This window comes from Anabas testudineus, chromosome 6 (assembly GCF_900324465.2).
Source record: "Anabas testudineus chromosome 6, fAnaTes1.2, whole genome shotgun sequence".
Lineage (NCBI taxonomy): Eukaryota > Metazoa > Chordata > Actinopteri > Anabantiformes > Anabantidae > Anabas > Anabas testudineus.
In genome coordinates, this window is record NC_046615.1 from 14057119 (window position 1) to 14112067 (window position 54949).

The 54949-nt window shown below is 42.4% G+C and overlaps 2 protein-coding genes across 2 annotated transcripts; one reads left to right on the forward strand and one right to left on the reverse strand.

Moving 5' to 3' along the window:
- Positions 1 to 318: 318 nt before the first annotated feature.
- Positions 319 to 31445, forward strand: otud7a (OTU deubiquitinase 7A). The gene is made up of 13 exons (XM_026365262.1): positions 319 to 456; positions 12152 to 12281; positions 14434 to 14587; positions 16723 to 16908; positions 17011 to 17229; positions 18639 to 18740; positions 19333 to 19460; positions 20048 to 20160; positions 21430 to 21557; positions 21649 to 21798; positions 26674 to 26788; positions 27372 to 27456; positions 27774 to 31445. Exons 3-13 carry the CDS (start codon positions 14503 to 14505, stop codon positions 29334 to 29336), a joined length of 2874 nt encoding a protein of 957 aa, XP_026221047.1. The 5' UTR covers positions 319 to 456; positions 12152 to 12281; positions 14434 to 14502; the 3' UTR covers positions 29337 to 31445.
- Positions 31446 to 36217: 4772 nt separating this feature from the next.
- klf13 (Kruppel-like factor 13) lies at positions 36218 to 53964 on the reverse strand. Its single transcript, XM_026364866.1, has 2 exons — positions 53126 to 53964; positions 36218 to 42765 (listed from the first exon to the last, which is right to left on the reverse strand). The coding sequence occupies exons 1-2, from the start codon at positions 53601 to 53603 to the stop codon at positions 42449 to 42451; spliced, it is 795 nt and encodes a 264-aa protein (XP_026220651.1). The 5' UTR covers positions 53604 to 53964; the 3' UTR covers positions 36218 to 42448.
- Positions 53965 to 54949: the final 985 nt, after the last annotated feature.

A 54949-nucleotide genomic window follows, 5' to 3' on the forward strand; every position in this document is an offset into this window, starting at 1 on the left:
TTTTCCCTCATTTATTCTTATCACAATTAGTTAATAACAGTTTATAAAGCCCTTTTTTAAGTGGTGCAGTATCAGAAAGTGGTGCATGTAGATTTTAGGGGTTTTATAAATGTTCTTAAAGGAAACTTCAGAAGAACTACATCGCTTGGCGGAGGAGGACAGTGATGAGGGGCCTCCAGCTGGTTGGAGTGATTTGTTTTTGTTTTGACACAGCGGCCTCTCGCGGCTCGTGCCTGGACGTGTGTTTCCGAGGGCGTGGCCCAAAGCCGCGTCGTCGGCTGACGTCACACGCAGAGCGGAGCGGGGGCGTGGCCTAGCTCTGCTGCAGCGGAGAAACATGACATGGGGATGAGCGAAGGAGAGGGAGAGAGGGAGACAGCCTGCTAGGAATTAACGGATCGTCAGAGGTCTGGAGCGAAAACGTAACGATGGGGAGTGATGACTGAAAACAGAACGGTAAGACACAGACACTGCTTCTCTTTTCTGCACATACACCGCAGCGGGCCGATTCGTGGCTCGTTTGATAGTGAACACAATGGGCTACCACTGCAGACAGGTGCACCTGCCTTTATGCGAGTACGTGCCTCGATGCATTCAACTTCAGGCTCCGTGCGAATACCTTTTATTTTAGGTCGATGGCAAATGAATCGAGGCCACAGATCTCATCGACGCTTCGGGATGAGACGCCAGCCGGAGTCTCATAGTGAAAAGCTGTGAACATGGATGTGGTCTTCAGTCTGTATGCTTAGTCACAGACCTTTGTGATGTAGGAATAGACAGTAGCCTTGTAATATATGTATCTGACACAGATGAATGCATATTGTGATGAAAGGTAATGTTAATAAAAATAGTCATTAACCTATTGAGGTTATGAAGCCTATAGAATATTAATCATCAGCATATCAGTGAGTGTATTATGGACCGGATGGATATAAATGTAGATGGTGATGAAACACACAGGCCCATCAACATGTTTGATATAGTAAATCCCAGCAGTCTCACTTTTGGATGTCTGATCATCTTAAAATATAGGAAACCTCATCTGCAAATACCACAGCCTGCTTTATTGCTGGTGCCCTGATACGTTTCTTATATTGTTGGCCTGGTTCACAGTATATGCCAGCTATGCCTGTCTGTAAAGATAGTGAGGTCACTCATTTATTTCTACGATATTTTTAATGGTTTATTTGTGTCCCCTGACAAAGACGTACATACTAAAACCTTTACTCTGTCACTAATATCAGCTAATATTTGAGGTATAGGTACAACACTAGTCTGCCATGTTACCTCTGGCTCATTTGTAATGTGACTTATATCAAATTAACTTCTGCTGTTTTACCTTTACAGCATATGCAGTCGCTTATTAGCCTAACGCCCCCCCCCCCCCCTGTAAATTCTTTGCTCAGGCCTGTGAGACAGGCAGCTGACAGCAGTTGAGTCTGATCTGGAGACAACTCGAACAGACATAGCAGGGCTACATTCCCGTGGCTGCCAGGCCGAGCCAGTTCCACAGAGGGCTTCAGTGCAGCAGGGCACGGGGGAGAGGGTGCTTGGCACCTGATCAGTTACCACAGTGAATTCTGTTCCTGTCACTGACATTTAGCTACAGAAAAACAGAGCAGAGATGATGGTTGTCGTTGAACTCAGTTGGGCTTTCATGTCATTGTGGCAGTGCTGCTTTATCAAACTGACACAAAATGACATTCCTTTGCAGACATCTGAGCCAGTCGCACACTACCTACTTCAAAAACATAAGCAGATAAATGACCCTCATAGCTTTTATTGTAAAAAAAAACATACTAAAACTTAACCAAAACAATGCACTTATGTTTTCACATGTGAACCAGGAGATGTGGTGATATAGTGTTTTCCAGTGGTATCATTAGGCAGGGATCTAACAAACAAAGTATACCTCACAGTCCCTGACAAACACCTGCACAGGGGGCTTAATCCTCCTGTTTGCTTTCAAAAGAATCCCATGCCTCCATGCCCGAAGTTTGGTCCTTCAGAGGAGATAAAATGAGTCAAGTATCCACAGTAATCATGGCCCAATCACTGCAAGGCTTTGAAGTGGACCCTGTTCTTCAGACATCTCTGCAGGTGTGGCTGCAATGTTAAGTGTTCTGTCTGCAGGCGGAAAGGGGCTAGGGACCAGCGAGAGGCTCCGTGGGCAGGGAGCGGGGCTCCCTTCACACATAGGTCAAGGTGAAAGGTGTGCTTGCCACAGAGTCACCGCTTTCGGGGACTGCCGTCTTCCAGTGAACAAACCGTTATCAAATTTATGTGGGAATAGAAATATGAACTGTGCCTCCAGATCACAGACAAATTAAGTCATGAGCCTTGTGCCTTGAAGCTGTAATAAATCCTTACACCAGCATTCCCCTTCACTCTGTGGTATAAGGTTCAACCACAGAAGTGTTGCAATATGTTAACTGTAGAAAACATTTAGCCACGATTTATAAAGTTGGATAAAGGATACTAGGTTGTCAGTCTGAAATGTTACTTCAGCCTGACTATGATAGTGTGAGATACCCGCCAACTCATCACTCCCACAAAAATCCTTAATGCTGCCCTAATGAACACTTTCTTTTAAATCACACACAACAATAACTATTAAAGTTTAATTCTCTTTTGTATAAAATATGGTTTGCATGAATTTAGGTGCTTTCCCTTTAAAATAAAAATACAGATAGCTGTCCTACTTCAGCATTCAATCAGAAAGGCTGCTGTTAGATTTCTAAACGTAATTGTCTTGTCAGCTTTTTTCGTCAGATATTTGTGTCTCACACTGAAGAAAGAAGTTGTTGAATCCACCTGATGAAATCAAAACCTGCTGGTTCAACACACAATTGAAATCTAGTGCATTATGTGCCGCTTGATGATTACTTACATTTAACAAGACGTTATTTAGCTCTTAACAAGATAAGGTTTTGCACTTGCACTTACATATTTGTAAGTTTTACATTTCATTATGGCTGTTGTGGTGTAACATGTTTTTTTTATGACAGTGTCTTATTTTGACTTGCTGCTTGTAGGAACAGTTGGAAAGTTGGCATATAATAGTTGTTGGCTAATATAATAACTTTTAAAATTGCACAAAGATTAAAGTTTCATCATCAGTAAGAAGTTGATATGATCCACAGGTTGTGTCTTGGTCCAAATGTGACACAGGCAGTTGGAAGTTATGTTTTGCCAAGAACATATCCTCTGTGATAGCCATTATGTGTGTATGTGCGCATATGCACGTATGTTCCTCCTGCATCTAATTGCATTTGTGTTGCTTCACTTGTCTGGTGCTGAGTCTGGGAGCAGGATGGCAGCTGGAGATGTCTGCCGTTGTAACACTCTCCCCACAAGACCCGGTGGCCACAGCCTTCCCCCGTCCTGCGTCGAATCAGCAAGGGAGCACTTTCCAAATCAAACAGAACACTGTTGCACAGGATACCCTTGGTGACTCAATTTAGATTCATGCAGCCCCACAGCGTAGGTCATTTTCATTCATTCAGAAAAAGAGGTCAGTCCTCTTTTTCTCTGCAAAACCCAGCTGTATATGTTGGCAAATTAGTGTATCTCCATTTTGCCTCATAGTTTATTTTAGTTGAGGCAATATAGGAAATTCAGGTTGGATACTACTTGGAGAAAAGAAGGGTACAGCAGGGTGGTTCAGCTTGGGTCTGTCTACGTCACTGGTTTTCTTAAGCGGAGCAAACAAACGGTCTGCTGTCTGTCACTGTCACTGCCCTTTCTTTCATCTTTACTCCATAAGCTACATCACATTTCATGAGTTTAACAAAACCCATTGATGGACTCTTGGGGGAGTACATTTGCACTTTCAGCCCACTGAAGATGAAATATTACATCTTCATTGTCTCCTTTCTGTTGAGATTAAATATCATATTTGGACATCACCCTTTGTTAACAGTTGCACATGCTGTACTTGCAGAGTTGCATTAATTTCATTTCATTAATTTTTAGAAGATGTGGTGGAGGTCTGCTCTGATTATTCACCCTGCAGCTACTTTCCTCCCACTGCTTTTTGATATGCCTCTTCATTTAATCTCATGGTCTTATTTGCCTTCCCCCCACCTACATGCTGGGCATTCTCAACGGTGGGGTCTGAACCCAATGTAAGGTCACGCACTCTGTGTCTAAATGGCATCATGGGAAATTTAATTTGTAAATCGTCATGTTAAAACAATTTGTACATTTGAAAGTTGAATGCTGTGCCTAACTACTACATTATATTTATGGTCGCTAACATAAGCAGTGCCTGTGGTTACCAGTTGTAAAAACAAATGTGGTTTGGCACAGCGGGTCCCTCGATTCCAGGGGCGGTCAACACTCCTTAAAATAGCTACAGAAATGGGCGACTACACCAGTAACAATAGACATGATCATGTAGCTATTATAGAATGTAAATTCATTCAGTGGTTATAATTGGAGAGTGTTGACCACAAATACTTAAAATTAAAATTGAGCAAACACTCTATTAACATTTTGCTGTTGCTGTCGGATGATTAAAAGTTATTCTAAACGTATGCATAACAAATGCACATTATAAGCTGCTGATTGGTTACATGGGCTGCTGTCACATTTGAAATGATAAAATTATCAATAATCCCAAAAGGGCTGCCATGCTTTGGCACATAAATCCTTGAGTTAGGAATTAACTAACTGACATTGGGAGATGAATTGACTTTTAATAAGCCACTTAAACACTGAATAACAAAACACTTTTTAAAATGAATCCCATAGGCTGTGCCACATCGGTGAGTCACATAAGCATTTATGTTGATGCTAAAACTGCTTAAAATTCTTATTGAGAGGGAAATGCCTCTGCTTGAGTCACTAAAAGGTAGTTAATCATCAATCAAATGTCAGTTACTGATACCGGTCTGAGCGTGACACATCTTTCTTCCACAATGCTCTCACACCCACTGCCTACTCTGGGGGTGTATTTGAGCTGGTGGAACACGCAGCAGTCGAAAGAAGTTACATGTGAGTAAAGTTTATATCGAACACTTTATTTTTAGCCATTTACCTTTCACCATGACATTTGCTATATCTTTTATCTATGCTAAATGACACATACACAGATTAAACGTATCCTACTGTACACGTCTTTTGCAGATTAGTGCAACTGATGGCATTTTTTAATTTATTTGTTTAGTTGAGTGTGACCAGACAGAGACACCTTGTTACATACAGGGAAGTTATGCAACAGATGTAATATACTGTATAAAGGGCATCTAGCTGAAGTTACTTTGCAGTATGTCTCGTACGTGATGTGGCTTTAAAATTGAGGACTTGTTAATCCTTGACAGGAACGGTTTAGATATCCGATGCAGTTGTCTCTTGCAGTTAGCATGAGTAGCTAATCATTGTTCCTGCAGCTGAACTGATCACATTAAAGTGGCTTTTGTTAGCTCATAGTTGAACTCAGGGCTGCAGCTTCTTTCATTAGGTCTACAGATGTCAACAGTGTGTTAATATTGTTCTAACAACACTCATCAGTGATCATCTGCATTCAACTGCAGTTTGTCTACTTGAACAGGTTATTTACTGGATTGAATCTTTCTGTATAGCCTTGGAGCATTTATCTGAAAAATACATTGTGGTCACATTTAATTGTACATGTTTTCAGATTCTTGAATACCTTTACCTACACGATATTCCTGGGTCTACAACAAACATCCTCTTACTATGACTTAGAGATTGAATTCAGATATTGGAGTTTTGCTAGATTTAAAGTTTGCTAATTTAACAATAAGGTTATGTAAGGTCGACCTCTCCACCTTCTTGTGTGTACAAACCCACACCAATGTACACAATCAGTCTAAAAGCGGTGCCACCTTGAACAGTATAATGTTAAGCTCATGATAGCACAGGTGTCAAAACAAACTTGTGTGTTTCATTTCTTATTGGACTTTCGGTGGAGATAATGAAAGTCGTATTTTGGACGTGCATAGTGGCTGATCTGTGATGGAAGCAGAACTTCATATGCATATTTAAGGCTAAAACTATAAAATAACTAGCCAAAAAATAATATTGTGCACTACTTTGCGCAAAATATATATTTTGTGTTTGTTCTGTTGTGTTTTTTGTTGCTATTGGTGACAAAAATCACTCCTGCACCGTTCATGATGTTATTAATATACCTGACACAGACAGCAAAGTGTATAATTTATATTGACAGCATAGTGTTGGTAGCTGTCCCTTTTTCTTTGACTTTGGGTTCTTTAAATTAACAGAAAGTCGGAAACCTCCTGTTTTGTCAAAGAATCACAGTAGTCACAGCTGTCTGCTTGTGGTCCTCTATAAAAATAAGGGGCCTGGTCAGGAAACGAGGCATTGGCTGCTGTGGAAGGGAGGCTGGAGGGACTGACATTTTAAGGGGTTATGATCTTATTCTGTGCCCCTCAGCAACCATTTCTTTGTTTGGGTGCAAACTGCACACACAGCTGAGCTGTGTCCGTCGCTCTGTTAGAAATTGAGATTTGACTCGACTGTGAGATTTTGCTTTATTAAATGGTTTTATTGCTTGTAAAGTAAAAACAGTACTGTCGCTTTTGTGTAAATATAATGTGCAGCTTTTGGATTTTGTGGGAGGTTTTCTACATACACTGATGTCGCTTAGTTGAAAAACCACATAGCTCCTGCTGCCCACTGCAGCATTCATCAAAAATTCCCCCTAAATATTAATATGATGATGCATTTAGTGCAAATTGACAACAACTCTCCACTTTGTGCATATGCTGTGCTGGCAGTGTGCAGCACAGCAATGAGATGTAAAGTGACATTATTGCTTCCAGCAGCATCTTTCTCACAGCATGTGAAAAGCTGCTGCACAGAAGCTGGGCTTTTCTTAAGTTTAGGGAAGGATTAGAGAGAGAAAGAGAATGTATTTGCGAGTGTGTTTGTTCATGGCTTCGTTACAGACTGTGTCTAGAGGTCAAGACTTACAGTAAGAGCATTACACTCGCTTTCTGCCTTGCATTAAACAGGATGGGTTGGGGTTTGACTGACATACAGCAGAGTCAGTCTTTCCACCTTCTTGGCTGTCTCAGTCCCTCCATCTTCTTGTCTCTGGAAGTAGGACTCAGCAGTTGATTTCTCAGAGTGTCAAGATCACACAGTAAATAAATGTTGTCTGTGGGTGCTGAAGGCAGGGATGGCCCCTGGTGAAAAGAGCATAATGGAGGGATAAGGATGGACTCAGTACATTCCCAGGTGGTGACTGAAGAGAGAGCGAGAGAAGGAGAAAGACGGAGGTCTTGATGAGCCGGTGCCGGGTGAAGAGCACTTGCTTGAATGTGTTCCCAGGCACTGATTGAAAGACGTCATACATACCCCAAGCCGCCTATAATATGGTCTGCACGACAGCATATATTCATTTACATATACATATACATGCACACATTTGCTGTTCCTATCCCTGTTCACTGAGCACATACACAGTCACAGTCTGGCCATTGTGGCTGAAAGAGGAAGGGGAGGACGAAGGACAGCGATTGAGGCTGACTGACTGATAGATATGAAGGCTGAATAGCAAGTGGTGCTTCCACTGTGCATTGAAATTCACTGATTGAATCTTGTGCTAGGGCTTTGAAATAGTGGAAGCGCTTAGTTTATAGTTTGGTGAGACATATTCCATTACATGTATTTCCCATGCTACTTAAGTGGGTTGGCTTCTGAAGCACGCTAATGGATTGTGTTGATTATGCAGTGCTGAAGCAAGGTGGAAATGATCTGTTTGCCTGTATTGTGCTCATTTGTTTGCTCAACATACAATTACAACTAGTCTAATCTAACAGCATCTTGAATTGCTGCATTTTTCCTGTTTCTACCTTCAGGCATTGACTAACATCAGTAAGACTATATAAAACTGTTGCCTGTTGTTAGTGCATTAAAATAGCTTTTTTTCCTTCTTGACCTTAACTGAGGGGGTGGCTTGACATTTTGTTTGTGCACAGCCATGTGGATTAATACTGGATAACAATGAATGCCATCTTTTATTAGCTGTCTTCTGTGTTTTGGCAGGTCTTATGTGGAATCACTTGCTCTGTTAGCTTTGAGATTGGAAAACACACCAAGGGCACACTGGGCAGTGAACGTGCAGTGGTTAGTGTTTTCAGGTGTACACGTACACGCGCTTCTTTGCACCCTCACATACTTAGACACTTCAGAGATGGGGATCATAGGTTGTTTAGATACCAGTGTCTACCAGCAGTTTCCGCCTGTTGGTGTTTGGCCCTGCCAACAGCAGCTCAGCTCACACACGGGCGATGAAGCGACGTTTGGTCCAACAGAGCCGTTTGCCTGAGCCAAAATGTAAGATTTTATTCTCTGCTTGTCTTGAGGAGTCCAAAATATTTTGTCCAGCAGAGGAGGGCTCAGCTCTTTGAGGTTTGAGCAACTTCATTTGTGTTTAACCAATAAGCCCACATCTCCTGTCCAACCAGTGCAAGACAGGTCTCTTGCCACTATTTTGTAACCCAGGCTTGGGTTTCGAGTTTCAGAGGCCCTGTCGACTCTTTGGACTGCTGCCGCCTGCTATACTGGGGAGCTGTGAAGTGAGCTCATCCTCCTCAAGCAGGATGCATTGAATCAGTCACTGTGGTTAATTGTTTCCTTCATAAATGTTATTATTAGATATTGTCTTTTGTGCTTTTATTGTTTTTGTATATAGTTTAGTATAACTGGCTCAGACACATTTCTTCAGCTACAATATTTAGCAGGACACTACTGTTTGTGATACAGACTTAAAGCATCACTGACACATTTCACATTATGATATCTTGGTCTTAGAAGAGCTTATTTCTAGACTATTTGTGTCACCTTTTCATAACCATATAAGAAATGATTGCACTGACAAATCATCTCAACAGACCAGACTATTGTCATGTCTGCTACACACTTTCCGACTCCGTTGCCATGTTCTCCCACTCACCTGATTACTTCCCTTTTGGTTTGCCCATTCTCTGCTCTACACAGCTGCAGGAGATTCCTGATTGTTTGCCTTCAGCTCCACCCCAACACCTCAGCAAACTGCCAGATTGTTGTCAGCACTTATGCCAAGCATCCCTTGCACCTCAGTCTCCAAGCTTCTGCCAGGCTGCTCACCTCGCCATGGACTCACGCTCCTTCTTTCTGCTGTTAGTTGTTTTTGTTCTGCATTGTCTGCTCATTCTCTAATTGTGTTAATTTATGCTCACTTTCCTGCCCCTTGTGATTTTGTCATCTCACTTTTGCCCATGTTAGTGTAATCCCTAATCTATGTTGGTTACAGTCCGGTTACAGGTTACAACTGCTACATGAACTCACAAATTATTAAAATTATAGTCAGAATAGAAACAGAAACAACCTTTAAAAACTAGCCAGGGAATAATTGCAAATGTGTACACTGCTGTTCACCTTGGTGTATGTGTAAAAGATTTACTGCCTGAGTATTTTCCGGTGATTGAGGAGAAACGGTGCAAGAGTAGAGTGTAAGTGTTTGTACAGTATGTTCACCTCCCACCTGCTTTGTATCTGCCTTGTATGTGGGCGATCATTGCTCACTATGGAGACAATTGTCTCAGCTATAACTCATCCTATTACGGTAAAATCACAATATATGCACATGTACATCATGGAAAAATAGCCTGTAGCAGATTATCATATAAAGGTGACAAAAACAGTCTGCCTATGGGGAACAAATTGTGCGTTGTTTTTCCTGTGTTGCCCTCTGATGTTTCTGAAGAGTCGAGGCTGCGAGTCTTCGTTGCCGTTTATAGATTCACCCACAGCAATTGATTTGACACTTTATCAGCCAATCGGTTTGGTGAAGATTGAAAGTTTTAACGTTTCAAATATTGTTAAATACATATAAAAAAAGGGCACAAGCAAGTAGGAAGCTTGCATTATTAGCATTGTAATAGCATGCATATTGGAGGAAGCTTTTGCATCTCAGATCAACACAACTGAAAGTTTGAGCTTATATATTGTTTTATTTGAATCACATCGAATGATAAAGTCTAAATCTGACAGAAATCTGGATCACCTAAACTAACAATTTGAGGCTGACTGGCACTGTTGCACATACTGATGCTGTATTTAGTAGACTGTCATCCAGTGTTGCACCATTTGCCACCAGTGTAACTGTAAGAGAAAACACTTTAAAAGCGAAAATGAGAAAGTACCTGGTTGCAAGACCACATACGCCCTGTGGTCTCAAACATGTTTGTACAGAGACCACAAGATCAAAAATGTAGCCTATAGTGTACATCGCCTGCTCATCTCTGACCCAAATATAAACTGCCATGCAGAGGGTGCAATATAAACACTGACTAATTGTGAGGCGTAGAAGTTGCTCATGTGCTCCAAGTATTGTGATTTCCTAGTATTTTTGTAAACTCTAAAATATATTTCTGCACTTTTGCTCATAGAACTTTGTGAAGTACTTTCTCTTAAGTACTTTGGATCTTTGTTTTAAATATAGTCACTCGACTAATATTAGTACACCAATGAGCTGCCTAGTTTATTGGTATACATTAGGCAGCTGAACGGTCTGACGGTTCTTAAAGTTAATGTGTTGGAAACACAGGGCAAGTGATAAGCGGTGACAGGATTGGGCGTTTCCAGAATGACAGGTGTCATCAAGTGTTTCCAATAACAGTGATTAATACCTACAAACGGTTGGACTGGCAGCAGAATCAGGCTCATTGATGCGCATTGGAAACTCAGGATAATCTGGTCTAATAGAAAATATATTGTAGCTTCAAACGATGTAGACGATGAGCAATTTGACCATTATTTTGTAGGCTTTTTAAGGACGGTCCCTACTGTAGAGGTGACTAAACTGAGTTCATACAGTCTGTAGCGTGTACTCTTGATGAGAAGCTTTCCATAATGGACAACATTAGTCAAGTAATGTCTTGTTGTGTGGAAGATTGTTGTACTAATTTCAGATCTACTCATCATTATGTGATGCGTTCTAAATGTAACATGTCGGTGTAGCAGCAACGGCCGAAGTAGTCGTTGCACACTGATGGCTCCAGCTAAATTAATTTGTAAAGCTAGAAAGTAAATCCACTGATTTCTTTTACCTTTAAATTCTCTTTACAGTTTACAAGCGATATCTGTCTGATTTTGAAGGCGTCATGGTGCTTTGGGCAAAGTTGTTGCAATAGACTCAACAAATTAACAGAGGACAGATCCACTATATGAACCTTTTTACCGTTCATGTGAATTATGCATGACACTGGAGGGTATTTCAGACCCACTTAGCAGGGTCTTGACACTAACTCCTCAGCAGCACTTGCCAGAGTTCTGCTCAAAGGGTGGAGCGAGGCATTAGCTGGTGTGAGCCACTGGGGAGCGTGGCAGAATTTCCGCTGTGGCAGTTCTCACACTCTTCTCTCACTGTTTCCATGCGCGTTCGTCTCCACGCGCTAAATAATCACATCTCTACCTGCTGTGTCATGGATCCGGAATCAGCCTGGAACATAACAAAACGAACAGCGAACTTTGCCTTTACTTGCATCAGCACGTTAGACCTTTGTTATGTAAAAACACGGGCTGTGAGGCCAGCATTGCACTTTCTTTACCATGTTGGTGCCGGCGTCAGATACACACCTGCATCTTCCTGTGAGAACCTGAAAGAAACTAGAGTAAATGCTTTTAGACGGTAGCGTCTAAGGGAAAAGCTGCTGCTCAAACTTAAGGTGTTAAAGGGGATGTTTATGAGCATCTAAGGACAAATGAGGCTGCTTCACTGTGATTTTACAACAGCTGACAGGTGTTATTACACAGATCACCAAGTAGAGTATCCTCTGAGGTTCTAAAAGTACTAGAGCATAACAGCAGCATACTATTTCATAAAGCACACTTTTTTTTTTAAATGGATGAGGATGTTAGCCCTTAGTTTTCAATCAATCTAATGATAATGAAATGTTAAATGTTGTAGAGTAATACTGTGTCAGTTTGAACAGTCAGTAGATTAAGTGGTGTCTAAATGACAGGATCAAAGTAATGACTTCAGGGGTAATTTGGGATTAGCATATTAACACAGAAGCAGTCGCCGGTGTGTGTGTGTGTCAGTTGCATGTTTCACAGCAGCTTCAAATTTTTTATTTCAGGATGATAACTTTCAGTATTTCTGCATTTCCAGGGTTCTCTGCATCCCCAGTGTCTTCCTCTCATTTGATGCCTTTGAAGCCATGGACTAGAGCTGTGTCTGGTCCAGACAGTCCCGTGGTCATCAGATGGCTTCTCAACAACTCTCAGCAAAAATACAGAAAGTAAGTTTGAATTGTGGTGTAAATAATGTGAAAGAAAACAGTATGCACTGTATGTTACAGTATATATTTAGTAACATAAAATTAAAGCACTCAAGTGAGCAAAACTACCTTAAAACTTACTTACATAGTTCTTTTGTTGCCATAAAAATTCACTGAAACCCAGAATGAGTATTAATCTGTTACTGAACATAGTCTGTATCACTTGTGCTATTTTCACCTGTTAGAGTAATGTTTGTTGAATGGTGAGACACTATAAATAGACAAATTTGTTTCTAGGAATTTGTCTATTTATAGACAAATTCGTTTTCATTCAATCAATTCTATGAATTTGTCTATTTATAGACTCTGGCTGTCACTGTCATAATGTCTATATATTGTGTATAGCCTGATACAAGCATGACAAATATGATCATTGTCATTATGTTAAGTGTATATGTGTCATGTATGTTTCTGAGTCATGCTCATGCTGCCTCCTACAGGACCCACAATCTGAACAGGGGTTTTCTTAAAGGAAAAGATGCAGCCATGACTTATAAAATTCAGCTGTTTCTACAAAGCAATACTGTGATTCCTGTTAAGTGTCCACCCTTAGAGAGTAATTGTGTGCACAAGCGTTGTCTCTTTGATCCTAGAGAAGGCAGATGCTTCACAGACTGACTGTCAAGCCTTTTGAATTTCCTATAAGAGGTTTCATACAAAATGCCTCTTGGTATAAAAGCAAATGTTTAGTTGGTATCATACGGTGAGGTTGAAATAAACACCCTGAGAGATGCATTTTGGATAATGTGCCGTCGTTTTATCTTTGACAAACTGCTCTAGCTGACCACCCTGGGTTTCCTGTGGTTTACATGTGCTCAGATTCTCTCAGTACAATAACGCACATGTAACACAATGCAAATGGCTGACAGTAACTAGGTCAGCTTAAGTGCAGCTTTGACTCATTAATAATGCATATGATAAAGACTGAAGTTGCTGGATTTTCAACAGGGATATTTTTCTTGCTGGTGCCCACAGTCAAGCAGTTCTCACCTTTCTTTTATGTCATGAGCATTTACTGTTCAAATCCGAGATTGTTCTGTCATGGTCAGTCAAAGATATGCCAGCACTACCTGCTCATCCTGCTGTGACAGTAATCCATTATATCTCCAGTCTGCTCATTTAGTGTCTTCTTGTTTAGGGTCTGCTCTATTTCCAGGACAGGGTCTCTGTCGGTTCTTTACACTGAGCCAAAAGCTGGTGAACAGTCTAGTCAGGTGGCACACTGAGAGCTGCTAAATGCTTGCAGACATGTGCAGAGGATGTGAATATTTCGAGCATGCTTTCACTCCTCTTAAGGTCAAAGTCGTGAACCTGAGCAGCCCTCAAACCTCAGGTCTGTACAAAGAGGCCTGGTGTCAGCTGCAAACCCGGGGGTGTTTGTTTCTTCGCTGACAATGTTGTGAGCGCCGTTCCTCCGTCTCCCACACAGCTTCAAGTGGAATGAAAGTTATGCATGGACTCATTCATTCCATGGGCCGAGGGAGTGAACGCATGTGCATCTCAGAAGTGTTGTTTATGACCTAATGAGGCAGTGCTTGTTGATTATTAGAGCCCCAGCGCCACATTCCTGCTGTAAACATGCTCTCCACTTAGGATCATACTAAATAACATCATAGAGAAGTAACCAGCTCTACTAACAGTTGCCAGGCATCGTTCCTTGCTGTCTACCTTCCCTGTGGTTTAAGATACTGAATCATGCACCAAACCCCTGGTTAACACTCAGTGGCAGGAAGAAGGTTGTTGTGATCATGGGCAGTGGGCCAGAGGCTTTGGACGCAGGCAGGTGTGTCCTGGATACAAATCCTGGCTGTGTTGTTGATATTACATCTGTGCTGCTGGATATTGTGTTATGACTGTTAGCAAGAGCTGGGAGGAGCACTGGGAGTGGAGTGCTATTCACAGTACTATGAACTATCAGCTCTGTGAAGCATTACACATCAGTACAAGCAGTCTGAGACTTCAGGCTGGGATTAAAATAAGAGAGAGGGGAAGTCCAGTAACTGTTTTCTCTCAGGGGTTAGTGAGTATAATGTTTTTTTTTAAGTGTGACTGAAATAGATTGAAGGTAAAACTGCGCATTTAAGGTCTGCTTCTCTTTGCTGTTCTTTTCCAGATGAGAACGTGAAGGCTGGCGTCCACCAAGGCCTCCGCTGCACCTTGGGCAGCGCACACACATGATCACATGACTCTGGACATGGATGCGGTCCTGTCAGACTTTGTTCGGTCCACAGGGGCAGAACCAGGTCTGGCAAGAGACCTGCTGGAAGGTAAGAGACACTGTCCTGCCATTGTCCTGGCCGCAGAGACTGACGACTAAACAATTACATAAAAAATACTTAATGCTGGAGAATTCCTGTTCCAGTCAGCGACTCCCTCTTGTGCTGTGGTTGCACTCAAGTGAGCAGAGGAGAGGAAATGAGAAAAAAGGAAAAGAAAGGAAACAAAGGAAGGTTGGAGAGGAGAGCAGAGGAGAGGGGCAGAGAGCTAGCTCGCTGATTTGAAGGCCAGTGTGATGGTTTTACGAGTGTACTCTATCTCTCTGCGCTGAGACACATTGAGGAGTGCTACTGGCCCCTGTATAGTGAACATAAGGTGCAACTTGGAAACAAAGCACAGGAGGGCCAAAGTGCACACAGCAACAGAAAACTGGATGAGGTGAAATGGCAGGGGTGCTTAGAGAATCTAAAAGCTGTGTATTTGTATTTTGACAAAATTTTAAACCAAAAGCCAGTTTTACTTTAACCAGAAACACACACCCCAGTATCTGGTCAAAATGCAAGGAATGCAAAACTACAAATGCAGTTTTGTCTGCTTGGTGGGGATAAAAAGCATGCACCACACTAATCCTTCTAAAGAACTTGTGTTATATACTGTATATGTATCCTGGAAATCTTTTTGTCTCAGTGTGTATATAATGCAGGCTGTGTCTAGTCTGATAAAAGAATTAAAGTGTTGGGTGTCTGTCTCTCCCTCCCCCTCAGCCTTTTTTTTTTTTTTTCTAATTCTGCTTTGGAACAAAGCCACAGGGGCATCCGTGAGACACTAACAGACACCAAACAAGACACTGCACTCAGACAAGACAGACGTGGGACGGGATGTCCTATTTCTGTATTACGCCTGCTGCTTTGTTCTGGTTTTAGCTTGGCTTTCCAGACTTGTATCAATCAGCTGGTCTGTTAACCTCTGGTCTGAGTCAGGGTGTTGTGAGGAGACAGTTGGGTACAGAGGCCGAGAAATATGGCAGTGCCACATGTGGTGCCTCCCTCTAGAGGCTGATCTATGTACTACAGCAGTGAATGTGCTTTGACCTTTGTTGTCAGATCTATTGAGAATATTTTCTTTGGTGCATATTTATAATCAAATAAAATGGAAAATTGGTTTAATTGCCTACTTTTATTTATTTTTTTATTAAATAATAATATTTCAGAATCATAGCTTACATTATTGACAAATTGTGAAAGAGAAGACAGTGAATTCAGTGATGCTACAGTGTTTAGATAGGATAAACATAATGTATGTTCATACTGTTGGTGGATTTATTACCAGTGTTGCTTTTGCTGATGACAGCCATTAAAAATGAAGGAGCCATGCTTTTATAACAAGTCAGTGCATTAGATGCTGATTGGCTGTGTAGCTGCACCATAAGTTGTGGGATGAGTTTTGCATTGATTGGCATGAAAGACAGTTATCTGTGCCAGGTATCATGTTCAGACTGCCAAGAATCATCATGTCTGGAAGTAGGGGGAGAGAGGAAACTTCCTGCAAGTCTCTTACATAGGAATTTTGTTAATAGACTCTCTCTCACTGACATTCTCAGGTTACCCTCTAAAAGTGTGCAGCTAAAGGTGTGTTAAAGGTTTATGTTGAGGTTTGCAAAGACTGTTTAGCAGATGAGAAGGCTTGCTGAGATATAATAAGACTGAGGCTTGACTTGCGCCTCCTAAACCTGGAAGAGATTTCTGTTACAGAGAAAGAACCCAGAGGAGACAACTGTGCCTCTGTGTGTGTGTGTGTGTGTGTGTGTGTGTGTGTGTGTGTGTGTGTGTGTCTGTGTGTGTGTGTCTGTGTGTCTGTGTGTGTGTGTGTGTGTGTCTGTGTGTGTGTTTATGGTGTGCATGTGTTATCAGGGTGTGTCACATCAGAACATTGCTGTCACTCCATTAAAGGATCTGTCTCCCCTCACTATCTTCATCTTTGTGGCACCACCTAGATTTAACCTCTACTTACTCTCCCTAACATTTTCTTCAGAAAGTATCACAGTAACATCCTCATTTAAAGAAATAATAGATTTAATAGATTTTAGGTCAATGATAAATTTATCAACAATCATTCTGGATTGTTATACCCATTGTAACTTCTAGTGTTGTGAACTGTCAGACAGACCTTTGTTTATGTCCTGCAGGTAAAAACTGGGACCTCAGTGCTGCTCTAAATGATTATGAGGAGCTCAGGCAGGTCCACACTGCCAACCTGCCGCAGGTCTTCAATGAGGGCCGCTATTACAAGCAGCCAGAGGCACGTGACACACCCACCCATGTCAACAAGATCGACAGGCCGTGTGCACAGAAGCAGGAGGACAATACACAAGGTAACGGGGCCATCTCAGCACAATATTACCATCACCAGAAGGCTCAGCAGTTACCTTTGTTTTCACTTGCTTCCCACACATCCTTTCCTCTTCTCCCCACAGAGAAGCGTCTGTCTCGCGGGATCTCCCACGCCAGCTCTGCTATCGTCTCCCTGGCACGGCTGCAGGTGGCCAATGAGTGTACCAGTGAGCAGTTCCCTCTTGAGATGCCCATTTACACATTCCAGCTACCAGACCTCAGTGTGTACAGCGAGGATTTCCGGAGTTTCATAGAGAGAGATCTGATAGAGCAGTCCACCATGATGGCTCTGGAGCAGGCTGGTGAGTACTACAGGATATCATGAAACATGATGCATTAAATTGTAATAGTCTTCTTCTACTGATATGAGATATGCGACAGAGTTGTATGGCTTTCACTGTATTTTTATTTAGAATACACTGAAAGGCAGTAGGTCAACAAAGCAGCAGCAATGAGGTGAAACTGAGAGTGAGACAGAGCAGATGAGAGTAGCATCATCTGGAAGCGAGGCAACAACAGCTAATTCAAAGCGTCCTGGATCCCGAAGGATTCATTTCCCAGCTGAAGCTTTGAACTAAATGAGAGAAACTAGTTAGCGACGTTTCCTATCTTCCAGCACACAAACTGCAGAGATAGTAAAGTTGAATAAGACATATATTAGGTCACAATAAACAAATAAATATGAGGTTGTTGGTCTTGATTGTTTTTTATATACAGTTACAGTGACTTAGCTAGCCAGAATGGAAATGTCACATGCATCACATACATCCCAAACTGTAAAACACGCCTACAAATATGTGTGTGCTCAATTAAGAAAAGGTGAAACACAACAACCAGCTTCCCTTTAACTTAATATCTAATAACAGGAACTGCAAAATAAGAAATGCATTAGCATCAGAATCTGGAGTCTGGCTACACTAAGCTTCATGTGTGTTTACTGTTGTTAAATAAATGATGCAGTCAGACGACCCCAGACTCAGAGCAGTGGGTTGTCTGCGGTAAAGCAGCGTGCAGCGCTCAGGGCTGTGCAGCAGTCGTCTTTCCCTCTGGGACACAGGCAGGATGGTGATCGAGTGGAAACTGATGCTGTAAAAGTCAGTCTCAGACTTTTACAGCATCAGAGTTTGTTTTTTTTGTTTGTTTTTTTTTTTGGTGCGGGTGGGTGCTGGATATTAGAGGGAAGGTGCAAGCATACGGTGTTTGCTAATCATTGCCTTCGAAGTTCAGCTTGCAAGGATAATTGTGTTTGTTTGATAATTGTTTTTAATGGACTGTTGCTGGTACCTGCTCCAGTTCTTTGAGACTCGCAGACTGTTTTCATTATAATATCAAAGTTTACACAGACAGCTGAACGCCTGCGTTAAGTAGTTGTGACAGACAAAAGAAGATACAATCCTTACACCACTGAACATCACTGACAGGAAAGAAGCAATCTGTCCACACGGTGGTTAGTATTTAGACAGATATCTCTATTTAGAAAATAAAATCTGAATGACAATAACTCTCATTTAACACGTCATACTGGACCAACCACATCCATCCAACCATCTAAATAATACTTGCAATAAACCTATTGTTAGATTATTAATAAATTAACAGTTTCCTGTTATCTCTTTTGTTTGTTATGGTGAATTGTATAAAAATGCATCGACTGTTATTGTGTTTTTTGCTGCCTTCTGTTTCTCACTTATTATAATGGACGTGTGTGCAGGTCGTCTGAACTGGTGGTCCACCATGTGCACCAGCTGTAAGAAGCTGCTTCCCCTGGCCACCACAGGGGATGGGAACTGCCTACTGCATGCTGCCTCTTTAGGTGAAACTACTGATGTACAATTTGGTCTGTTTAAAACACAGAGTAACCATGATTTCCATTTTAATTATTTTGAGCTTATACATCTGCATTGAGCAGTAGTGTGAGTCAGTGTCACAGCAGTCTAACAACGGTGTCAGTGCTGCGTCACAGCTGCTGAATCCAGGGGAAGGGAGTGATAACGGAGAGGAGAGAGACAGCAAAGGAAGCAGGGAAGGGAGATAACTGACCTACAGGTTGCAGGACAATGCCAGCTACAGAGTTTGCAGGGTTAAAGGTATGGCAGCATATTCAGGTGCTGACGGAGATTGTCGACTCCCCAGTGTGAGGACTTCTGGAGACGCAGAGGGCTAGAGGCACCAGAGCTTATGTAATCTGCACTGACAGCCAGATAACTAAGGCCATGCGATGACTGATGGAAGACATTTATAGTTGTAGTAGTATAGAACTTAGGTCATTTTCAAATGACTTTATATACACATATAATTGTATAGATTAATAAAGTTAAAAAAGGAAAACTACATGTGATGGTTATGTTGTATTATATCCTCAATCTTAACATGTAGTGATAACGTTGTGTGCTTGTATTGGTCAGGAATGTGGGGCTTCCATGACAGAGACCTGATGCTGAGGAAATCCCTGTACACCATGATGAAGAGCGGAGCGGAGAAGGACGCTCTGAAGAGGAGGTGGAGGTGGCAGCAAACCCAACAGAACAAGGAGGTTGGAAGAGTGTCCATCTTAACACACCACACTTCCTAAATGCATTTTTTGTATTTTGTATGACACATTATTAAATTCATATGAGCAAGAGAAGGGATGGACCACTGCTGTTAATAAGGAGGATATTAGGACTGAGTGTTTTTTCTGTGATACCAAGTGTGCATTAATAGCAGTGCTGCTAATACTGTCAAATCCTCTACACTTCGTCTCTCTTCTTTTGATGTTCATGGATTAAAGTATTTGCTAATCTAGTAGAAAAATGGTGTCACCAAAGATAGCTCAGGCAAAGAAGTAGTCCAGATGCTCATGTTTAAAAAATGCTCGAGGCATCCTGGTGGCCCAGTCATCTAAGACACATCCCATCTAAATGTAGCATCCTTTATATTTCCTGTCTGTCTCTTTAACCAAACTGTCCATTAACAGCAAAAGTACTGCACAAACAGAAATGCCCACAGATGCAGGAAGCTGCAGAAGTTCACCTTGTACATGTAGATAGAAATAGTGTAAATGAACGATAATAGAGATTTGTGTGGGGTGAGCATCTGCATGTACTTATCAGAATTTCCATTTTTGTGCCTTTTTTGCAGTCGGGGCTTGTGTACACTGAGGAGGAGTGGGAGAGAGAGTGGAACGAGCTGCTGAAGTTGGCCTCCAGTGAGCCTCGCACGCACCTCAGCAAAAACGGCAACACCAGTGGAGGGTAAGCTGTTTGACTCGTACACATGCACATTTGTCATGCTCACAAATACACACGTGACATTCCTCTAACGAGAATCCGCCAGTGTTTACACTTACTGTATAAGATGGAGAACAGGGTAAAACCGAGCAGCAGTGTGAGTTGTGCAGCTTTTCATCCCACATTGCACATTACAACTCTCCTGCTGTGTATTAAAAGCCTTGTGTGTTGATACGCTGCAGGAGGCCCACAGTTAAAACAAAAGTGACCTTCTCACTAAGGATTAGTCAGGGAAAGTCATTGTTCCTACTCGCACTGTTGCTTTCCCAAATTGTTTCATTGATTTAATAATGCTGTTGAAGCTCACATGTGAGACTGCGCCATCTACTGGCTGCCTGTGTTAGTAATCGCCTCTTCTAAAACTCGCTCCTCGGAGCAGGGGGTTACTTTCGGCTGCTGCAGGTGATGTGACTGACCTCCCCCTCTTGTTGCATAAACAAGGATAAGAGTGGGTTTCTCTCATGCTACAGAGGCAGATTGGAAACTAACTCTGGTTTCCTCCGCCTACGCACAGAAACATTGTGGTTTTCTGTTTCCATTTTCACTGAAATAAGCATACACTGAACGTGGTTTCTCACATACTCACTAGGTATTGCAGCTGATCTGGTGGAGAAACAAAGGAACAAAGAACAGAAAGAGCTTCTGATTTGGATTTAGAATTTAGTTTAATTACATCAAATGTTATTTAAAGCAGTTGTTGAGTGTGCCACAATTACTGATCTTTATAGTTTCCTCTGAGTGTGAGTTAAATGATAGGAGCACCTAAGGAGCATAGAATTCACTGACTCGTACATTACAAAGCCCTGTATCACTGAAAATATCCTGTTAAACAGCATAATTTTACTCATTCAGTCTGGTAGTTTGAACCTCTCATTGAGTCTGACTGTAATACAGTAATCAGGTAAGGGATGTTTGATGGTCGTAGCGTGAGATGAGGCCCTAAATAGGATAAGTGGGATTCACATATTAAGAGGCTCTTTATAAGAGTGAATTTGGCAGGGTGGCTGTTTGTGTGGCTGACAACTTAATTGTTGCACATCTTCTGGTTCCCTGGCGGTTGCATGCCTGAGCTCTGCTCATTCTCTCCATCTCTCCCTCTTCTGCACCACCTCTGCACGCATGCATTTACCGACATAGCTGCAAATGTTTTCATGTCAGTCAGTAATAATTCAGGAAATTCTAACACTATCCCATGATCCCACAGTGCTGTTTTGGTTTTTATTTTTTCTCCAGGGTAGATAACTCTGAAGATCCGGTCTACGAGAGCCTGGAGGAGTTCCATGTGTTTGTGCTGGCTCATGTGTTACGCAGGCCAATTGTAGTGGTGGCTGACACAATGCTCCGAGACTCAGGAGGAGAAGGTAGACTGAATGCACGTTGTCACGGTCTTGCACTGTACAGTACGGCTACAAAACCAGCTGATGCTAAATATGGTGAATATCTTAATTCCAGCGTTTGCTCCCATCCCATTTGGAGGGCTCTATCTGCCCCTGGAGGTGCCTCCGAGCCGCTGTCACTGCTCCCCTCTGGTCCTGGCCTATGATCAGGCTCACTTCTCTGCACTGGTGTCCATGGAGCAGAGAGACCAGCAGCGAGAGCAAGGTAAGCGACGGTGCACAATCACACAAGCCACCCATGTATTGTAAACCTCAGGATCCAAAGTTTGAACTGCTGTAATGTGCAACAGTTAGGCAGGCGTTGCTTTTGAGTTGAAGTGAAGAGACTGTGAGAGTGAGTGTGAGTTGTCTGCCTGTCCTGCTAACGGTGAATAATGTATGAGACATCATCCTAATTACCTGTGATCCGCTATTAAAAGAGGCCATTTGGCAGAAGGAACCCGGGAGTGGCCAACATGGAGGAAAAGTAGACAGCAGGCTCCTTGCTCTGACTTGCAGAGCCTGTGTGTTATTATATGTCTACTTCTCTCTCTTTGAAGTCACTGTTGGTTGAGTTTATCTTCTGAAAGTAGGTGTGTCTGTTAATGCATTTGCCCTTTCTTACAGGAATTTCAGATATACAGTAATGCCGTGCACAGCATATTGATTGTGTTATGCTGTGGTGACACAGTGTTGATTTTCCGTTTGTGTTGAGTGGCCCTTGTTTTTGACTTGTTTTGCCCATTCAGATGCCAGTGTTCCCACATGGCATTCCTGTAATTGACAAATAGAGTGGATCTCCTTGACAACCAGTCTCAGTAGTCACGGCACTCTTCTGTATCTGACTCAGTGGGTGGAACTCACTTGTCATTTGCGTGGGAAGCCGGCCAATTCCGTCTCTCTGCCTCTTTTTCTCACCCTCATATACAGATACACTTGAGCAAACTGTTTCTTTCTTCCCCTCTGCGTCTTCCTCCTTCTCCTTCCCTGTCTCTTCTGTGCTTTTCTGAGTACGTACGTTTCTATTCTCAGCCCATAAACACCAACCTAGTTATTAAGTCAGGGGATGACTGCTGCAGACTAGCAGTCAGACAGATAATTACTAACCAGCCATTCCTGCCCTGAAGTCATTCCGTTTAATGTCAGCAGCACATCAAAGCTCCCCCTCCTCAACAGCTCACTATTCAAAGCTGTTACTTTTATATTTGGGTGTTTAAGTGTGACTGATGGGGTTCTCGGTTTGTCCACCAGATGGTGCATATGTCCAAAGAACCCACTGTTGCTCCATCACAACACCTCTGCATGACTGTACTTTTTCATTTTGGTACACTGTGTCCTGCGATAGGATCAGCGAACGTTCTGTCTGCAGTCGCTCTCCAGGATGTTATGAAAACACTTGTATGCTTAGCTAGTCATGTGACGAATACTATCACATCGTAATGATACAAATCTGTTCGGCTCTGGTTTTATTTTTTCTGAGGTATTGTTTTATGTGATATTATCAGTACTGGGTGGATTGTTCTTATTATTTCAGATTTTTAAGAAAATGCACTGTTGCTGGCCTGTATCTCTGAACAGATGCTAAGCAGACAGGGGGTTAGAGAGACAGACAGAGAGACAGACCTCTGCCAATTAGGGCAGAGTAGCCCCAGCCAGCCCCTAAGCCCATACCACATCACCACATATGGGCAGGGTCCTGAGCTAATGGGGCCCCGATGAACCAACCCACTCTCTTGACAGTCAGGCCACTGTGTGGATGTCTCAGGTGGAGGGGTTGCTCTCAGTTTCCCCTAGCACAGCAAAGAGCATCCGAGGGGTTATTGGCCTTGTGTGTGTTCAGGTGCCAGAGGCTGGGTTAGAATACTGGCTCTTTCTTTAGATCTCTGTATAGAAGATTATAGCAGAGTCCCTCCCAGTAACCTGATTCTGAATCACGTTGACACATCACACCACTGCTCCTTTTTTGTCCTGCTTGCATGGCTGCTGAGATGGTGGCTGGTGAAATAACAGCCAGGGAGGGGTGGATGAAGTCAGAGGTTATTGCTAAGGATCAAACCTTTCATTCATTTTTTTGAACACATCCCATAAGAGCAGTTAAATGGGTTTGCAGGGCAGTGCAGGTGAACCCAGGGTTCTGTGCACACGGATATGCTTTCTATCAGCCCCCTGCTGATCACCTGCTGTGTGATAATGACTGGCTCCTCAGTAGATGCCGTTAGCTATGTCTTTTATCAGCTTGTTTGTGCTCCTGTGGTTAAACGATGTATGAGTGCAACTAGTCCTCTGGAAAACTCTGGAGCTATTTCAAGCTCTGGTCTCAAAACCAAAACACTTCCAGGTTTTCTTTGGCATCCCATCACGAACTCTCTAACACCTATTTGAATGAAGTAAATGGTCGTCTTTTACACAAAGACCACCTACATAACAGTGTGGTGTAATCATCCAGCTCTGGAAAGGTTTCCTTTCTGTCCATTAAAGATACTCAGTGTATTAGTCACCATGCTGTCAGCGTAATTAAATCAGACGGCAGTCTGAATTAAAACCTCATTTGTTTGTGGATTTATGTGTTACTTCAAATGCGATGCTTCTATAATTAAGGTGCCATCATGATTCTGCTGTCAAAATCTGTGGCATAAAAGCTTGTTGGCTTGTTTACATGCATGACTTGTGTTTACTCTGGTGAATTTGGCCCTTTAAATCTGCAGCTGTGCTGTGACCAATGTCAGGAATTCAAATTTGTGCATTTTACAGACAGTACAAATTGTTCCTGAATCGCAAAACAGAGGAAACATTGGCTCAGTGTTCCTGCTGTGAATCAAAGCTTGTAATGGGTGACTTTGTCTTCAGAGGGGAATAAAAAGACGAGAGAATCCGCTCACATTTTGTTCTTATAACAAAAGCCATTGACACACTGTTGAGTTGATCATTTAGCAAAAACTAAAAAGACAGAAAACATAACGCTCCACAAACTTATTAATAAATGTTTAAAATTCTTGATGGTTTACTCACATTGCCCTGTCATTTCATCCTTATCCTTTATTTCTGTGTCCCCCATTGACTCAAAATGATATTGAACACGTCAGGGCGGGCTAGCAGCTATGTTTCTGAGTGCACAGCTCACATACCATGGAGGACTGTGACATCATCCATGCATCAGCTATGGGAATCAGTCATTCAAGGACAACAAAAGAAGGCTGCCAACGGGGTTAGTAAATACATTACGGCACACTTAGGTCCCCCCAGAGCTCAGTTGGCAATGCTGACTCTCTGAATCTGGACCTGGCCCAAGTGGGAACAACAGCACACACAGCTCTTAGGAATGGAGAGAAAGGAGGACAGCTGCCTCGTGGGAGCCAGAACGCCACCTCACAGTCCTCTCCTGCCTTCTGCATGACCTGAGTGGGGAACTGAGTGGGAGCTCGTTCACTGTCTTCTGTCTGTATGTTTTTATGATTAGGACTGTTTTTTTTTCTGTGCTGAAGTGTTCTTGGAAAGAAAACCTCTGTTGCTTCCAGTTTGCAGTGCTGACATGCCAGTGCAGTCATTACTGTTTGACTCTGTGACTACAGGCTTTTTTTTAGGTATTGAATGCTGTATAATCTGTTTTTATGATGGGAAGGCGATCTGGGCATTTTAGGGCAGAAGTCAGTGTCAGTTTTGATGTTGGAGATATACTCACTCAGCTGTTTATGAGTGATCATGTTAACAGTGTCAAATGTGATAGCGCGGGTGTGGCAGCACTAATACTATTTGAAGAACTTAAGGCATCGTTAGAATGCATGTAACACCAGTATATTGATACTTAGCATACTTCATCATGTACTTTGCACCTAAGCAGAGACCTGTAGTTTAATCAGAAACACAGCAGGGGCAGTTGCTGTCGGCATCTGTGTGTGACAGTAACGTCTGTAGAGCAGAGCAGCCTATTGGCAGTGGAAGAATTGATGAGGCAGGGAGGAGACGGCATCTTCCATTTGGATCTGACAGTGAAAGCTGGAACGTCCTCAGCCTTAACAGCCTGCCTCTCTCTGCCTTCATGTGGACAACAGCCCCTGCACTAGGTAGCCTGAGGAGAGCTGTCATGTGGTCTACTGGGTTCTTGTTTTGAACGGCAGCCATCACACTCACACACAAACATGTACACTGTGTGCGCATACTGTAAGCACGCCTCCCACGAGAGGAAGCCCTGGTGGGTGTCTGCTTTATGTTCTGTGTCCAGTGATTAATGTTGAAAGCGTCTTCCTGCTTGTAAGTAGGTGATCGTATCAGCGGAGGGTGAATGAAATTATTTCAGCACTCCTGCTCTTATCCTGTGCTGCTGTGTGTGATTGCCGTCTATTATTAAACTAAATCATCGCATACATCCCTGATCAGCTGTAGAACTACTCAGCTCAGTGTAAACAAGGCAGCCATGACAAAGTTAGATTACCATTTCCTCTATTTTTGAAGTTATACTTGCAGTTTTATCACAACCTGAGTTCTATTTTTTTATCCATAGCTTTATCCATCTCCTCTGTTGCTGATTACGTCGATGTAATCACTAATACAGCTGCAGAGGCCTGGGGACCTCGTGACATCGCTAAAGAGAAGCCAGACAAACTAAGAAACATGAATTGTCACTCGTGATACAGTTAAAATTTGAGAACAGCTATGGCCTAAGCTGTAAAAAAGATTTTTGTCTTCTCCATTGAAAAGGTAGGCAGTTGTGTGTTTACACCAGACTAGACAGGCCAGTATAGTAGCTCAGAGAACCAGGGACCAATCTGCATCATAAGAAAAGGAACCAAATTAAAGGTTTTAACAGCCACAGCTGACTGAAGCACTTCTCTGTCTGCATGAGTCAGTGTGATTGACACTCACTGGTCATGGTCACTTCTCTGCCTAAAAAAATGGATGGCAGATAGAATACACCCGCAGTATACTTTAGCCAGCGCTGAAAGGCATTTGGAATAATTAACGTGGCATTATTCTAGTGTGTCATTATGGTGTCACTTTAGCTCTGACACCAAGATGGCCTTGGGGGAGAATGGCTGGCGTGCAATGTAGTCTCTGGTGGTAAAGCTAGACCAAACTAACCTTCAGATAATCTCATCTCTTCCAGCTGTTATCCCTCTGACTGACTCGGAGCACAAGCTGCTGGCGCTCCATTTTGCTGTGGATCCTGGCAGGGACTGGGAGTGGGGGAGGGACGACAATGATAATACCAAGCTCGCTAAGTAAGTCCTGCATAGTATATCACAGTTGATGTCTGTCGCCAGAGCCTACAGAGGCACTGACTACAAAAGCAGCCGCACGAAGGGTGAGAGAGTAAAAACTGCAGGCTGAGGCAGTTCTGTTAGTCTACTCACAAGGCTGGATGTGGGGGATTTAACTCTGATTATGGGCTCTGGGCTCAGGTCACTTCAAAGAGTGAGTAGAGAGAGAACTAATTGTGAGTCACGTCAGTCATCCATAGGGTTTCCCAGGAATGGCCTCACTAAAGCGGCAACACCCACTCTGAGTTTAACCGAGAGTTTGTCTAAGGGTTTCTGTTTCATATTCTTGCCAGTGAGGAGGTTAGCTTAACTACGAACAAGCTGAAGTACGAACAATGCAGATGTACAGAGAACATATGTTCAAACCACTTCATCATATTACTGCTTTTTATTAAATAGGTTTCTATAACATGTTTTAAATGTAACTTCTAAAAACGTACCAGACCATACCATAATCTTACTGTGTTTGGATAAAAGGTTTGTTAAATGTTAACTATGTTACAGCACTGCTTGGTATTCATCATAGATGCATGTTCTTCCACAGTCTTATCTTGTCTCTGGAGGCCAAACTCAACCTGCTGCACAACTACATGAATGTAACATGGATCCGAATTCCATCTGAAACAAGGGTACGTTTTTTTTTTTTGCATGTCTCATTCATTGCGGTTAATTTAACTCTTCTCGATTCCAGATGTTCTAGAAACCACTGAAACTTGAAACCATTCTGTAAATTTTATTTTACTGACAGAGCGCAATGATCTCAGTCATTTATGTTTGTACAGATTGTTTGATTAATTTGTCTGCGCTATATTGGAATCGTTTAAAGCTCTCCACTGACAAACTAGAAATGACTATTGACTTTCTCTTTGATGAAAATGTTCCTGAGACATCACTGTTTGTTCTGAGTGTACTTCAGTGCAGTGCGTATTTGTGTGTCTCTTTGCAGGCTCCCCTGGCTCAGCCAGAGTCTCCCACAGCCTCTGCAGGTGAGGATGTCCAGTCTCTTGCTGAGTCCATGGACTCTGACCGCGAGTCTGTCGGCAGCAACTCTAACGTTAATGCGAGCAAGCCCAGCAAGGATAAGGACAAAGATAAGCAGCGCAAGGACAAAGACAAGAGCCGGGCTGATTCTGTAGCCAACAAACTAGGTAGTTTCAGCAAAACTCTGGGAATCAAGTTAAAGAAGAACATGGGAGGTCTGGGTGGCCTTGTGCACGGCAAAATGAACAAATCTAACTCTGGCTCAGGTCGTAGTGGGGAGAATGGAGGGGAGAAAGCAAAGAAGAAAGAATCAAAGACAACTAAGGGAAGTAAGGATGAGTCAGGTCAGTCAGCCAGCTCCACCTCTTCTGAGAAGGCCACTAGTCCTTCCCCTACAGACAGAGACAGACCCTCCAGCTCCTCGCCTACTGAGAGACAGGACAGTGCAGGGAGAGTCTCAGGGGACAAGACCCTAGAAAACTGGAAATACAGCACTGATGTCAAGCTCAGCCTCAACATTCTGCGGGCTGCCATGCAGGGGGAGCGCAAGTTCATTTTTGCAGGCCTCCTGCTCACCAGCCATCGACACCAGTTCCACGAGGAGATGATCAGCTACTACTTGACCAATGCCCAGGAGCGTTTCAGCCAAGAGCAAGAGCAGAAGAGAAAGGAGGCTGAGAAGAAGCCCCCTGCTACCAATGAGGTGCCTGTAAAGAAACCTGAGCATGAGAGCGTCTTCCAGAGGGAGAGATCAGACAGCTCGCCCCCAGAGAGCTGCTCTCCCGTCCTGCCCCACCACACCTACAATCACAACTCACAACCCCTGCTGGGTCTTAAGATGCAGGGCAGGAACAGTCCCACTCCTGCAGCCCCTCTTGTCTCTGCCCCGGTCCCTCCTCTCACCCCGCCCACTGCCTCGCATCATGTCTCCCACCCAGCCCCAGCCCCTGCACCTTACTCCTCCCCCAGTATTGGTGCTAAGAGACCTGGGCCTGTTCCTGTGTCTGCCCACTACAGCCATACACCGCCCATCCAGAGGCACAGCGTGATTCACCTACAAGATGTCAACATGCAATCCTCCATCTTCCAAGACGACCCCTATAAACCTGTGGTGGGCACCCTAAAGACATGCGCCACCTACCCCCAGCAGAACCGCACACTCTCATCTCAGAGTTACAGCCCCGCTCGCCTGTCGGGGGTCCGCACTGTTAACACCATAGACACCCTGTCCTACAACATGCCTGGTGAACACAAGTCCCACACATACACCAATGGATTTGATGCGGGAGACATTCAAGACTGCCTGGAGTTTGCTGATGAGGACAACTCGTCTCACACCTGGCTTAACCAAGATAAAACCAAAGGGCGGAGCTCTGGAAGCCCTTTGTACTGCTTTCAGCAGCGCCGCTGCAAGAGGGAGAACTGCTCCTTCTACGGTAGGCCAGAGACAGACAACTACTGCTCCTACTGCTACAGAGAGGAGCTAAAACGCAGGGAGAGGGAGAGCAAAGTGCAGAGGCCCGCATAGCCATCACCGCCACTTCAGCCACTTGTCAGCAAGGCCGCAGGAGACTTGAGGGAACACCACCATCTGCACTCTGCATTTAGAATAACAGGATGGCAAACATTTTCCTATTTTGTTGAAGAATGCTCTTGTATTCCTGTCTCCCTTCCCTTGTTAGTAAAGATTATTACTTTATGATGAGGGATGTAGAACTTGAAACAGTGAGCAGCTTTGGCCAGATATTGTGCTTTTTTGTTTGATTTCTGTCTCATTGAATTTAGTCTTTTACTTGTTTTAGAGTAAAAGTCATCTATCTGTGATGTGACTTTCTGTATGTGAGGGAAAAAGTTCTTTATTTTTCAAAGTGCAAAATACTTGCATCTCATCAGGAGGGAACATTTTAGATCTTTTAATCAGTTTGAATGCAATACCTCTGCTCGGTATTTCAAAATCTCTGTGGAAATTTGTAGTTGTTTTGCAATCAAAATAAATTTAATGGGAGATTAATATTAGACTTAAAGCAATAAATTGGTGATTTTTGCTACACCCTCTCCCACCTATGTCTATGCACCAATAATATAGTTACTGTAGGTTAACTGTGTCTTGTAAATTGTAAAGGATTGTCATGGTGTGCTTTTGTAAACAAATTTGAACTACAGGAATTAAAATGTGTAAGCATCATAGATTGTAATGTTGGATTAGAATGAAATGTAAAAGTGTTTCATTTGTTAAATGTATCTTTGTTCCTACCACAGTGCAAGGATTTGCCGTGTCAGACTTTGACTCAAAATATTGTGTATGAAGTCATTTACACACATTTTTGCCCATAGTTGACCTCCTAAAGACCACAAGCACTGCCAAACTGGCCTCCTTGATATAATAAGATTCAAAATTTCAAATTGTTTTTAAGCCAAAACACCCAGCGATGTGGATACGATTAATTGCTTCTTAAATATGCAGTGTTTATGGTTTGTTTCTCCAAGTTGCCTGTCAACTACTCTATTCGGTAATTGTGTTAGTTGAGAAGAATTGTGGGTAGTGCGAGCAGGCCGATGCGTATTTGTCTGAAGTGTGATTACGTGTCTCTTTCCCCCCTACACACAACACACAACACAATGTGCAATCATGCTATTAGCACTATGTGGTGACCTGCAGTATAGATGTGTCACCGGTCCAGTGTGAGATTATCTGTTTTTCTTCCATATCTAGAGGCCGTTATAAAGAAGCACCTGCTGCTAAGAGCACCTCAAGCCTTTGTTATCATCAGTGCTTTAACCAATCAGTGGGTTTGTAAAACCCCAGGCCTCTAAGTGCTTTCTGCTCATTAGACATAACTTCTGTAAAGATGCAGTGTTTGTGTTGCTGTTTGTTCTGGTGATGCTTGGATAATGTACCATGCTGTCCTTAACCAAGTCTGTCCTGGCCAAGGATGTCCACTGCTCCCTCAGTTCGCTTTTGTCTCTCCCCCTCTCTCTCTCTCCTCTACACAGTGTTGCTCCTCTTTGTTTCTACGTGACCAGTTCATGGACTCTCACCATGTTAGGACTGTAAGATATGATTTTGTATTCCTTTAAGAGTTTTACACTACTTTAAATTATTAATTTGCACATTAGGTACAGATGTAAATATGAAAAAAATAGTCTATTGTTACAAACATGGTGTGTCTGCGTCATTTTTATTTTGCTGCAACAAGAAACTAAAGACTATTTACAATACTTTTGAGTTGTATTATCCAGGGAGCATTACATGCACTACCATACACCTTTCCCCTTAACGTAATGTCTTATTTTCTAGCAAAGCCTAAAGGCAGATGATAATACAGTGAAATAATTACATTTGTGTACCAAGATGAAATATGGCTTTGGTATCTTAGACAAACATTAAACAATATCTTTAAGGGGTACAGCACATTTCAACATGTCTATAATGATTTAGGTCATGGCAGAGTCATGCAATGTTTCTATGTATCTCTGAAGGATATTTGTCAAGTCTCAGACAATACCCATGGTGTTCTTCAGGGTTAAGTTAGGAGTTGAGTTTCAGGGCCCAGTTATTTTGCATAAAAACGGTTATAAACTGGGTGAATGGAGTTTGAGAATGAGGCATTTAACAAGCAGGTAGTGTCTAATAAAAGATGTGATTAAACTGCATTATAGAGCCTTAAAGTCAGAATAATTTAGCCTCTGTTGCAGTGATTAACTTTTTTTATTCGATCAATTTAATTTATATATATATATATATATATATATATATATATATGTATATAATCATATAATCCTGTAATGTTACTCTTCAGCTTTTGCTTAGTACATGTTGTTGTCTTAAACTGTACACCTTCAATTTCAGACGGTCTAATCATAAAAAATTGAAGTTTTCGAGCTGCAGCCGAGGTAATCTTGATGACATCACTATGACATCACTAGGGCTATTTTCTCAGCTTTCTCAAAGCTCCTCCAGAGCCTCTTACTTTGTTGGCTTATATCACTGCCCTTGACAAGTAAACTGGTCTTTGTGTGTAAAATTAGTGCAGTATTCGGGTACGAGACTGTCAGAATTTTTAGAATAGGACGCTAATTTATGTGATTTTACATTTATGGAAAATTGGGTTGAGTTTTTGAATGAGTCAAGCAAAACAGAATGAGGGGAAAATTCCCATCAAAATCGATCTGAGGTTACAGCAGGAGGAGTGGAGATACTGAGGAGTGAAGTGCCAACTAGGGCAGCGTTCCAGACTGAGAGCTGTAACTCTGCCTGGTTCCTCCAGAGACACACACACATTGGCAGAAGTAGAAAAACAGACCTTTGAAAAAGAGCAGAAAAATGGCAAGCACACTGATGTGAAGTGTCCTCTCCGTCCATCTGACAGGTAAATTTAAAGAGGACTTGTCCTATGAAGACAAATAGTATAAAACTCAACACAAATATCATTCAGAACATATTCAAGTTCTATTGTTTGTATGTTTTTTGTGAGATTCTGTACCTAACTCCAAATAACTTCGATGATCACTTGACTTTTCATCTAGTGACCTCTGTTTTTTCAATAGTTTTATTTCTGCTTTGTCATTAATGCTAATTAGTAAGCACTGTTATGCTACAATGCTAGACTAAGATGATGAACGAGGTAACATGCTTGCTGCTTCGTGTGTTAACATATTGATGCTGAGCTCGAAGCAAAATTGTGCCAGTCTCAGTGTCTAAAGTCAGATGTGCTTCTCTGGGTGTAGGTTGTGAAGTCTGCATAATAAGTTAAAAGTTAGTGGATTAACAATGGCCTGTCTAAGTAAATGGATCCATCTGTGCATTGTTTATCAGAACATTGGTTAAAATGCACACATGAATTCTAAAAACATTACAATTAAAAGTTTCTATCTTTTCCAATAAACAACCTGCAAGTGTTAATATGAGCTGAGGTAAAATGAATCTTTTCTTTTCAGAAAGCAGCCGGGTGGGTTGGTGGAGGAGAGGGCTGCTCTGTGGGCAGCAGCTTGTTGAGTGTGGGATGAATTGCATACTTCTGACTGAGCACAAGGCTCGTGACTGGGCTGCTAGAGACAATGATGTGGGTTAGACTCACTCCTTCAACTGTTGCCCCATGAGTCAGGTCATTGTTGCCGACTGTGGCTGCTAATAACATTGAATGGCTTGTTAAGTTTTTGAGATGAATTACATCGCCACATGATATCTACTGTTAGTCACACAAAGGCACACGAGGGCCTCTTCCTTCACAGCGATGGATCCTGAGCTCTTGTATCCCCGCGTTTTCCATAACAAGTACTGAACGAGACAGAGTGCATTGTTTTCTTTCTTGGAGTTTTTCTTAGAATTTCCTTTGAAATTGCGAGAAGGGTCTCCTATTGCTTGTCAAGGCAACAAAGAACTTTATAAAGGCAATACTGGCAAGTCGTTTGGCAGGCATCTCATCCTCTCAAACAGCTTAGCATCCATGTTGTCAAATTCACTCAGTTCATTTCTAACCAGTATCCATACAGAAAACACCAGGACTCAGCCTTTTATTTCCCTTTCAAATGCATCTGTGTCCTTCCTCGCATAATTAGAACCCATTAAAGGCTTTTATACAACACAATACTTCATAAATATTGTCGTTTATGATAAAGAGTTGTCTCATTGAGACTTTGGTATATTAGCTGACTGTTTAAATCTTTTTTTGGCCTGTTCTCATAAATTATTCTCATCAACTAGAGATTAATCCACTCTACCTGACAGTATTTAGAGCTTGGTTGTGTTTTAAAGCAGGGTTGCTGCCTTTGATGCCTCTGCAGCAGTGAGTGGCAATGCCAGACCCACCCTACTTCCCACCCCCACCCCCACAGCTAAGCCTTGTTCTCCGCCAGTGCCAGCCTCCAATATCTGAGCTCATCCCACCCGCTCTGCAGGATCTAGCGCCAGCCCTGCCATGCACTGCACTCGAGAGTGGGTGGCATCACATGGCCCTTCAGCCTGCCTTCTGGGGCTTGGCATGGAGGAAGTACATACACACACAGGTCTCTGTGTGATTAGGACCACTGCTGCTGCTGCTGCTGACCACATCTCTCCTTCCTTTTCTGTGGATAAATTCCACTGAGTCTCAAAGTCAGCAAAGCCTACATACCTCAGTGGAGCACAGACCCTGCAAAGACTCCTACGCTTCAGACTTTGAGTGTATCTAGCTTGGGTAGCACCAATCAGCACTGGGTAACACCAGCCACCCACCTCCTCATCCTCATCTTCCATCTCTCACACACTGTACTCTACTTTCTCTGAGACAATACTTTCAAGATAACTCGTGTCTCAGGTTCGTGGCACTCTGTAAATACCTGAGGTTGCTCTGTGTACAGAATTACACCTGGAGCTTGGGCTCTAAGGAGCTGATAATCCAAAGAGAAGGTGTGACTGAAAAGATAAATCAGTCAAACTGAAACCACCTCCCCCACCCCCACATCCTGTCTACTGGGTGATACTAGCAGAGATGTGCTCTCACTGCTCATATAACTGCCTCTACTTTGCCCTGCATCTGCAGCAATATCACTCACTACAGAGGAAAAAAATGTGTCATCTTGAGAATAAACACGTGATTGAAAGACATGCAGCCCAGAGAATATGTGTCTCACCCACACAAACACTAAAACCTGAGATCTTTCATGTAATATGGTGAGATACAGTATGTGTTAATCAGCTCAGTCACTGACCTGCACAGTCTCTACTGTTGCATGCCCAGAAGCTCCACAATTATGCCAAGCAATAATGCAGTATTTGTATATTTAGACGCTCATTTTTCCTTGACAACAGCTCCCCTGCCAAAATACAAAGCCTAAGACTGTCTAAGAAATTTGTCAGATAGAGGCACACACATGAAAACCTACTTGTTGTCCTTGTCTCTCTCCCCTTCCACTCCCCCATCCCGTCGAGGCAGATGGCCGCCCACCCTGAGCCTGTCTTGCTGGAGGTTTCTTCATGGTCCTTTTTAAAGGGAGCTTTTCCTCTACACTGTGGTGTTTTTGCTCAGGTGGGATTGTAGAGGTTTTTATATGATGTATAGTTGTATTGTTATATTCTATATTCTTCTGTAACGTGCCTGAAGATGACTTCTGTTGTGATTTGGCACTATAGAAATAAACCGAATCTGAATACTGAATTAAATTGAAAACTATACAGAAGTTGATTTCACTAATATGAAAAACAAGCTCTAGGAACATGCCGGCTGTGATGGCACACCAAGTCATGTGGTAGTGCCAGGGGTAGCAGCTTGTCTGTTTGTGTAGTGTGTTGTGCTGGTAGTTCCAACCTGCCTGGAGACAGGAGGTGTGCAGATTGAGCAGGGAGAACACCAGGCTGCTCATCAAGAATTTTAATACCCTCGTTCTTTCTCTTCCTTCCACATCGCATGATTCATTGTGAGCAGGAAAGACCACGCCTGTGATCTCTGCTGGTGTCAGTGGGCATGCTGAGCTTAAAGGAAGAATAAACAGAAAGCAAAAGCAGAGAGAGTGTGAAACCCTTTTTGTGTATATCATGCAGTTAAAAGTTTCGCTTGGTCAAGGGAGACTGCAGGGAGACTGCAGGTTGTATCTTCTGAACATGATAAGGCAGTGGGTATTTGCAGGAAATTTCACACAGTCTATCTGACTATTTGCCCTGAAATACAATGAGGAAGGAAAGAGTCCCCTGCACTCAGTGCCCAACCCATTGTTGATACCCCAGCAGTTACAGTAAATATTTGCATGGGTGCAATGAGAGAACAAGGTGTACTTCCTGTTGTTATAACAACTCAGAAGCACATGGGCTTGTGAGAAAGGACTAAGTCTAACTAATGAAAAATGAATGAAAATACACTTCAGTTCAGTGCACTTAAAGACTTTTTATCTTTGGTATAGACCAGTGTGTCTATGCAACGGAGGCTACTGTTTGATTCATATTACTGAGTCATGTCTGCAGTTAAAGTTTGTCATTCAATTTCTTGCCATTAGTAAATAATATGATTAATATCACTGTCACATAAATGTAACGTCCCACCCAGCATCTGCTTGCGTATTTTAGCTTAGAATAACAATTGGAAACAGTGAGAACAGCTAGCTTAAGTCTGTACAGTGATAACAAATTCTGCCTATCAGCAGCATCAAAATGTTCACTAAACAAACAGTTGTTCGTCATACTAGATTATTCCTTAGCATTTATTCCTACATTTGTTAAGCCAGGCTTAGTTAACCAAATTTGCTGTAAGACAATAGGGTGGTAGGCTATATTCTAATCTTACTCTTCACAAAAACAAACAAAACACAAATAGGCCCCAAGCATATTCTCCAAAATGTCAAATGCTTGCTGCAGCACTTATTGCCCCATGTATTATTAGTCTTTAAATGTTGCCACAACAGTGGCCACTTCAGCAGAAATGAGCACAAAGCAAATTGTAGCTGCTTATTTTAAGAATTTATTTCCAAATGTAAACTTCACTATTTCATGCATACAAGTTATGACAACATACATTATTCAACAATCTGTTATTTTTCATGTTTGCATAGGACATGGTCACAATATATTGTCTAACGTAAAAAATAATGCCATAAAAAGATACAGCAGAGCAGCTAAGACCAGCACATTAAATGTGTGTAGAATCCGAGGAACTGTACAACTGTAATACTTGAATGTAGTGATTTTGGTTTGCTGAGAGAAAACAGGAACAAAAAAAAAAAAAAAAATTACACCTGAAGGTTAGACTGAGGTCATAGGAGAATGTACTGGCCATAGCTGAGTCGAGAGTTATTTACAGATTAGATTATACTGGTGCTGAGAGGGAAAGCAGCACCATGGAGTCACTACAACAGGCATCTGATGGTGATGGGCAGAGGAGAAACACACAGAGGTATCAAGAGAGCAACATCACACTGAGGAGGTACACTGAGGACAAACAGGTGTAGGAAACAGAACTAAACGGCTGGTGAGAGGCTCTATCTTTGTATAAAAAGGGAGGTTGCTGACGTATCTTGGAACAGACCAATCCTGTAAGGGCAAATATATCCAGCGCTTGAGCTAAAGACTTTTGTCAGCATGATTTTATACAGTAATGAGCAAACACTGCAGTGTCACTTCAGGCAATCGAGCAAGACCACACGGCCAGTGAAGGGTGTTGACGGATATGGTCTGCCAGTTTGCCATGCTGCATGTTCCTACTCACTCAGTCCCTTTTGTTTCTTGTCTTTCAGTCATTCATAATTTATTTGATCCTATAATTAAATGGAATTTGTTCATAGGAGTTAAAAAATATAACAGAGTTGCTTATTTGACATGTAGAAAAAGGTCCATATCGACATAAAAAATTGAGCAACACTAACAGCATCTTAAGTTGAACCCAGGAAACCAAATTGGATTGGGTTCAGAATTACTGCAACATTCATTTTTCCCTTCAACGCCTTTGGTAACACCTTGTCACTGTGGGGCTGATGAGCTGGAACAACACAAACCCTGTTCTCACTGCTCAAGAGCCACTCTATCCTATCATGGCTGCCTCTCGTATTTTATCCAGACCCTACAAAGCCTCAGGTCTTTGTCATGAGGGAAGACATGCTCTGTGTGTTGTTTGTTTTAAATATTGCAGGTATGGTTTTCATTGGAATTGGCTTGGCCTACACAAAAAGCCCATCGAGAAGAAAGGAGAGATTTAACCTGCGAAATGCTGACAATGAGAAACGTACCTTGTGCACAACTCACAACGTGCAAAACCTCACAGTCAAGACAGACTTCTATTCATAAGTTACAAAAAAAAAAGCATCAGGTTGATGTAAGCAGCACATTTATAGCAAATAAAATGTTCAATCCTTTGGAATGGTTGGATTTTCATTATCGTTAAGATTGTTTATGTCAAATATACCTGTAATAAACCATTATACATTGCTTGAGTATTGTACAGCAAAACAAAACAAAAAAAATAAAAAAAAAACAAAAACAAAGACAGAATTAAATAAGGACCAAATGAACACAGAGCTACATAATCAAAAGTTTACATAAAGCAGAAAGGAAATATTTAACTTGCATACCAAATATGCAGAGTTGCCTCATTAAATGCTGTACATAACATAAAAAACATGTCACACTTTACAAAACTGTACAAGTTTGTTAAACGTCTAGTGTCCCACCCCCACCCCTCTCATTTTATCCATAATGTTTGTATCACCTTTAAGAAGTTACCATTATAGTTTTGGCACACAATTCATCAATCATGCTTTTATGAAGATGCTTTTATGATGAAGATTTCAGTTCAGACAGTCTAATCAGTCATATATTCAGATGATTAATGTCTACATTTTAAATAATATCGATGTTAGTTCTTTACATACTAGGCAATAAGCAACACATCTGATGAATTCAAAGGTCTTTACAACATAGCTCAACATGACTGATACACTACAGAACTCCTCTATCTCCATTTTGCTATGCTTTAAAGTCTGTTTTGTCTTACTTGAATTGCAATTGTTAAGTTGGACTGAAAAATGCTCAAGTAGAGTTTCATAATAATTTACAGCTGACATCATCATAGTAAATGTTTAAACCCAGATAAGTACGTGAAGCTCAATAAGGGAGGTACGTTTTAAATATTTTTGTAACATAAAATAAGAAAAATATGTTTTTCCCTGGAAAACCTTTGTAGTCTATAAGGATGTGCAGTATCCTGACAAAATGGGATGATTATATAAAATGTAGCCCAGTGTTTTTTTGTTTAGTTTAGTTTTGTTTTGTTTTTTCCTTTATAACAGAAAAGTCTTTTTTCTTCTTCATTCAAGTAGGGACAAATAAATTATTATTTGTGCTACTCATCAAACAAACATATGGATGTTGTGAAAAGATATGAAGGTACAACAAAGTCAAATGTCCCAAGAGGTATGGTCTTTGAAAATTATACAAGCATTTCATATGAAACAACAAAAAGCAATAATGAAAATCATGACTACATTGCCAACTCACAATGCTGTGGTCTCTATTCTCATGGCAAACTTTCAAGAAATCATCTAAATAATATAGAAAATAGGTCTAGATAGAGGTCCGGAGGTTCACTTTCCTTGTCGTCTTATCAAGAACTCTCTAAACAATCCTTACATTTCCTGACTTCAAGGATTTTTTTGGATAACAGGCTACTTGGAATAACCTGAATCCTGACATCAACAGGGTATTAAGTGTTACTGATTAAAGGGGTAAACCCCAATTAATGGGGTTAGAATGATTAATGGTTAATTAACTTACAATGGTGCCTTTAAGTGGCCCGACAAAAACAGCCAAATGCAATGTTGGGATGAATTTATAAGAACTGCTGAAATGACTTGAAGCCTATGAGAAATCTAGAAAAAAAACATAAAACCAAAAACAGACTATACATCTTTCTCCAGAGAGATTAATAACTATTTGACAACCAAAGTTAGTACAGTAAAAATGGACAGCTACAAATCTGTGTTCAATGGCCTTTTGTGTTTGAATTATTCAAGTAGTTTTGGTACAGTGAGAATAAAAGTTATGAGACACTCTGTCTGTGGAGGCCTATTTGTCACTGGTACAATCTGTGTGAAGAGACTGGGATGTTTACACGGTCACAGTCGTTTTATTTGGAGATGGTATGAGCTTCCTCCAGCCTACACATGCTGTACTGTAAGTCCGCTGACACTTAGATCAAGCCATATAGCAGGACTGCTGGATGCTATGAGGACATTGAACCAGGAGCTGGGCCTGTACAGAGATGTTCCTGTGTTTCCAGTGTGGTTAGACACTGACCAGCAGTGAGCACCAAGCACCCAGGAACACTGCTGGGAGGCTGGCAGATAATTCTGTGCAGCAACTGATGTTAGAACAAAATCCAGAAACTGTCCCATATCTGCTTTGCGGATGCTGACCCTGAGGTAAATGTGCAGATTATGGATTACGAAGTGATTAATGAAACCTATTTAAGGGAGGGTCACTGCTTTACATTACACACATAATGACAACGAAAATGATACCACAAAAAGCTGCTCAACAGGAATTTATAGAAATGGTAAAATCTGATTTTTTTTTTTTTCATTGTTGTTGTTGTTTGTTTTTTCATAAATGGTAAATGTAAAATGCTCTTGGTGCTTCTTTCATCGAGAGCTGCTGATCAGTGGCATTCAAAGTGTCATCTTGCAGCCGGGAAACTTAATTAATCATCTTAATTAACATCTTATAGAAGGCTGTTTTTTGTGGTCTTTTGAGGAAACTACTGCATTCAGTCTGAATAAGGGATGTTTTCTTTCTGAAGGATGTGGCACGGCCAATTCTTCCCAACTTTGAAGAGATGGCTGCTGTGGAGAACCGGGGACAATGCCTGCCATTCATGAACGTACACCTGCCAGACCGTCTCAGAATCCCTCTACGCTTTCAGGGTGAAGTTATTAACATGCATATAGTGTGATGCAAGGAACTGCAGGGTGAGAGCTTGTCGACTTGTTGATAGGATGAAGTTAGCACATGCAATTCATGCTGGCAACAGTCTGAAGGGGTCTGACAGGACCAAACTACATAGATGAAACAATTTCCGACCATAATGCCGAAGCATTAAAATAAAATGTAGGCATAACACAGACTGGTGGGGCTGCAGCAGTTTTGATAGCGGTGCCCATTTCCATGGAAGGTTTACTGTGGCTTTTGCTTGACTTAGTGAGGCATGTCTGCCTAGAAAACACGTCAGTTTTCTCACGGGATGTCTTTCACAGGCAGGACGACGTGAGGCTGGTGAGCGCTGCACTTTGCTGATATGTTCATTTTGGTTCAAATGTTTTTACAACAGTTGAAAAGCCCCCTTGTTGCGAGAGAGAAGTTTGAAAGCAGCTGTTTGAGAGCTCAGGTTTGAACGTGAATGTGTGAATTTGACGTTTCCTTGGCATTGTGAAATCTAACTCTCCAGCAGTAGAAAAGGATTTCTCTGTGTGCTTAGGATGGAGTTGGGTACATCCCATCCACGCTGCCAGTGTTGTCTAGGTAGTACTGTTGTTCATAAACTTCTCTTTCTGTTCTTACTCTACATTCTGGATTAGCCCACTAATTGCAGCCACTTTCCTGCTCACAGCTCCTACAGCTGGAAGGAGGAGGAGATGTGGGTGTCTGCGACTGGGTGTTTCCATCCCCATGCTGCTCAGCTCATGATAAACCTCTCCTCTTTTATCAGGACCTGCCCTCTCTTGCCTGTCTGTTGCAGATAGCTGCTTTGTTTGTGCCATGCTTCACTGTGTTGCAGCCCAGCTCTGCTCAGCCAAATGCACGCATTTGACCCCCGAGTGACCTTATCCAACACAGCAGGCTTGGACTCTCACCACTCTTTTGCAGGACAGGTAGAGCCAGATGGGTGAGGGAGGACTCCTCTGGAATGGCATGTTAGCACTCCTCCTAAGGGCTGTGAATAGCTTCTTGTAGGATGCAGCTGTTTCCTCCAGGGAGCTCACAAAAGGCAGAGCCAGGAGGAGGGAAATGAGCAGGCTGCCTGGCTCTACCTGCGATACTGCCAACCAGCAGCCCCACGCCTAAATGAAGGGTGGCTTACAAGACTGAATAGAAAGCCTCATTCACTCTTGTCTTTGGTACTTTTTCCTATGTGCTTAAGAGAGGGATAAACATTGTTTCTAAAGTCCCTTTGTGTCCATTTTGTGTGAAATAGTGGCTAAATAAAGCACTTGAAGCATGAACAGCTGCTTTGAAACTTAACCTTCTCTATTTAAATGTTCCAAAGTTTCTTCAACTGAGTATATTTATAAAAAAACTACTAGCCCAATATAATCCCAAACCTCCCACACTGCAGATTTACAGTATATACTGCAGTTTACTGAAATACATATTTAACCCAGTGTAATAGCAACTGAATATTAATGCTGCAGTGGAGGAACAGCTGTATTTTGTTCGTGTAAGTGGGGATTTGGAGATTGTTTTTAACACACAGCAATTCAATTACATACGTATGAACACCCAGAACAGAACTTTAGTTTTGTGTACGGTTGGCTGTGGAGCTCATTTCCTCGAAACGTGAAAACCAACAAAAAGCAAAGAGTGCAAACTGTGTTGAGTGTAAGGCTGCTATATATCTACTGTATGCTTCTCTTCACTATGTTCATTCTTTCAAGCTAACAAGGCCATCCCTGAGCAGGGCGCAAAATTCAACCCCTGTTGAATTTCAGAGTAAAGTGATGAGTATATTGTGCAGTCAATGTGAGTACTGTTAAGTACTGTGGTATTACAGAAATAGCAAATGTCTTCAATCCTGAGGTGTGTGTGTGTACCCCTTCTCCTCACCCATTCAAAAAGCAAAGAAAAACAAACAAAACATTTTGATAAGAATTGTCAGGATGTCCATTTTTTCTTCTAAACCCTGTTTAGCTGACTGTGAACATACACTGGACACCTCGCCATGGTCAGAAGCTAGAAAAACACAGACATATGGTACAGAATGTAAATATTGCCATCTGGGAAAGGCATTACCTTCTTTTAGGATCACACAAGTAATTGCACTACATTAAGCAGTTATGTACAGTATGGTACACCACAGCAAGCGCAGGAATAGCAAAGGGAGGTTGCTGACAACTGTGCAACACAAGTTTTGTGACGAAAACACAAGCCTCGCAGGTCCAAGGCGGAAAGTGCGACTGGGTTTTAGATTAAGGCGAGTTGGCTGGGCTAAGGGCAGGGCTGAGGGTGGGGCTGGAGGCATCCGAGCGGCTGTAGTCGCTGAGGGAGCTGGGACGTGTGGTGCTGCCACTGCTGATGCTGTGTGGTCTCTTCAGCATGTCGGGCTGGAAATCTGAGTGGCGGCGAGCGTGCTTCATCAGGTGGTCGCTGCGCATGAAGCGCTTCTCGCAAAGTGGACAGCCGAATTTCTTTTCCCCCGTGTGGGTGCGGTAGTGGCGGGCCAGCTCATCAGAGCGAGCAAACTTCTTACTGCAGTCAGGCCAAGTACATGGGAAAGGCCGTTCTCCTGCAGAACATAAAAGAAAGGAGGGACATGAGTGTAATCACACAAGCAACACAAGACATCAGCAATCTAACCGTATCAGTGTTTTAGCCCATTTAGTTTAGTTTTGTGTTGATGCTTCTCTTTTCTGCATGTCTTTGCAGCACTCCCTAACAGTTTTTGCATATTTTAACCCACTTTCCAGTACTACACATTGTGCATACTTAACATAAAGGCCATGTGTAATAATTGTTTTCACACCTCCATTGATTTCCACTGATTTTTGTGTGATATAAATATTAACAAGCAAAGATGTGAAAGGAAGTGCACTGTGATGAGAATTATGACGTATATGTGATTTGTAGTAAATGGACCAAAGATGCTGAATCCACCCTATATGCTTGAGTTGTTAATAGAAGTACCGATACCTATTCCAGGGCGTGAAACATAAAACAAAAGAAAATCCCTCGTGTTCATATTTCTGCTCTCTGATCACACGTAGGAAATAGCTCACCACAGTGAAAGTAGTGACTCATTATAACGTGTTTACAAGTTAACAAGTCATGAACACAGAAAACTGACTTTTTTTTCACAGAAGACAGGTCCTGCTAAACAAGTCTGTGCTGTTTTCTTTACCCATCTATTTGTTACAAGCTTATACTGCTACGGGTCTAATAAAAAAGAAGGAGAGGAATATTAAAATCATATTATGACATTGCCAAAATATTTTTAAAAAGGTTGTAAAACGCAATGAGATTTGGGTAAATCACGTAAAAATTGGCGCCTTTGCGAAAGAGTAGACGCACTTTAATTATCTAAGCTCCAGATGCTAATCAAACTGAAAATGGTTACCCTGCCCATTTTCTAACATGCAACTATCTGTGACTCGGCACATGGGAAATTACACCCTTCCCCCTTTATCAGGCAATAAAAGTGGGCTTCGACACAAATCTACTCAAAGCCAGATGGCACTATATATCTTGTGGTTTCCTTCCATTTTGATGTGGAACCAGTGTGCACGGAGCCTAAATGCAGCATTATACATCCACTGGCCAGCACGTCTATTACTCTATGTCATTTATTTCCATTTCATTGACATTCTGCCTGACAATAGCTAAATCCTGCATTCTAATTTTAGTACTTTAGACCTTGCAGGACTATAGTGTTATGGTTCATTCCTGAGAATAATAATCAATCACGTCGCACAAGCCTATGCCAGAGATTTGAGGCATGAAAAGGAATAGACAGGGACGCACGTGAATGTTCATTGGTGGCATGCACAACAGGTCTGCCAAATGCTTTATTTGTTCTGTGGTTTCCCCTCAGGGCCACAGTGGAAACAGTGCTGTTCAGCATCAAATACTCATATGCTACCTGATGACAGTCAGTCTCAAAAAACAAGAAGTGCACTATCCCAACCCCCCACCCCCCATACTACATGGTTACAAAACATGCAGACAGACGGAGCAAGTCCAGACAGTGTTCCTGCCTCTGACGCCTCACCTCAGCTCCAGACAATCTATGTCAGCCCTGCCCACTTCTGTTCCTGTGGCTTCATACAGAGCTTAGTGTGTAGAAACTGTATAATTCACATACAGACATTTGCATATACAGGTCACAAACCAGCTTCCTTTTTCTTTCTTTTTTTTTTTTTAAATCAAAATGTTTTGTTCTCACTCTTCGCTCTCCAATGAATCACATATGGCCTACACATAGTTTGTTACAATTCAGAGAAGATAAAAAATGAGGAGGAAGGGGTTAGTTGACCCAATTTATACATCCTGCATTACGCCCTCTGTGAAACACAGCTTGGAGAAAGGAGACACCATGCAAAATTGAATACACTTATCTAATTGAAGAGATTCATGATTTTATACATTTAGCAAAAGAAGCTGTCTGTGCTGCTACCTGGCACTTCAAAATGAGTTTTTGTCTAAAAAGCAGATCTAAACTCAGCAGGCTGCTTTTGGCTCACTAACCAGTGTAACGGATCCAACAACATTAATATTTAACAAGACACCAGAGAGCTAGGCTGAGATATCCAGTCTAGCTGCGCTGATACAGTGATGCAGTCATAGTGGAAGCATCGAGTATCCAACAGCAACTCACCGAGACGCATCAAATTATTCAGAGCTCCATGACTTCTTAGAAAATGCTGACTTAACTGATTCACCTCCCAGTTTCACTTGATACGAAACTGCGATCGACATTCAGGTGACCAATATGAATGTGCATTATACCTCTGCTGCTTAAACGTCGGCCTTGAGAGAAAAAAGAAAAAAGCATGTTGTGTTTGTTTCATAACACGAGGACTGGACTTTCCATGAGGGTTGTTAAAAAACTATTTCTGGTAACAATGAGGAGGTTTATGGAACAAACGCTTTGATCCTGAATGGAAACGATGTGGTGGAGGGGTATCAGTCACCACGATTTTTCAATGGATTGACACTATTACTCAGCATCTCTTTGAGCTACTCCCTTCGCCCTGCTTTCCTTCCCATCTGTGGCGACTGTGACGCCAGGCCCCACCCACTGGTTATCCCATCTCTGGCAGCACGCCAGATTCAGGGTGTGGTGTGTCTTTCTTAGAATGTGTCAGTTGCAGAGGGCATAGTGGGGTGGGTGGGGGTGGATGGGTGCTGAGAGAAGCTTTTTTCCTAACGAACACAGTGACCCAGTTACCCATAAAGTGAGTTACATCATGCATCTAAACTGTACCTCTACTAACCACTAGTGTCCCCCCCCCTCCTGCAAGGCGATGCAATTATGTCACAGGTACTCTTGTTATATAACTGTTCTCTCAGAGGCCACTGGGTCAGTAAATAAACAGCTCATCTCTGCTCCTCTTCCACCATTCTCCTCTCGTTCATATCTAGGAAGCTTTTCAGTTTCTGCAGAAATGGTTAAGAGTAATGGAATCTGTCTCCCCGGTGTAAGGGATGCTTTCTGTAAAGGCGAGATCAAATCTCTTTTTGACGTGAGCAGTAACACAACAACTCAACTCGGTCACCTGCTCCAACAACAGCTACCAGCATTTAAAAAAAAGAGATAACATTCCTAGTGTGTCCTCAGGCATGGGCCAAATTCACACAGTGTACAGTTGAAAATTCCCTGTGAGCCATAAAAGATCTAGAATAAATAGCTCTGCAGTGTGAGAATGTGAAAAATACAGTTCCTGTGGATACATCAGGGATCACCTTGAAGTTAAAGTTGACTTCCTTTGCAGTGAGGAAATATTTGTTCAACATACTAAGAACAAAAACAAAGTGCTCACTAAATGTAAAATGGACTTATGCAAACAAAGGGCTAGATAAGGGAAAGTAAGACTGGAGTCAGGACTATAGATCACAGTTCATTAGATTCGGAGCTACCTCACTTTAGTGCTGGCTTAGTGGCACAGCCAGCTTGGAAACATGAAATGAGAGGGACACCACAACTCCAGCGGCAGGGCTCAACACAATCCTATAATTTGGTTGCATGTTTACAACAGACTATGACCTGTAACCAACCAGGAGCCAGCTACTCTGCCAGCAGACAACCATTCATGGGATTTTGGGTAATACAAAAATGACTGCCGAGGCCCTCATCAGCATAAACCGCTGGAGCAGACAGGGTTAACCCAACCATACCCAGCCTCTCCCTCAACACGCACCATTACATGCAGAGATGATATAAACATAAACATGTGTGTGCAGAACAATAAATATACATTAAGGCTTTTGCAGGGTCTCTTTTTATTGTTCACACAGCAGCATATGGAGACTTTGCCTGTGCAAAAATAACAAAGTCCTACAAAGTTCTGTGGTCTGTAGAAAGGAGAAAAAAAAGACACTGCATAATTTGAAACACATCTGCGATCAGAACTGTTTACGTGGCTGTTTGTCTATAAAAAATTAACTCAGTGGGAGAGGAGTCGAATTACCAAGAAAACCGTTCAGTCAAAACATACATGTATTTTCTCAGAAGCTCCATTCACGGTTTGTTATAAACAGAAACAAGTTGTCTCTGCAGGAGAAACAAAGGGCCCGTGGGTGGGTCCACTGTTCGTGATGAGGACCTGCTAATGCTTGTCAGGAGTAAGCTCCGAAAACAGGGTGCATTTGATCTATTCTGATCTTTTGTCTTTATTGAGAGGGACCTTGCTTGCTGTTGAATAGCCTGCCTCCTCTCGTGGGCCTATAGATGTCAGATTGTGAACAATAGCAGCAGCCTCGCTCACAGCAGGAGAGGCTCTCCTGTAATGCATTTCAATCAGACAGGCTGTGTGTACTAACCGTAACTCACTCCCCTTGGTCTGCACAGGGTTATTGACGTTCACCCGGAGACACGCAGTGGCCGTCTGATTCCTGCACGCACTTAGCCATACATTGCTTCATCCCTTTAACTCTTTAAGGAACGGGCTGAGGTAACTCGTCTGAATTGACCAGCTCATCACATTTGCCTCAATTAGTTTGAGTGTGCACTCACTTTCAGCCTTGAGTGCATGCTAAAACAGCCTGCAGCCTTCATGTGTTGCAGACAGTCTCCTTATCTTTTAAACCCTGGTTAACTAAGGACGTGCAAACAGCTGCTGCCATTAATGGGTGTTTACAGTTGTTCGGCAAAAGCAGGTGGGAGCATGGTTGCCCCATCATCTGTGACTTTCACTCATGCAGTACAATGCTAGCTCATTCCGCTGATGGGGTCTGACACTATAACTCATCTCAAATAGACATCCTTACTTCCCAGCACCACACAAAGAGCCATTGCCCTGCTAGATCCTGAAAGCCCCAACCATACTGAGATAAGGGGAGGTACTGGCTGGAGGTACTGCCAGCTGTCCCAGTGTTATACCTGATACTCTGACCGTGTGAGAGAGAGAAATATTTTCATGTCTCACGGGGGATGATTATGCTCTCCATCCCCTAAGACTCAACAAAATACTCCTTATTTTGTGGAAGGCCACACCCCATTGTGTTGTGGTCTAATTTATCACGCAGAGAAAGGGGACACACCTTACATACCATGGGGAACATAAACAGCTCAGCTAGAGACAAAACACTCCCCCTGACATTAGCACCACAGTGATTTTCAGTCATTCCTCTCTTATTTAGGCTGTGCTCAGCATAATACAGTGGACACGCTCAGACTTCAACTTTCGGATGCAACCTTAGGTGTTCTCTGCTGCAGAGGTCACAGCCCTTCAAACGTTAATCAGATTAGCTGCAGATACAGCTGAATAAATGACCTACATCAATGGAGGACATTGACAGTGAATATCCCGATTTCCAACTCCACCCCCACCTTGCCACACTGTATATTCTATGTCTTTGTACTGCACAGCCATCCCTCACATGCGAGATGCGGTTTGCGGTTTTCGAACAGCAGAGGTGAAAAATGCAGAGTGTTCCACAGGTCTGTATCCTTCTCTTCCTGCTGCTGGTAATCAACACCAAGCCACAGGCCGTGGCCGGGGCTTGGCCTCGCAACACAACACGCTTCAGCACCTATTTTGCTTTGCAGGCTAGAGAAGGGGTGGGAGGGGCTGGCGGGGGAATAGACAGAGTAGCTTTTATAGAACTACTCCAGAGCATCCAGAGAATACATGAGCCCTGTGGGCCACTGAAAGCAGCACAGCCAGGGAATTGCATGACAGGAGCCTTTCAGTATTATGAGCATCCACCATGCATGGTTGTCGGCACAATCACAGTTTAATCGTGTTTATACGCCAACATTTGTAAGAAATCATCCTACAGTAAAGTAAATATGTACAATAGCATATGGGCAGCATGTGCAGCTTGGGGATGTCTTTCTGTACCATGGGATTAGAGCAGGAAAAATAGTGGCTCCACTTTGGTTTTATTTACATCCAGAGGATCAAGTAGATTTAACTAATACTTTGTTGTGGACACATGCTCCTCTACTGCATACGGCCTTCAGCATTCAACCAGATTTCCTCCAAGATGGCTGCTTTCAGGAAAATGTCCTATCTTGCAACAGAGCAAATTGCCAGTTTGTGCATCTGTAAATTTAAACCAAGACTAAGAATCTACAGTCACATTGTTTCTGAGAGTCTGTACTTATACTCACTGGTTCTTTGTACAATATTGATGTCACATAACATGCTCACAATGACAGTGTCAACAGGTATTGCTTAGAACGTTAACTATGCCAATTTAACTATGTTAGTTTAACGCAGAAGCATGCTTATGCTAAATTATTATCTTTTTTGATTCAAATGATGGTCATAAACTGTCATGGCACCAGAATGGGGATGAATGGAAACTGTTAAGCATCTCCTCATCAGTTGCTGACACATCATATGCTCCAACTGGGAGGGATGGTGGAAATCCTGGCATGAGGCAGGTAGACAAACTGACCTCTTGTGCCCCAGAGTGTTTAAATATCGCTGTGCCAAGGTCAGACTCAAGCAAGAGCAGGAAAACCCCATCTCCACCCTGCTACCTCATCACTAACACCAACCACACAGGAACACTGTGCACTCTGTGTAGCAGTGCATCCAAATATAAAACCACAAGCCGAGATGCAGTATATTTAATCTGAGACTCCTGATTCATTTTTTTCCATGTGGAATCTGGTATATTTTCACATTTAAAGAATGTCATTAACTGCAGTTATTTGACTGAACATAATTTGCATGAATAACTGGGTCTACATGGCAGTGGAACTGTGCTGCCAGGTGGTGCCACTTATTTTTTAGGACACACTCTAAAGGGCTTTACAGCTATTTCACAGGATTGGAGATCCACTCTGCAGAAAACAAAAAGGTTGAGACAAAACGTCAAACCAACTGTAAAAAATGGCATTAGGCTCTTTGTCTTTGAGAAATATTGCCCCTGTTCCTCCTGCTGATTCAAATAGTTTTTGTGAATAGGCCTATAGGAATAGGAACACTGACAAGACGCCCCTTTCTGAGGTCCAGCTGTAGGATGGGGGGGTGCAAAAGGCCCAGCTTGTTCTTTCTGAAGAAGACATGACTTGTAATGAGACTGTCAGGGGCCATCACTTCTTTTGAGATGCAGTCTGCCTGACATGACAAGAGCGAAGTAATGAGGCTTCACAGGGACCACTGTGTCCTCCATGACTACAAGACACCTCCAGGAAAAGTGGGTATTTATCACTGGCTAAACTTCACAAAAAAACAAAAATAAAACAAAACACAGCAGCTACTTGTAATGTAATGTGAATGTATGAACCTATGCTGACAGAAGTAAGAGTCAGTTGATGGCCTTTACTTGTTCAATTAGACTACAACATTTAGTTTATCTGTACATCTGCATTGATGACTGGATTCTCCATACCACATGATAGGTATATTGTTGGATAAAAGCTCTGTCTCCTACACCAGGAGAGCAGACAAAAGCTGTCTGGTAACCTTAGACCCCTAAACTGCTGTGGATTCCTTGCCATCAAACTCAATGCAGTATAATAAGCCATTTAAATTCAGCTTGTACTGCCATGTCTGCTACATACTGGTGTCCCCCTTACACTACATTGGAAGTGAAAAGAAAGAGACAAAAGAAACCTCGAATGAAACCACTGTTTGCTGAAGGAGCTCTCAATTAGGAACTTTTTAATAAATAGATTAAGTTCCCAGTTACTCTGGATAATCTACTGACCTCACTAAACACAGTTTTGTGCCATTGTTGACAAAAACCTCTCGCAGTGAAGTTTGTAAATGATCCTGCTCAACTACCACAGCAATGCTTCCACAGTTTGCACAATATATTACATGCTGACCCTGGTTGAAGTACATTAATAGTGGTAATGAGTAATAGCCAATGACAACAAACAGCCTCATAACATGAACTAAACCTTTTGTGCTTGTAATGGAACTGATGTTATGGGCATTGCAATAGAAATACAGTGTATCTCAGGTTTCAGCTCCTCTTACAGTCTGACAAATCCCACACTCGGGGACTGCAAAGACTGTGATGACGAGGCTTTGGGCATTGCAAAAGTCAAATAAGGACAAGTTGTCCCTAGCTCTTTGTTTAGTGTCTATAACAGTGTTTACCCCCTCAATTAGATAGCGGTGTTTGGCAGGGTTTTGGGCTGGGATCCATTCTCTCTTGACTCTGCTAGTAGGGACTGAGGGGAAGCACACAGAGGGAGTCTGGCTCTGTGAAAGCACTGCAAGGTTGGCTGAGGCAGCCCGGCTGAACTCGGATGACCCACATTCTGGGACTATCCAATCAAACGGGCAGAAAGAGTCATTATTATCAGAATTTATGGGACACAAACCAATTGTGAAGCCAGACGACGGAGCGGATCCAAATAGAAAGCCATGCAAAAGAAAACGCTTAACAGGCAAAGAGAGATGGGTAGGGCTAATACTGGGCTATAAGCTGTACTAAAACCACATGCGTGTGGTGGCTGAAGGGAAGCTCACTCTGAGTTGGACACTCTTGAGAAGTGCTCCTGCAAGTTTGGCAGAGACAGGGAAGTTGAACGGAGATGATTCGTGTTTTTGTTTTTTTGTTTTTTGCCTATCCAATAAAACAGCAGAAACTATCCTCATTATCAGGAAATTATGGGACACAAACCAATGACAAAGCCAGACACAACAGTGTATCCCAGAGGAAAGGACAGCTTAATCGGCAAAGAGATAAGGGCAGGGTTGATAGACAGTAATAAAACTGCACTAAAACACACAGTACAGAAGACACGGGTATTTTATGCCCCTTAGGGATACATTTAACTAATGATGCTGGACTATTATAGAGCAAATTTTATGTAAATCAGTGTTTAGTTGTACTAGTTTGTTCTTGATAAACACTGATTGTTGACCACAGCAGTCAGTACCAAGCTGCAGCTGATGAAAAGAACTGAAAACATTACACCAGTACCAATAATAATAATAATAATAATAATATAGGACATACCCAACATAGTGTAAGCCTGTGTTGTCTTCGAGTGAATTTCCAGTTTAATATGCATGCTCTCTTATTTTAATAGTTATGCTTTGTTTTCTTTTTTTAAATCACACGTGGCATTCATATGAAATTCCTTTGAAGAATAATAAATCAAATGATACAGGGACACAAAGCCAAAAAGGGGGAGTGTCTTCCAGCAGAAAGACAGGCAAAAGCAATGCAACAATAATAATCCACCCTCCAAGATGGGTCACAGATTTTTTAATGTTGGATCCAAAGGGGGAAATGTGCAAAAGGTGCCTCACATCTTTCTAATTCTGTGAGGTGGATGTTTTTATTAATCTGTGGAATCTGTATGAATCAAAACATGAGTGGAGCTCATTCAGTGTGTTTCTAAGTGACACAGAGAGGTCTGTTTTGTTTCTGGTCTGTCAGGCTGATGTGTGTGTGTGTGTGTGTGTGTGTGTGTGTGTGTGTGTGCATGTGAAGAATGGTGCAGGCGGCGGGCAGAGGGAGTGTGAGCTGCAGTCTGCACAGCAGAGAGAAGGGGAGGCTCCTCAGTCGAGGCTCAGCTAGCTCAGTCTGTTGCTGGCCAGATCAGCTGGCAGTCTGTCTTGCGGGGGTGTGGCACATCACAACAAAGGGCTTGGGGCAGACAGGCGACTGCACAGCTCTTATCAACCCCCCAATTTGAGTCGATCTACATCTTTTCCCTTTCTCGGTAGCCTATCTAGCGGAATGCAAAGCGCAAACATGGAGACGCACGGCTCTTCAAGAAGGTCAAACGTGACATACTGCTGATCTGGAGCGCATTTGTTTGCCTCTCTCTCTCTCTCCCTCCCTCTCTCTGCAGTGTGACGGTACACTTACTGGACTGATCCTGAAAACTTTTTGTGCATGTTCACGTTAATTGCACACCTATTCGGCGACGTGCGTAATATATTTGTCGAGGCACTTGTTATTTTCGTGTCACAGTGGAAACAAACCAAAGTTGAATTTGACCCATGCGCGCACAAGAGCGGTGAAAATCGGATCTGTGTCATTTGTTTCTGCATTTGCACTGCAGTTTTCAGCTTGTACATACTGTCCAATGCGGGGGTGTGGGGGGCTGCAAGAGGAAAGCCGTGACAAAGCTCGTAGGCTTGAGTGGGAGTGGCACTATTTTCGACTCCCTCCCTCCCCTAAAATTAAAAGGACATCTTGCAAAGTTCATATAACTTAAAGGAACAATGCACTGTTTAAACGATGCACCAATTCTGACTTTGCTGTAGCTACTGTAGGAGCATGTTACTTCCTTTTTAGTGTATGACCGTATATATAATCATCCGATTCGATGATGCGCAGAAGTCATCACCCTGCTATGTGCAAACAGGAGCTTGGATATAAGAGAAACCACACTTTGCATCGATAATCTGAGCTTTAATAATCCCATCCGTTCTCTATAGCAAAGGGGGACCACAATAAGTCATGTTCACAGCAACAAAACATTTGCATCCAATGAAACTGACCTGTGTGTGTCCTTAGATGAGCTTTGAGGTGGGATGATTTGCCATAAACTTTTTCACAACCTGAATAGTGGCATTTGTGCTTTTTCTGAGGTGATTCTTGCTCAGTTCGACCTCTCGATCTTTTGGCTCTTTGTCTAAGCGAAGGATCGGAGATGGTCGTAGGTGTGGCAGAGTTTCCATCATCTATGAGGTTCGGCATGCTCTCATCCTTTATTTTTGCCTGCTCGGCAACATTGTTGGGGGTCTGCTGGTTAAAATCCGCCAAAATCCGCGCCACCACAAAAAGGGATGAATTGTCCTTCACCAGAGGCTCTTTAATTTCCTCTCCGTTCTTGGAGGAGGACGGGATTTCTGGTTTAATCTCCCTATTCCCTTTAGGAGCGTGAACAATTGCACGACTGGACATAGAAACAAGGCACTCTGCTGCAAAGTGATCCATTGTGTCTTTGAAAAAGCCCCCTCTGCTTCTTGAAAACATAAAAAAAAAAAAAGAAAATGATGGCGTGAGGGCAAAAAAAACAAAAACAAAAAAACAAAAAGTACTTGTTCCGTGGTTCCCTTTGTGTAGTGGTGGTGCTGTTAAGGAAGGAGCTCTGACTTTATGATCTTACCCGGCTTTCCAATATCACTAACATCCTGCGAGAGGAACGCCTCGGACAAAAAAAAATGCAGACAAAAAAAAAAAAAAAAAAACACACACACACACACACAACACACACAGAAAAAGAAAAGTCTTTGTTTAGTGCAACGACGCTGGTATCAGGAACTCTAGAAACTTGGATGCGTTAACTCCCATCGCGGCTTCAGACGCTCTCCGGCACAGCGAGTGTCTCCCGAGCGCCCGCTCCTGCTGATTGTTTTCCACGCTGGGGGCGTGTCGACCGGCAGCGCTCGGCGGCCACCGACGAGGCTGCCGCCGAGCGCTCATTGGTCGGTGCGCGTCCCCCGAAAAGAACCGAACACCGCGAGCCACTCGGAAAGTTTCCCCACAGGTTGTTCCCATGCACTCAGATGATGGTACACTGCTGCGGAGAGCTTTAGTAGAAATGTGCAGTTTTGTTTTGTTTTTTTTGAGTCTGGATTGTTGCCTGCATGCATGTGCACTTTTCCTTTGTGACCTATATAACTGAAAATACAACTTGATGATCATATTTAGACAATTTTGATGATTCATAGTTACATTTTCAGACAAGATTTGAAAAATTATAATGTCCTATAGTCCAGTAGATTACACAAGACTAATGCAGAGTTCACTTTGTAAGCATATGAGCTGATGGGAACTCAGTGTTGAAATATTAAATTGGAGCAATTTCCTATTCATACACTGAACGTGCAAACACTTCTGTTATGTAGTAACCTGATGAGATCGATCTCTGATGCCAATTATGCATTAGGCTGGTTATAATTCCCTCAAAAATAATGAAACTACTTTTGAAAAAATAGTTTTAACACAATTCACTGGAGAACGTTGAAGCTAGAGAGTTGTTTAGTTGGCGAAATGGGCTGCAGTTCTCCATCAACAACATGTCCATGACACCTTGAGTATTACTGTAGCACGCACGAAGCTGTGCTCTAGCAGGGAGCTCAACTGCCAAATTATTGGCTTAGCCCGCTGAGATTTCACACAGGGTAAATAATTCTTGTTCACAGCCTAATTACATTCTATTCAAAGAAGAGGTGGTGTGAACACAACTCGTAATAATCGTTACAGTTGTTCACATCTTCCCAACCTTTTAATTAAACCTACATTTTGGTGAATCGCCTTTTAACCAGGGTGCAGAGTTAGCTTTGTAAAGCACATTACATGTTGAATTGATCAACTCT

Bases quoted from the DNA above. Each gene is read 5' to 3' on its own strand.
- klf13 (XM_026364866.1), bottom strand. From the start codon at position 53,603: ATGTTTTCAAGAAGCAGAGGGGGCTTTTTCAAAGACACAATGGATCAC. The intron at 42,766-53,125 runs GTCAGTTTCATT...TATGTTCTGCAG, and splicing joins TCATCTAAGGACACACACAG to GAGAACGGCCTTTCCCATGT.
- otud7a (XM_026365262.1), top strand. From the start codon at position 14,503: ATGACTCTGGACATGGATGCGGTCCTGTCAGACTTTGTTCGGTCCACA. The intron at 16,909-17,010 runs GTAACGGGGCCA...TTCTCCCCACAG, and splicing joins GCAGGAGGACAATACACAAG to AGAAGCGTCTGTCTCGCGGG. The intron at 26,789-27,371 runs GTAAGTCCTGCA...GTTCTTCCACAG, and splicing joins GATAATACCAAGCTCGCTAA to TCTTATCTTGTCTCTGGAGG.